The sequence below is a fragment of the Heterodontus francisci genome, chromosome 8 (assembly GCF_036365525.1).
Source record: "Heterodontus francisci isolate sHetFra1 chromosome 8, sHetFra1.hap1, whole genome shotgun sequence".
NCBI classification, from domain to species: Eukaryota; Metazoa; Chordata; class Chondrichthyes; order Heterodontiformes; family Heterodontidae; genus Heterodontus; species Heterodontus francisci.
Genome location: NC_090378.1, coordinates 15,614,848 through 15,686,936, shown reverse-complemented (window position 1 = coordinate 15,686,936; position 72,089 = coordinate 15,614,848). Strand labels below are relative to the sequence as shown.

Sequence of the window (72,089 nt, the reverse complement as noted above, 5' to 3'; positions counted from 1 at the left end):
ACGAGCAGGTCTCCCAACATAACCAAGCTTATCTGATTTCATCAAGCTATGTTTAATCATAGCACTTAGAACACAGAAGGAGGCCATTTGGCCCATTTTGCCTGTGCCAGTGCTAGCTCTTCAAATGGAACTGTTAATTCTATTCCCAATTCTCTATCTTTTCCCTATTTGCTTCCATTTCAAATCCTTATCCAAGTCACTTCTAAATGGTGTTAAAGTCATTGCCACTCACAATAAAGCAATTCATGTTAGGATCATGGAATCATAGAGCACAGCAAGAGGCCATTCAAACCTGTGCCAGTGCTGGCTCTTTGAAAGACTGTCCAATTAGTCCCACACCCATGCTCTTTCCCCATCGCCTTACAAATTTTCTCTTTTTAAAAAATCTAATTTCATTTGAAAGTTACTGTTTGTTCTACTCCCATCAACCTTTCAGGCCGTGTATTCCAGATCAAAACACATCGCTCCATAAAAGAAAATCTCCTCATCACCCCTCTGGTTCTTTGGCCAATTATCTTAAGTTTGTGACCTTTGGTTACTGACCCTTCTGTTACTGACCCTTCTTATGCTCTCTTGAAAAATCCTTCATAATTTTGAACACTTCTATTAAATCTCTCTTTAATCTTCTCTGCTCTAAGGGGAACAATCCCAGATTCTCTAATGTCTTTGCATAACTGAAGTCCTTCATCCCTAGTAACATTCTAGTAAATCTCCTCTGCACCCTCGAGGCAGCCTTGATATTCTTCTTACTGTGTGGCTCCCAGAATTGAACAATACTCCAACTGAGGGTTAACCAGTGATTTTTAAAGGTTTAGCATAACTTCCTTGCTTTTGTACTCTATGCCTCTATTTCTAAAGCCCAGGATCGCCTATGCTTTTTTAATGTTCCCTTTAACTTGTCCCACCACATTTAAAGCCTTGTATATGTGGACCAGCAAGTCTCTCTGTTCCCGGCGCACTCTTTAAAATTGTACCATTTAGTTCATATGGCCTGTCCTCATGCTTCCTTCTGAAATACATTTCTTTACACTTCTCTGTATTAAGTATCATCTGCCATGATATCTGCCTATTTCAGCAGCCTAACTGTGTCCTCCTGAAGTCTATTATTATCCTCCTCATTGTTTACTTCAATGTGCCAAAATAGATCAATGCAAACAAGGCCACAGCCACAGCTTGAGGACCACAAGTTTGTTACTTGTATTATTCAAGTGGGCAGTGTACGGCATCTTCTCTGGATGAACACAACCTAAGGTTCTGTCATGCTTCCTGAACAAAGAACAAAGGAAATTACAGCACAGGAACAGGCCCTTCGGCCCTCCAAGCCTGCGCCGATCCAGATCCTCTATCTAAACATGTCGCCTATTTTCTAAGGGTCTGTATCTCTTTGCTTCCTGCCCATTCATGTATCTGTCTAGATACATCTTAAAAGAAGCTATCGTGCCCGCATCTACCACCTCTGCTGGCAACGCGTTCCAGGCACCCACCACCCTCTGCGTAAAGAACTTTCCACGCATATCCCCCCTAAACTTTTCCCCTCTCACTTTGAACTCGTGACCCCTAGTAATTGAATCCCCAACTCTGGGAAAAAGCTTCTTGCTATCCACCCTGTCTATACCTCTCATGATTTTGTACACCTCAATCAGGTCCCCCCTCAACCTCCGTCTTTCTAATGAAAATAATCCTAATCTCTTCATAGCTGGCGCCCTGCATACCAGGCAACATCCTGGTGAACCTCCTCTGCACCCTCTCCAAAGCATCTACATGCTTTTGGTAATGTGGCGACCAGAACTGCACGCAGTATTCCAAATGTGGCCGAACCAAAGTCTTATACAACTGTAACATGACCTGCCAACTCTTGTACTCAATACCCCGTCCGATGAAGGAAAGCATGCCATATGCCTTCTTGACCACTCTATTGACCTGCGTTGCCACCTTCAGGGAACAATGGACCTGAACACCCAAATCTCTCTGTACATCAATTTTCCCCAGGACTTTTCCATTTACTGTATAGTTCACTCTTGAATTGGATCTTCCAAAATGCATCACCTCGCATTTGCCCTGATTGAACTCCATCTGCCATTTCTCTGCCCAACTCTCCAATCTATCTATATTCTGCTATATTCTCTGACAGTCCCCTTCACTATCTGCTATTCCACCAATCTTAGTGTTGTCTGCAAACTTGCTAATCAGACCACCTATACTTTCCTCCAAATCATTTATGTATATCACAAACAACAGTGGTCCCAGCACGGATCCCTGTGGAACACCACTGGTCACACGTCTCCATTTTGAGAAACTCCCTTCCACTGCTACTCTCTGTCTCCTGTTGCCCAGCCAGTTCTTTATCCATCTAGCTAGTACACCCTGGACCCCATGCGACTTCACTTTCTCCATCAGCCTACCATGGGGAACCTTATCAAACGCCTTACTGAAGTCCATGTATATGACATCTACAGCCCTTCCCTCATCAATCAACTTTGTCACTTCCTCAAAGAATTCTATTAAGTTGGTAAGACATGACCTTCCCTGCACAAAACCATGTTGCCTTTCACTGATAAGCCCATTTTCTTCCAAATGGGAATAGATCCTATCCCTCAGTATCTTCTCCAGCAGCTTCCCTACCACTGACGTCAGGCTCACCGGTCTATAATTACCTGGATTTTCCCTGCTACCCTTCTTAAACAAGGGGACAACATTAGCAATTCTCCAGTCCTTCGGGAGCTCACCCGTGTTTAAGGATGCTGCAAAGATATCTGTTAAGGCCCCAGCTATTTCCTCTCTCGCTTCCCTCAGTAACCTGGGATAGATCCCATCCGGACGTGGGAACAGGAAAAAATAGTAAAAAAAAACACAAAATGTTGGAGATACTCAGCAGGTCTGGCAACATCTGTGGAGACAGAAGTAGAATTACCGTTTCAGGTCAGTGACCTTTCACCAGAACTGGCAAAGATTAGAAATGTAACAGGTTTTAAGCAAGTACAGAGACAGAGAAAGGGGAAGGGAAAAAGAACGAAAGGGAAAGTCTGTAATATGGGAGAAAGGCAGGAGAGATTAAATGACAAAAGGGACAATGGTGCAAGGCAAAAGGGATGGTAACGGGATAAGTAAAGAAACAAAAGGTGGGTTGAGAGGAGGTGTAAATGGGAAAAGCAGAATCATCACCAACAGCTGCTGTCTGGCAAAACTGGAAGCAGAAGTTATTATATGAAATTGTTGAACTCCACGTTGAGTCTGGAAGGCTGTAAAGTGCCGAATTGAAAGAGGAGTTACTGTTCCTTGAACTTACATTGAGCTTCATTAGAACAAAGTAAGAGGCCAAGGCCAGAGAGGTCAGAGTGGGACTGGGGCAGAGAATTAAAAAGCCAGGTGACCAGAAGCTCGGGACCACGCTTACATGGTGAATGGAGGTGCTCCACAAAATGGTCACCCAATGTAGAGGAGTCCACATCGTGAGCAGTGAATACCGTGTAGTAAATTGAACGAGGTACAAATTGCAGTCTTACCTGGAAGGAGTGTTTGGTGTCCTAGACAGTGGGAAGTGAGGGGGTAAAAAGGCAGTGTCGCATCTCCTGCACTTGCATGGGATGGTACCAGGGGAAGAGGAAGGGTTGTTGGAGGTGATTGGGTGTTGTGGAGGGAATGATCTCTTTGAAGTGCTGAAAGGGGAGGGGAGGAGAAGATGCGCTTGATGATGACATCACATCAGAGGTGGCAGAAATAGTGGAGGAAGATCCACCGAATGTGGAGGCTGGTGGGGTGAAAGGTGAGGACAAGGGGAACCCTAATGTGGTTCTGGGAGTGAGGGGAAAGGTTGACAGCAGAAGTGCAGGAAATGCAATGGACACGGTCGAGGGCCCTGTCCATTATGGTGGAGGGGAATCCTTGGTTGAGGGAAAAAGAAGGCATATCAGAAGCACTGGCATGGAAGGAGGTATCATCAATACAGATGTGAAAGAGGCAGAGAAACTGTACAGGAAGCAGGTTTGAGGAAGTGTAGTTGAGATAGCTGTGGGAGTCAGTGGGCTTATAGTGGATATTGGTGGACAGTTTACACTCAGAAATGGAGACAAAGAAGTTGAGGAAGGGAAGGGAAGAGTCAGTGATATGCAAAAATTTCTTCCAATTAAATATTGGGAATACTGAAGCCATTATTTTCAATCACCACTCCAAACAGCATTTCCTAGCTGCCATCTCCATTCCTCTCCCTGGCAACAGTCTGAGATTAAGCAAATCTGTTGCAACCTTGGTGTCACATTTGATCCGAGAGGAGCTCGGTTTCATTTGATTCCAACCTCATACTCGTGTCATCACTAAGACCGCCTATTTCCACCTCAGTAACATTGCCTGACTTCGCTTCTGTCTCAACTCATCTGCTGCTGAAACCCTCATTCATGCCCTCGTTAGCTCTAGATTTGACTATTCCAATGCACTCCTGGCTGGTCTCCCGCATTCTACTCTCCGCAAACTTGAGATCATCCAAATCTCTGGTGCTCGTGTCTTAACTCGCACCAAGTCTCTTTCTCCTATGCTGCTGTGCTCACTGACCTACATTGGTTCCTGGTCAAACAACATCTTGATTTTAAAATTCTTATCCTTGTTTTCAAACCCCTCCATGGCCTCACCCCTCTCTATCTCCTCCAGCCCCATAACCCTCCAAGATATCTGCACTCCTGTAATTCTGGCCTCTTGAGCATCCCTGATTTTAATTGCTCCACCATTGGTGGCTGCGCCTTCAGTTGCCTAGGCCCTAAGGTCTGGAATTCCCACCCTACACCTCTCTGCCTCGCTTTCCTCATTTAAGACATTCCTTGAAACCTACCTCTTTGACCAAGCTTTTGGTCATCTGACCTAGTATCTCCTTTTGTGGCTCGGTGTCATATTTTGAAATTGGAAACATAGTTGAGAGCAGAAACGACAATTTTACTGTCACCAATGTACTGGAGAAAGAGGATTGGAACAAAAAATGTTCGATATATACCACAAAAAGGCAGGAATAGCTAGGACCCACATGGGTTCCCAGAGCAACATCTTTTATTTGGAGGAAGTGAGTGGAGCTAAAAGAAATGTTGTTCAGTGTGAGAACAAGTGCAACCCGATGGAGGAGGGCATTGCTGGATTGGGATTGGTTGGGCCTCCATTCAAGGAAGTAGCAGAGGGTCTTCAGACTGTCTTGGTGACGCCCATGGTGAAAAGGTGGCAGTTAGGGCCAGGAAACTGGAAACTGCTAAAGTGGCAAAGGGCATTGGAAGAGTTGTAGATATAGGTGGGAAGGGACTGGACAAAGGGAGAAAAAATAATTGAGATAGGAAGAAATCAGTTCTGCTATTCCCTATTTACACCTCCACTAGGCCCATATTTTGTCTCTTTACTTGTCCTATTACCAGTCCCTTTTGCCTTGCACCATCATCCCTTTTGTCATTTAATCTCTTCTGCCTTCCACCCCATCACAGACCTTCCCTTTTGTTGTTTCCCCCTTCCCCACTTCCTCCGCCTCTCTACTTACTCAATTCCTGTTACATCTCAACTTTATCCAATTCTGAGCAAAGCTCATTGATCTGAAACCTTAACTGTGTTGCTCTTTCCACGCGTGCTATCTGAACTGTTGAGCATTTGCAGCATTTTCTGATTTTGTTTCAGATTTCCAGCATCTGCAGTATTTTGCCTTTGTAAAAAAAAACCTGCCTCGAAATTGTAACCTTTTCCCTTGGCATCTGAATTTCATATCTTTGCTGTTTGTGTCAGCCAGCACTATGTTGGAAAGAGCATCTGGCTAACAACTTACTAGCTCAGAGCAGAATGGGTAAGCTGTCCCTCACATCTGCTTTCCATTTCTTTTGTGATTTTTTTTTTTATATTGTTTTTATAAAGTGATACAGCTCTACAGGATAGTTCTAAAGTAATAATTAGAAAGAAGAAAGGCTTTCAGGATATCTTGAAGCAGTTGAATTAGTTGTGAAGTGTACAAAGATCAGTAGCAGAGATTTCTGCAGACCTCACAATTGACATTCTTGTAAATGGGCTAGAGCCATTTTCTATCCAACTGTATTATTTTATAATATATGGAGTGCTATACCCAGTAATACCAGGTGCATTATCAAATAACACATGACTGTTATACCAATAACACTCTGCGTCTCGAGGAGCTGTAAATGGGGAATAGCAGAACTGATTCCTTTGTTTCCCAACTCTTTTATTCTACCACGGTGTATTATACTATAATATAACATATACAGTAGCCTTATACCAGGTAACAAACAGTCAGAGTAATTTTGACCTTATGCAATAATGTAAAATGGATGATAGCGAATAGGACTCCCTCCCTTTCTCAGGTTCTCCTTGGCTCTGGGTACAAGTGGCAGGACTCCCTCCCTCTCTCAGATTATCCTTGGCTCTGGGTACAAGTGGCAGGACTCCCTTCCTCTCTCAGATTATCCTTGGATCCCTAATTTAATTACAGAAAAAGAAATCCAATAAAACTCACATGTCTACCAAATAAGTGTTCATTTTCTTTACATTTGAAAAGAACTGACCACTAGATTCAGGAAGAAGTAATCACCATACCATATACTATCATTGATATCTGATTAGAGCAGAATGATCAATGGAGTGAGAGATAGAGAAATGACCAGTTCAAAATAGAGTACTTGAATGACTCACCACAAAGGGTCAACAGAAAAGAACCAAACATTGATGCAAGATTATGGTTTGGCATTGATATAGCTGGTGGGACTGGACTTAGCTGGCATTTCAAAATGGGACTAAACAATTCAGCTGGGACATTATAAAAACAAATGTTTGCATACGGTCTGATCCAATTTTGAGGCCAATCCGAGGAACTGAAAACAGGACTCTCAGGGTTAGTTGGGGGAGGTGGGGTAAGGGGGAAGGTAATGGATGGGGCAAAGACGGAGATGTAATAGATTTCTTAAGACAGATGTGAGTCCTGCCATAATCTGTTTTCAGTCAGAGGATTTATATTCCAACTCATAACTCAGATTGTAAAGAGGAAAGAAAGAATTTGCACAGTGACTTGTTGTCTGTCTCAGGAGGTCCCAGGCTAACTTATACTTTGAAAATGTTTTTACATTCAGGAAGTTGCACTGATTTTAGTTTTGTTGTTTGTTTGTGATGTTTTCTTGCAACACCATGGTGTTAAAAACTAATATTACTAATGGAATGGATAGATTGGCATTGTGTGAAATGCAGGTCCTTAATAGGGCTTATTTCGGATATGCTTTCATACCATTGTAGTTAGAATTATAATGCTGTGCGTGGAAGAATGAGGTCATGTGGAGCACGGAACTCGAGAAGCTTATTACATTAAGCAGAAACAAAAAAGGCTGGAGGTGCTCAGCAGGTCAGACAACTTGTGTGAGAAATCACATGTCAAATGATGTTTCAGGTATTAATACTCCCTCAGTACTGAAATGTATTGCAACTGAGCCACAGTTCTGAAAGAACAGACGAAAGGAAAGAGGGGAGATCTCCCTCGTCCTAAACTAAACGACACACACACACTCACACACACAGACAGACACACAGAAATAGAATACTAGCAAAATACTGCAGATGCTGGAAATCTGAAATAAAAACAAAAAGTGCTGGAAATACTCAGCAGGTCTGGCAGCATCGGTGGATAGAGAAGCAGAATTAACGTTTCAGGTCAGTGACCTTTCATCAGAATCGGCAATGGTTAAAAATGTAATAGGTTTTAAGCAAATAAAGTGGGAGTGGGGCAAAAGATAACACAAGGGAAGGTGTTGCTAGGACAGAGGGTCACTGAGAATAACTGACCAGAAGGTCATGGAGCAAAAGAACAAAGAACAGTACAGCACAGGAACAGGCCATTCGGCCCTCCAAGCCTGCACCGATCTTGATGCCTGCCTAAACTAACCCCTTCTGCACTTCCAGGGCCCATATCTCTCTATTCCCTTCCTATTCATGTATTTGTCAAGATGTCTCTTAAACGTCGCTATCGTATCTGCTTCCACCACCTCCCCTGGCAGCAAGTTCCAGGCACTCACCACCCTCTGTGCAAAAAACTTGCCTCGCACATCCCCTCTAAACTTTGCCCCTCGCACCTTAAACCTATGTCCCCTAGTTATTGACTCTTCCACCCTGGGAAAAAGCTTCTGACTATCCACTGTCCATGCCGCTCATAACTTTGTAAACCTCTATCATGTCACCCCTCCACCTCCGTCGTTCCAGTGAAACAATCCGAGTTTTTCCAACCTCTCCTCATAGCTAATGCCCTCCAGACCAGGCAACATCCTGGTAAACCTCCTCTGTACCCTCTCCAAAGCCTCCACATCCTTCTGGTAGTGTGGCGACCAGAATTGCACGCAATATTCTAAGTGTGGCCTAACTAAGGTTCTGTACAGCTGCAACATGACTTGCCAATTTTTATACTCTATGCCCCGACCGATGAAGGCAAGCATGCCGTATGCCTTCTTGACTACCTTATCCACCTGCGTTGCCACTTTCAGTGACCTGTGGACCTGTACGCCCAGACCTCTCTGCCTGTCAATACTCCTAAGGGTTCTGCCATTTACTGTATACCTCCCACCTGCATTAGATCTTCCAAAATGCATTACCTCACATTTGTCCGGATTAAACTCCATCAGTGAAAGACAAAGCGTTAGTGCAGTGAGGGTATTAAATGACAGAATAATTAACAGCCCTGGCCAAAAGCACAAACATGAAAAATAACAGTGGGCAGGCACATGGTCAAAAAATGAATGATGAAACAAACTAAAATAAAATAAAAAATTAAAATAAAAAAGGGGGGGCCAGTCATGCTCTGAAATTATTGAACTCAATGTTCAGTCTGGCAGGCTGTAGTGTGCCTAATCGGTAAATAAGATGCTGTTCGTCGATCTTATGTTGATGTTCACTGGAACACTGCAGCAAGCCCAGGACAGAGATAATGGGCATGAGAGCAGGGGGGTGTGTTGAAATGGCAAGTGACAGGAAGCTTGGGGTCATGTTTTCAGACTGAACAAAGGTGTTCCGCAAAGCAGTCACTCAGTCTGTATTTGGTCTCCCCAATGTAGAGGAGATTGCAGTGTGAGCAGCGAATACAGTATACTAAATTGAAAGAAGTACAAGTAAATCGTTGCTTCACCTGGAAGGAGTGTTTGGGGCCTTGGATAGTGAGGAGAGAGGGGGTAAAGGGGCAGGTATTACACATCCTGCGATTTCATGAGAAGGTGCCGTGGGAAGGGGACAAGTTGTCAAGGGTAATGAAGAAGTGGACCAGGGTGTCGTGGAGTGAACGGTCCCTTTGGCATGCTGACAGGGGAGGAGAGGGAAAGATGCATTTGGGAGTGGCATCATGCTGGACTTGGCGGAAAAGGTGGATCATGATCCTTTGGATGTGGAGGCTGGTGGGATAGAAAGTGAGGACAAGGGGATCCCTGTCGCGGTTCTGGGAGGGAAGGGGTGAGAGCAGAGGTGTGGGAAATGGGCTGGACATAGTTGAGGGCCCTGTCAACCACAGTGGGAGGAATCCTCAGTTGAGGAAAATGGAAGACTTATCAGAAGCGCTATCATGGAAGGTTGCATCATCAGAGCAGATGCGTCGGATACAGAAAAACTGGGAGAATGGAATGGCGTCCTTACAGGAGGCGGGGTGTAGAGAAGGGTAGTCGAGGTAGCTGTGGGAGTTGGTGGGCTTATAATGAATATTAGTCGACAACCTATCCTCAGAGATGGAGACTGAGAAGTCAAGGAAGGGAAGGGAAGTGTCGGAGATGGACCATGTGAAGGTGAGAGAAGGGTGGAAATTGGAAGCAAATTTGATAAAGTTTTCCAGTTCGGGGCAGGAGCAGGAAACAGCAGCGATACAGTCATCAATGTACCGAAAAAACAGATGGAGGAGGGGGCCTGCGTAGGACTGAAACAAGGATGTTCAACATATCCCACACAAAGACAGGCATAACTAGGACCCATGCAGGTACTGATAGTAACATCATTTACTTGAAGGAAGTGAGTGGAGTTGAAGGAGAAGTTGTTCAATGTGAGAACAAGTTCAGCCAGGCGGAGGAGGGTGGTGGTGGATGGGGACTTGTTGGGCCTCTGTTCAAGGAAGAAGCGGAAAGCCCTCAAACCGTCCTGGTGGGGGATGGAGGTGTAGAGTGATTGGACGTCCATAGTGAAGATGAGGTGGTTAGGGCCAGGAAACTGGAAATTGTCAAATTGACGTAGGGTGTCAGAAGAGTCACGGATGTAGGTGGGAAGAGACTGGACCAGGGGAGAAAAGCTAGAGTCAAGATAGGAAGAAATAAGTTCAGTGGGGCAGGAGCAGGCTGACACAATGGGTCTGCCAGGACAGTTCTGTTTGTGGATTTTAGGAAGGAGGTAGAAGTGGGCTGTCCAGGGTTGCGGGACTATGAGGTTGGAAGATGTAGAGGGAAGATTTCCGGAGGAGATGAGATTAGTGACAGTCCTGTGGACAGTAGCTTGATGTTCAGTGGTGGGGTCATGGTCCAGGGGGACATAGGAAGAAGTGTCTGAGAGTTGGCGCTCAGCCTCTGCAAGGTAGAGGTCGGTATGCCAGATAGCAACAACACCACCCTTGTCTGCAGGTTTGATCACAATGTTGGGTTAGACCTGAGAGAACGGAGTGCCGCAAGTTCAGAGGGGGACAGGTTAGAGTGAGTGAGGGGAGTAGAGAAATTGAGACAGCCGATGTGTCGCCGACAGTTTTCAATGAAAAGATCAAGAGCTGGTAAGAGGCCAGAGGGAGGAGTCCCAGTGCAGGGAGAATGCTGGAGGTGGGTGAATGGGTCTGCTGGTCAGGGGGAGGACTCCTGGTCAAAGAAGTGAGCCCGGAGGCGAAGGCGACGGAAGAAGAGCTCAACGTCATGCCAAGCGCAAAATTCATTGAGGTGGGGTGTAAGGGGATGAAACTGAGTCATTGGCTGAGTACAGAACATTCAGCGTCAGCGAGGGGAAGGTCAGAGGGTATAGTGAATACACGGCAAGGGTCAGATGAAAAGGGATGGGGTCAGAGGAAAGTCAGATATACAGTCATAGAGTTATAGTGCACAAAAAGAGGCTCTTCGGCCCACCTTGTCCGCGCCGGCCATCAAGCCTATCTATTCTTGGTCCTTTATTAGCCGTTGTATGCTATGGCATTTCAAGTGCTCATCTCGATATTTCTTAAATGTTGTGAGGGTTCCTGTCGCTACCACCCCTTCAGGCAGTGTGCTCTAGATTCTAACCACCCTCTGGGTGAAATTCTTTTTCCTCAAATCCTCTCTAAACCTCCTGCCCCTTACCTTGAATCTATGCCCCCTGGTTATTGACACCTCCACTAAAGGAAATAGTTTTTTCCTATCTATCCTCTCTATGCCCCTCATAATTTTGTATACCTCAATCAGGTCCCCCCTCAGCTTTCTCTGCTCTAAGGAAAACAACCCTGGCCTATCCAGTCTCTCTTCATAGCTGAAATGCTCTAGCCCAGGCAACATCCTGATGAATCTCCTCTGCACCCTCTCCAGTGCAATATCATCCTTCCTATAGTGTGGCGACCAGAACTGTACACAGTACTCCAGCTGTGGCCTAACTAGCGTTTTATACAGCTCCATCATAACCTCCCTGCTCTTATATTCAATGCCTCGGCTAATAAAGGCAAGCGTCCCATAAGCCTTCCTAACCACCTTATTGACCTGTGCTGCTGCCTTTGGTAATCTATGGACAAGTACACCAAGGTCCCTCTGATCCTCTGTACTTCCTAGGGTTGTATTCATTGTATATTCCCTTGCCTTGTTAGTCCTCCCAAAATGCATCACCTCACACTTCTCAGGATTAAATTCCATTTGCCACTACTCTGCCCATCTTACCAGCCCATCTATATCGTCCTGTAATCTAAGGCTTTCCTCCTCACCATTTATGACACCACCAATTTTCGAGTCATCTGTGAACTTACTGATCATACCCCCTATATTCACATCTAAATCATTAATGTACACCACAAACAGCAAGGGTCCCAGCACCGATCCCTGCGGTACACCATTGGTCACAGTCTTCCAATCGCAAAAACAACCCTCGACCATCGCCCTCTGCCTCCTGTCGCAAAGCCAATTTTGGATCCAATTTGCCAAATTGCCCTGGATCCCATGGCTCTTACCTTCTTAACCAATCTCCCAACCAGGACATTATCAAAAGCCTTACTGAATTCCATGTCGACTACTCAACTGCTTTACCCTCATCTACACACCTAGTCAACTCCTCGAAAAATTCAATCCGATTTGTTAGACATGATCTCCCCCTGACAAAGCCATGCTGACTATCCCTGATTAATCTCTGCCTCTCCAAGTGGAGATTAATCCTGTCCCTCAGAATTTTTTCCAATAGTTTCCCTACCACTGATGTTAGACTCACTGGTCTGTAATTACCTGGTTTATCCCTACTACCCTTCTTGAATAATGGTACCACATTCGCTGTCCTCCAGTCCTCTGGCACTTCTCCTGTGGCCAGAGAGGATTTGAACATTTGTGTCAATCTCCTCCCTTGCCTCACATAACAGCCTGGGATACATCTTATCTGGGCCTGGGGATTTATCCACTTTTAAGCACGCTAAAACCACTAATACCTCCTCCTTTATAATGCTAATTTGTTCAAGTATATCACAATCCCCCTCCCTGATCTCTACACCTACATCGTCCTTCTCCATAGTGAACACATATGAAAAGTAATCACTTTAAAACCTCACCTATGTCCTCCGGCTCCACACACAGATTGCCTCTTTGGTCCTTAATGGGCCCTACTCTTTCCCTGGTTATCCTCTTGCCATTAATATACTTATAAAAAGTCTTGGGATTTTCCTTTATCTTGTCCGCTAGTGTTTTTTCATGCCTCCTCTTCGCTCTCCTAAGTGAAGGGGAAGAAGGATCTGGAGGGACATTAGCCCCATCAGCTGCTGGAGCTTGCATTCCTTAACACCTGAAAAAAAGCTTTTTGTTAATGTGTCGGATGAGACGAAGGATGAAATGAAACTGTGGATTAGAACAGCCCTGAGATAAGGTGAGGCGGTGCTTCTGGAGAGAGAGGTCCAGTGTGTACATGTGGCAGCACGTGGCACTGAGTGTGGATCACAGGTTGTGGCGAGAACACCAGTCTGAGGAACATTGTATTTCTCAGAGATACCTGTAATCCTGGGTGGATTCAAAGCATGAAGGATGAAACGCCAGTTGGAATCCACGTGGAATAAGTCGGAGCCAGAGAAATGAGTTTTCGTAGACACTTTATCAAATACCTGGAGGGAAATAGAAAGCAATGAAGATGAACAAGGTAAAAGAGACAAATGAAAATCCCATCGGAGAGAAGAGCAGAACTTCTTCAAGGTAGGCATTCCTGGAAGAGAAGTGGCAGTGAATTAAACACTGAAATAAAAACAAAAAAATGCTGGAAGTCTGACAGCATCTGTGGAGAGAGAAGCAAAGTTAACGTTTCAGGTCAGTGACTTCTCATTAGAACTGGCAAAGGTTAGAAATGTAATAGGTTTTAAGCAAATAAAGCGGGGGGTGGGGCAAAAGATTACACAAGGGAAGGTGTTGATAGGACAAGGTCACAGAGGATAACTGACCAGAAGGTCATGGAGCAAAGGGTGTGTTAATGGTGTGGTGAAAGACAAAGCGTTAGTGCAGAGATATAGAATGATCTTTAGAGTGTGGAGGTGGGGATCAGGAAATGGTTAAAGGCAGATTCCCCCTTTCCCTTGGATGGACTATCGTTAAAAACCCAACTGGTTCACCAATGTCCTTTAGGGAGGAAACCTGCCATCCTTACCCGGTTTGGGCCTATACGTGACTCCAGACCTACACCAACGTGGCTGAGTCTTCACTCTTGACTCTCAAGTGGTCTAGCAAGCCCATCAAAACCACCACCATGTTCTCAAAGAAACTAGGGATAGGCGATAAATGTCATCTATGCCCACTATCTAATAATGATTTTTTTTAAAAGCAAGGCACGTTTCTAATAGCTTAAACGAAAACTCAGCGAATGAACAGCCACAAACTGCATTTGTGGCCTGAAGTGTCAGCTTGGCTCATTTTCTAGAATGTTTGCTTTGGTCAGAAGATTGCGGGTTCAAGCCCTACACGAGATCTTGAAATAAATAAGCTGGATTGCAGAAGATGCTGTCTTTTGGACGGAGATGTCAAACTGAGGCTCCATCTATCTGATCAGATAAAAGATGTGCTTCAGAGATTCCTCCCTTTTTATCATATTCATTCTTGGGATATGGATGTCGCTAGCAAGGCTGGCATTTATTGTCCATCCCTGTTTGCTTTAAGAATGTGATGTTGGGCCTTCTTCTTGAGCAGCTAGTAGCAGTTTAACACAACTGAGTGGCTTGCTGGGCCATTTCAGATGCCAGTTAAGAGTCAACAACATTGAATCTCTCAACAATCACCAGCAAAAAACAATTTAAGCAGTCATTTATTCCTCTTGCTATTTGTGGGATCTTGCTGTGTGCAATTGACTGCTCTGTTTGCCTACATTACAGCAATGGCCAAAACTAATTTATTGGTTTCGAATGGCTTTGGGATGCCCTGAAGACGTGATAAAGTGCTATATAACTAAGTTAATTCTTTGCTTCTTAAAGAACTGCGTGGGAACATAAAACTGGAAGGCAACAAAGAATAAATATTTTGCTGGGCCTCAAACCTGGACTGTCAACATTGCTGCCTCAAGATTAACATTACATCACGACACGCTGACCTGCAGTGTATTGACTTAAAATAAAATTAGTTGCACAACTCACCGATGCTGACACGGACCTGTTCTATTTTTGAAGTTGTTATAATATTTCTCAAGTTGAGGAGAAGTGAACTTCTTTAGCTAAATGTAGAGTGTGAGCCCAAATAACCAATGCAAAAACATGCCAAGAATCCTAATTAGCTCATGAATACACATTTGATATTGGGCTACTCTCCACTTCGTGCTGTCAAATAAAATAATTTTTAGTCCTTCAGAACTCAGTATTGAGTCTAGCACCAAAACAGTCCTTACTCTGCTTGAAGATGACTTCTACTAACTTATTTTGCCAATCGTTTACCTTCCACTAACCCGATGGAACTGAATCCCAGCAAGGAACACCACCAACCTTCTCATCTTTATGTGAGACTGTGGAGTACTGATGGGCTATTTGACAATGGATAGCATCACATTAGGACCTAGTTTGCTCTACACACGTACACAGTAGAGCCAAAGCACCAAGTGAGCAATGAAAACCAGGTTCAATACCTGGTCTGACCTGAGTTCAGTGATTCACTGACCAGAGGGACACCAATTTTTCTCAGTGCCTTGGCTAATGGAGAACCAGAGCCTTTACGTCCAATCACTATTCAATGTGTCTGTGCAGACAACAGCTTGCATTTATATTGTGATTTTAGCAGAGTAAAACTTCCCAAGGTGCTTTACAATTATGAGACAAAATTTGATACCAAGTCACACAAAGGAAATAATTGGAACAGGAACATTGGAACAGGAGAAGGCCATTCAGCCCGTCTAGCTTGTTCTGCCATTCAAAGAGATCATGGTTGATCTGTATTTTAACTCCATCCACCCACCTTGGTTCCATATCCAATTATACCCTCGATGATCAAAAATCAGATTTAAAATGAATTGAGCCAGCATTTAATGCTTTCTGTAGGAGAGAGTTTCACACTCCTACCATGCTTTGCGTGAAGAAGTATTTCCTAACTTCTCTCCTGAATGACCTGGCTCTGATCAGAGGAATTAGTGTCTCTCTGTTTAGCCCATCAACTCCTTTCAAAATCCCAAAAAACCTCAATCAAATTATCCCTTAACCTTTTATATTCCAGGGAATACAAGCCTAATTTATGTAATCTCTCCTCATAATCTAACCCCTGGAGCCTTGGTAACATTCTAGTGAATGTGTGCTGCTCTCCTTCCAAGGTCAATATTCCTTTCCTAAAGGTGTGATGCCCAGTACTCCAGATACGGTCGACCAGGGCTTTATAATGGTAGCAATATTTCCTTTTCTTTATATTCTAACCCTCTATTTTTGATTTATTTTTGATTATTTTTGTACCTGACTACTACATTTTTAGTGCTCAGTATCCATGGATCCCTAAATCTCTCTGCTCCTCCACTGTTACTACCATTCCATCATTTAAAAAATACCCGGATCTATCGTTGGATGAACTCAAACTTAGCTACATTGAAATCCAATTGCCAAAGTTTTGCCCATTCACTTAATCTATCAATATCCCTTTGTACCTTTCTACTCCTATTTCAACTACTTACTATAGCACCAATCTTTGTGTCATCGGATACATTTAAAAAAAAATCATTCACAGGATGTGGGCGTCGCTGGCCAGGCCAGCATTTATTGCCCATCTCTAATTGCCCTTGAGAAGGTGGTGGTGAGCTGCCTTCTTGAACCGCTGCAGTCCATGTGGGGTAGGTACACCCACAGTGCTGTTAGGAAGGGAGTTCCAGGATTTTGACCCAGCGACAGTGAAGGAACGGCGATATAGTTCCAAGTCATGATGGTGTGTGACTTGGAGGGGAACTTGCAGGTGGTGGTGTTCCCATGTATTTGCTGCCCTTGTCCTTCTAGTTGGTAGAGGTCGCGGGTTTGGAAGGTGCTGTCAAAGAAGCCTTGGTGCATTTCTGCAGTGCATCTTGTAGATGGTACACACTGCTGCCACTGCGCGTCGGTGATGGAGGGAGTGAATGTTTGTAGATGGGGTGCCAATCAAGCGGGCTGCTTTGTCCTGGATGGTGTCGAGCTTCTTGAGTGTTGTTGGAGCTGCACCCATCCAGGCAAGTGGAGAGTATTCCATCACACTCCTGACTTGTGCCTTGTAGATTGTGGACCGGCTTTTGGGAGTCAGGAGGTGAGTTACTCGCCTCAGGATTCCTAGCCTCTGACCTGCTCTTGTAGCCACGGTATTTATATGGCTACCCCAGTTCAGTTTTCGGTCAATGGTAGCCCCTAGGATGTTGATAGTGGGGGATTCAGCGATGGTAATGCTGTTGAATGTCAAGGGGAGATGGTTAGATTCTCTTTTGTTGGAGATGGTCATTGCCTGGCACTTGTGTGGCGCGAATGTTAGTTGCCACTTATCAGCCCAAGCCTGGATATTGTCCAGGTCTTGCTGCATTTCTACACGGACTGCTTCAGTATTTGAGGAGTTGCGAATGGTGCTGAACATTATGCAATCATCAGCGAACATCCCCACTCCTGACCTTATGATTGAAGGAAGGATATATGGTTCTGTACTATACTATCTAAGTCATTAATAAATATAGTCAACAGTTGTAAAAACTTTTAATGTCAATTCTGATATCCCTGGTAAGTTTCTTTTCATATTCCTTTTTGCAGCTCTTACTATCTTTTTTGTCTTCCTTGACTGTTCTTTATATATCTCCCAATCCCCAGGATCTACATTATTCATTGCACTTTGTATACGCTTTCCTTTAATTTTATGTTGTCCCTCACCACTTACATTGACCATGGCGGTTTTATTTGGTATGTAGGACTCTTTCTCCTTAAGAGTATATACTGGTCCTGTATAAGCTAATTTCTTTTTGAACATTTCCCACTGTTCATCTGCAGTTTTACCCAATAACATATTTGGACTCCCCCACAAGTGGAAATATCTTCCTCGGTTTACCCTATTGAACATTGTGCTATTATTTCATTGTGTTGGTTTGTCTGGGTCAGGAAGTATCAAGGGTTTTACATAGCTAGAGGCAGGCCTTGCTCGGAGCACGTTGTTACTCTGACTTTCTTAATGGGAGATCTGGACCTACGTGGAAGGTTTCTCGATTGAGTAGGCTTCAAGGAATGAGCTGCCAGGCTTTCTGGGTCTTACTTGTATTATCTTTGCCTCATTTAAGTAATAACAACATATGGCTGGAACAGCTGTGAGTTGTTGGAGTTGCTTACTGTTTAAGAAGGAAGAGGGGTGAGTAACTGAGATATTAAAGCGTAGAATTATTTTTTGCAGAGCTAGCCATTGATTAGTAGCTCTCAAACATGTGAAAGTTGCTATGATTTCCAAAATACTTATAACGAGACAACAACTTGCATTCGTACATGACCCTTCACATGAAGAAATGACCCCATAGGGCATCAAGGGCACCCAGCAAGAAATAGAAAGAAAGAACTTTCATTTATATATTATCGTTTCCCTCCTCAGGATGTCCCAAAGTGCTTTGCAGCCAATGAAGCAATTTTGAAGTGCAGTCACTGTTGTAATGTAGGAAACACAGGAGGCAATTTGTCCACAGCAAGCTCCCATAATGACCAGATAATCTGTTTGTGGTGGTAGTGATTGAGGGATAAATATTAGGATATCATCTTTGAAGGAATGTCACCTGAGCAGGAAGTTTCAGGCTCGGTTTAACATCTCATCAAAATGACAGGACCTCAGTACTGCACTAAAGTGTTAGCTGAGACTGGGACTTGAACACATACCTTAGTACTCTTGTTGCTGAGTTACAGTCACTGAACCAAGACTGACACCTACATGGGAGAGACATTAGGAGAGGTGACTGGAGGAGTGGTAACAAAGGTGGGTTTTGAGGAAATATGAGGTGGAGAAAGGGGTTTAGCAAGAGAACCATGAAGCGTAGGGCCACGGAGCCTGCGATTGTGGGTCCTGGAATGTTGCTGCAACGGGGAATTTGTTGTAGTGTGCTTTGCTGAGGTGGCCTGCTGAAGGGACCTTTCCAGATTTGACAGTATCCCCTTCCTCCCATATTGGCACTGCACTGCCAAAACACTTTGCCAGGTTTATAGAGGTAAGGGGGTAGCTGAACCTTTGGGGCAGAGCTTTAAAAGTGAAGGTGCAGCATCTTGGTTCTCATGTAGGTAGTTTGGGGAGCATCTTTGATGAAAGTGTTGGAAAAAGAGGACAAGGGTTGACATTTCCCAGGGTGCAGCCACGAATGCTGCCTTTACTGAGAGACCCTTTGAAGTCATCTGGAAGGAAGTTTAGGCAAGAAGGCATGCCCTCTTGGGCACCCTCTTCAACAAGGTGCAGTGAAGGCTTCTTGGGAAGAGGAGATCAGTGCAATCTCTGAAGTAAAGAGGACAACCTTTCCAGTGAGGCAGAAAGACCCTCAGAGTTCCTTAACTTAAATAAGCCTTCCACTTATTTGTTGGAACAGGTCTACAATGCCAGGCCTCTAACGCAGGCAGATACCCTTCCATCTTTTCCAGCTTCGTACTCGTTGGCAATGCTTCCTTATCTTCCACTGATGTGTAGCTGCACTAAAAACTCTTAGAACCATTTTATCCAGTGGGAAGTTGGTGCAGAAAAGTTTCTGTGTGCAGCTGTTCAATGGGTGCTTCCAAGTCCAAACTCTCTCTTTCTTGCTCTTGTTCATCAGTGGGCCCTTCCTCTGCTGCTACTGGTCCATTTCTTCCACATGGTCCCATCTCCATGAGGAGCTTGTGGAATCACTAAAGGAATGGCTACTCTGTGGATCAAAGTTGCCTCTACCAGGCAAGACATTTTGACGTTTTGGGGTGGGGAAGTCAATGTCTGCAAACGAGTATGTCCGGATGCTGCTCCGCTCTGTATTAAAAGGAAATACAAAAGAAATTCCAAGCCAAGGAATGCCAAAAAATAAGTGGGCAGATTGAGGAAGAAGCAAAAAGCTCAGTAGTAGTTGGTTAGGAAGACAATAAGTTTGCCTTTAAGAAGTCTGGGTGCCACCTAAGTCAGCTGTCCCAAGCTCTGCTCTAGCCCTTTGCTCAGATCCTGGAGTGGGACTTGAACCTAGAACCTAATAACTCTGAGGTAAGATAGCTATCAACAGAGTCACAGCTGATAAAATATTAAAGGAGCTGTGATGTAAGACAAATAGAAATGTTCTGAAAGAGAATGAGGATTGTAAAGTTGATGCTGTTGCAGAGATGGGGTAATAGTTGAGTGGGACATTGTAGGGGTAAGATACAAGGAGCAGAATTCTACATGAATTGGACATTGTGTTGGAAGAAACTTGGCATGCTGTTGGAAGGAGTTGGAGAAACCAAACTGTGAGGTGATGGTTTGCTTTGATAGTGGTGGTGGTGAGGTAGGGGCAAAGCAGGCCACCTAATGGAGGCAGACACAGGCACCTTTTCTTGGCATAGCAGAGATAAATGGAGAATGCAACCTCAAAATAAACCATGATGTGAGTTCATAGGTTGAACTAGTGAAAAGCATATTTCGGACTGATGTCAGGAAGTATCCTTAATAAGTGATCCATGCACAATCAGGATTGTGTAGACAAAAAAATATGGAATCACTTAAGAAACAGCTGGATTCTATAATGGGGGAACTATAGGATCTTTCTTGATGGATATGTTAAGACGGGCTGAAGATTCTTTCTTATCTAATTTGTTTTTGAGATATCCTTGATCAGTAAGTGACTATAAGATTCAGACCCAGGGTATCATTTTCCAAAGTTTCTCTGACAAAAGAACACTGTTAATGCTTAGTTCTGCCTCTGCCATTTTGATTGGGAATTTGTAATTGTACGGAGAGTTAGATTTTTAGCACTGTGCAGCATGATCTCAGTGGACTGCCAAGATTCCATTTGCAAGACAGGAAACAAATCTTTCTTAAAAAGTACAGTAAAGTCTATCTGATGTCTCCCTTTGGAATTGACTGCAGGTGCTTTCCAGGCATCTGGCCTCCTACTCATGTCCAGACTTGCCTTTGTTATTTGGATATTGCAACATTTGTTAGTTGAACATCAGAGACAGTGTTTTTTTTTTAGTTAATATAAGAGAAAAATACTGCAGTTGACAGAAATCTGAAATAAAAACAGAAAATGCTGAAGATACTCAGCAGGTCAGGCTTTAGCAACCTGAAATGTTAACTCTGTTTCTTTCTCTACAGATGCTGCCTGACCTGTTGAAAAGACTTTTTCTTCTTTTTCTATTTCAAATAGAATTTACACTTCCACACGCAGATATTACTGTCAGCCTCTTGCTATTATCAAACGTGCTCATGTTAAATTACTGTCTTTGACGTGAACAGAAGTATCAAAGGCCCTGAAAATCTGTGGAACCTCTCCGCAAGGGAGTGTCCACTGGTCTTCCTCTCCTTCTGAGTCCACTAAAGTATACAAAGTCAGGGGTGCTCACCTTATTAATATTTCTTTGATTGCCACCCATCTTAGATTCCCTCCAAGGGATGGGAGAGCGGGGTTGAGAAATGCAGACCTGATCACTGCTGTAGTGATCAGTGACTCCTATTATCCCTCTACAAACTTTTCAGCCGGGCTGGGGGCGGTTTCAGTGACACCGAGGCAAGTTTTGTCATGGTCCCCAAACCTGCCAGCATGGAAACCAGGACAGAGGAAATTCCCAGCACGGGGACCTTCTTTCCAGCCCCGCTCCCTCCAATGTCAATGGGTTACATTTGGGGAGGACTGGTTGCATCCTGCACCCGAGCAATTTCCCCACCACCCTCCAATGCTCTGCTGGCAAACTTACGTCGGATGTATGTATCTGCGTTGTGTGGATTTTCAGTCTCAGCCTGTTCATTTCAAGCCAGATAATGATTCTATTTCCTCTGGTGGGGGAATGAAGAACAAGAGACTGTAATGTTAAAATTAGAGCTAGGCCGTTTAGTGAAATGAAGCAATTTTTCACTAATGGAAATCTGTAACTCCCTTGCTCAAGAAGTTGTGGCGACTTGGACAGCTGGAGCTTTCAAGATGAGATCGATAGATTATTTTTCTTTGGTAACAGTATGACAGGATATAGATCTAAGACAGGTAAATGGAGTTGAGCTACCGATCATCCATGGTCTAACTGAATGGTGGAATAGGTTGAGGGTCTGAATAACTTACTGCTGTTCCTGTGTATAATGATCAGCTATAAATCTTCTTCAGCCACATTTAAGGATTAATTATCTGAGGATGAGTCAACCATGTTGGTTTGGGACTGGAGTCACTTCTAGGCCAGACCAGATAAGGATAGCAGGTTTCCGTCCCTAAAGGCCATCAGTGGACTGGTTGGGTATTTAGTGACAATCTGATGCTAGCTCTTCATTTCCAGATATTTTAAATCTCAGAATCACAAAATTGTTACAGCACAGAAGGGGGACATTTGGTCCGTCATGTCTGTGCTGGCTTTCTGAAAGAGCAGTTTACCTAGTGCAACTCCCCAGCCTTCTCCCCGCAGACCTGCGCGTTTTCCTTTTCAGATAACAATCCAATTCCCTCTTGACGGCCTCAATTTAACCTGCTTCTACCACACTGTTAGGCAGTGCATTCCAGATCCTAACCATTCGCTGTGTGAAAAAGTGTGTCCTCATGTCACTACTGCTTCTTTTGCCAATTAACTGAAATCTGTGCCCTCTTGTTCTTGAACCTTCCACCAATGGGAGAAGATTTTCCCTATCTACTCTGTCCAGACCCCTCACGATTTTGAACACCTCTGTCAAATCTCCTTTCAACCTTCTCTTCTCCAAAGCAAAGAGTCCCACTTTATCCAATCTATCCACATAACTGAAGTTCATCATCCTTGGAACCATTCTTGTGAACCTTTTCTGCACTCTCCGAACTGAACTGAATTTTCAAAATACGGTGGTGGAATTTGCAATAACATTCGCTGGATTACTAGTCAAGTAACACTGTCACGACGTTACTGTATCCCTTATCCAGTAACATAACATTATGAGGCGATGGTGGCATCGTGGTAATGGCACTGGACTAGTAATCCAGAGGCCCACGATAATCCTTGGGGACATGGGTTCAAATCCCACCACGACAGCTGGCAGAATTTAAATTCAAATAATTAATTTTAAAAGTATGGAATTGAAAACTAGTCTCAGTAATGGTGCCATTAATTGTTGAAAACCCATTTGGTTCACTAATGTCCTTTAGGGATGGAAATCTGCATCCTGGCCTGGCCTACATGTGACAACTGATTGACAGCAATGTGATTGACTTTTAAATGCCTTCTGAAATGGCCTAGCAAGTCAGTCAGTTGTCAAGGACATTTAGGGATGGGCAACAAATGCTGGCAATGCCTACATCCCATGGAAGAATAAAAAAAAGCCACAACACTACTGTATCCCCCATTCAGTAACATAGCCACAATACGACTGTATCCCCGACTCAATAACATAGCATAACACAACTGTATCCCCTATCCAGTAACATAGTCACAACACAACTGTATCCCCTATTCAGTAACATAGCCACAGCACTTTTGTATTCCCTATTCAGTAACATAGCAACAACACTACTGTATCTCCTATTCAGTAAGATAGTCACAACACGACTGCAGCCCCTATTCAGTAACATAGCCACAATACGACTGTATCCCCGACTCAATAACATAGCATAACACTACTGTATCTCCTATTCAATGACATAGCACAACACGACTGCATCCCTTATCCAGTAACATAGTCACAACACTACTGTATCTCCTATTCAGTAAGATAGTCACAACACTTCTGTATCCCCTATTCAGTAACATAGCAACAACACTACTGTATCTCCTATTCAGTAACATAGCCGCAGCACTTTTGTATTCCCTATTCAGTAACACGGCCACAACACTACTGTATCTCCTATTCAGTAAGATAGTCACAACACTTCTGTATCCCCTATTCAGTAACATAGCCGCAGCACTTTTGTATTCCCTATTCAGTAACACGGCCACAACACAACTGTATCCCCTATTCAGTAAGATAGCCACAACACGACTGCAGCCCCTATTCAGTAACATAGTCACAACACAACTGTATCCCCTATTCAGTAACATAGCCACAGCACTTTTGTATTCCCTATTCAGTAACATAGTCACAACACAACTGTATCCCCTATTCAGTAACATAGCCACAGCACTTTTGTATTCCCTATTCAGTAACATAGTCACAACACGACTGTATCCCCTATTCAGTAAGATAGCCACAACACGACTGTATCCCCTATTCAGTAACATAGTCACAACACAACTGTATCCCCTATTCAGTAACATAGCCACAGCACTTTTGTATTCCCTATTCAGTAACATAGTCACAACACGACTGTATCCCCTATTCAGTAAGATAGCCACAACACGACTGTATCCCCTATTCAGTAACATAGTCACAACACAACTGTATCCCCTATTCAGTAACATAGCCACAGCACTTTTGTATTCCCTATTCAGTAAGATAGCCACAACACGACTGTATCCCCTATTCAGTAAGATAGCCACAACACGACTGTATCCCCTATTCAGTAACATAGTCACAACACGACTGCAGCCCCTATTCAGTAAGATAGCCACAACACGACTGCAGCCCCTATTCAGTAACATAGTCACAACACGACTGCAGCCCCTATTCAGTAAGATAGCCACAACACGACTGCAGCCCCTATTCAGTAAGATAGCCACAACACGACTGCAGCCCCTATTCAGTAACATAGCCACAACACGACTGTATCCCCTATTCAGTAACACGGCCACAACACGACTGTATCCCCTATTCAGTAACACGGCCACAACACTTTTGTATCCCTTATTCAGTAACATAGCCACAACACTTTTGTATCCCTTATTCAGTAACATAGCCCCAACACGACTGCAGCCCCTATTCAGTAACATAGCAACACTTTTGTATCCCCTATTCAGTAACATAGCCACAACACACTTGCATCCCCTATTCAGTAACCTAGTCACAGCACGACTGTATCCCCAATTCAGTAACAGTCACAAAACTACTGCATCCCCTATTCAGTAACATAGTCACAACATGACTGTATACCTTATTCAGTAACATAGTCGCAAAACGACTGTAACCCTTATTCACTAACATAGCACAACACTTTTGTATCCTCTATTCAGTAACATAGCCACAACACTACTGTATCCCCTATCTAGTAACATGGCACAACACTACTTCATCCTCTATCCAGTAACATAGTACAATACTACTGTATTCCCTATCCACTAACATAGCCACAACTCTACTGTATCCCCTATCAAGTAACATACCCACACTACAGTATCCACTATTCAGTAACATAGGCTCAACAGTACTGCATCCCCATCCACTAACATAGCCACAACACGACTGTATCCCCTATTCAGTAACATAGCACAACATTACTGTATCCCTTATTCAGTAACATTGCACAACATGACTGTATCCCCCATCCAATATCTTGGCACAACACGACTGTATAGCCTAGTCAGTAACAAAGGCACAACAGTACTGTATACCCTAGTCAGTAACAAAGGCACAACACTATTCTATAATAAAAGCAAAATACTGCGGATGCTGGAAATCTGAAACAAAAACAAGAAATGCTGGATTCACTCAGCAGGTCTGGCAGCATCTGTGGAAAGAGAAGCAGAGTTAACGTTTCGGGTCAGTGACCCTTCTTCGGAACTGACAAATATTAGAAAAGTCACAGATTATAAACAAGTGAGGTGGGGGTTGGGCAAGAGATAACAAAGGAGAAGGTGCAGATTGGACCAGGCCACATAGCTGACCAAAAGGTCACGGAGCAAAGGCAAACAATATGTTAATGGTGTGTTGAAAGACAAAGCATTAGTACAGATTAGGTTTGAATATACTGAATATTGAACATCAGCAAGTGCAAACCTGAAGAAAAACAACCTGAAAAAAACAGTGGGTAAGCAAACTGAACAAACTAAGATGAAATGAAATAAATGCAAAAAGAGATTGTAAAAAATGTAAAAAGGAATGCAAAAAAAAAAAGGAAGAAAAAATAACTAAAAATGACTAAAAATGAAAGTAAAGTGGGGGGCTGTCATGCTCTGAAATTATTGAACTCAATGTTCAGTCCGGCAGGCTGTAGTGTGCCTAATCGGTAGATGAGATGCTGTTTCTCGAGCTTGCGTTGATGTTCACTGGAACACTGCAGCAATCCCAGGACAGAGATGTGAGCATGAGAGCAGGGGGGAGTGTTGAAATGGCAAGCAACCGGAAGCTCAGGGTCCTGCTTGCGAACTGAGCGGAGATGTTCCGCAAAGCGGTCACCCAGTCTGCGCTTGGTCTCCCCAATGTAGAGGAGACCACACTGTGAGCAGCGAATACAGTTTACTACATTGAAAGAAGTACAAGTAAATCACTGCTTCACCTGAAAGGAGTGTTTGGGGCCTGGGATAGTGAGGAGAGAGGAGGTAAATGGGCAGGTATTACACCTCCTGCGATTGCAAGGGAAGGTGCCCTGGGACGGGGACGAGGTGGTGGGGGTAATGGAGGAGTGGACCAGGGTGTCGCGGAGGGAACGATCCCTTCGGAATGCTGACAGGGGAAGGGAGGGGAAGATGCGACTGGTAGTGGCATCACGCTGGAGGTGGCGAAAATGGCGGAGGATGATCCTTTGGATATGGAGGCTGGTGGGATGAAAAGTGAGGACAAGGGGAACCCTGTCACGGTTCTGGGAGGGAGGGGAAGGGGTGAGGGTAGAGGTGCGGGGAATGGGTCGGACACGGTTGAGGGCCCTGTCAACCACAGTGGGGGGAAATCCTCGGTTGAGGAAAAAGGAGGTCATATCAGAAGCACCGTCATGGAAGGTAGCATCATCAGAGCAGATGCGTCGGAGACGGAGAAACTGGGAGAATGGAATGGAGTCCTTACAGGAGGTAGGGTGTGAAGAAGTGTAGTCGAGGTAGCTGTGGGAGTCAGTGGGCTTATAATGGATATTGGTAGACAACCTATCCCCAGAGATGGAGACAGAGAAGTCGAGGAAGGGAAGGGAAGTGTCAGAGATGGACCATGTAAAGGTGAGAGAAGGGTGGAAATTGGAAGCAAAGTTGATAAAGTTTTCTAGTTCGGGGCGGGAGCAGGAAACGGCACCGATACAGTCATCAATGTACCGGAAAAAGAGTTGGGGGAGGGGGCCTGAGTCGTACTGGAACAAAGAATGCTCGACATATCCCACAAAAAGACAGGCATAACTAGGACCCATGCGGGTACCCATAGCGACACCTTTTACTTGAAGGAAATGCATGGAGTTGAAGGAGAAGTTGTTCAATGTGAGAACAAGTTCAGCCAGGCGGAGGAGGGTGGTGGTGGATGGGGACTGGTTGGGCTTCTGTTCCAGGAAGAAGCGGAGAGCCCTCAAACCATCCTGGTGGGGGATGGAGGTGTAGAGCGATTGGACGTCCATAGTGAAGAGGAGGCGGTTGGGACCAGGAAACTGGAAATTGTCAAAATGACGTAGGGTGTCAGAAGAGTCACGGATGTAGGTGGGAAGAGACTGGACCAGCGGAGAAAAGATAGAGTCTAGATAGGAAGAAATAAGTTCAGTTGGGCAGGAGCAGGCTGACACAATGGGTCTGCCGGGACAGTCCCGTTTGTGGATTTTGGGAAGGAGGTAGAAGCGGGCTGTCCGGGGTTGCGGGACTATGAGGTTGGAAGCTGTAGAGGGAAGATCTCCAGAGGAGATGAGGTCAGTGACAGTCCTTTGGACGGTGGCTTGATGTTCGGTGGTGGGGTCATGGTCCAGAGGGAGGTAGGAAGAGGTGTCTGTGAGTTGGCGTTGAGCTTCTGCAAGGTAGAGGTCGGTACGCCATACAACAACAGCACCACCCTTGTCTGCAGGTTTGATGACCATGTCGGGGTTAGACCTGAGAGAACGGAGTGCCTCAAGTTCAGAGGGGGATAGGTTAGAGTGAGTGAGGGGGGCAGAGAAATTGAGATGACCAATGTCTCGCCGACAGTTTTCAATGAAGAGATCAAGAGTTGGTAAGAGGCCAGGGTGAGGGGTCCAGGTAGAGGGAGAATGCTGGAGGCAGGTGAATGGGTATGCTGGTCGGGGGGAGGACTCCTGGTCGAAGAAGTGAGCCCGGAGGCGGAGGCGACGGAAGAAGAGCTCAACGTCATGCCGAGCGCGAAATTCATTGAGGTGGGGGCGTAAGGGGATAAAACTGAGACCTTTGCTGAGTACAGAACGCTCAGCATCAGAGAGGGGGAGGTCAGAGGGTATAGTGAATACACGGCAAGGGGTCAGATCAGAAGGGGTGGGGTCAGAGGGAAGTGAAGCGGAAGGAGGATCTGGAGGGGCATTAGTCCCCATCAGCTGCTGGAGCTTGCGTTCCTTAACACCTGATAGGAAGAATAAAAGTTTTTAGTTAATGCGTCGGATGAAACGTAAGATGAGATGAAACTGCGGAGTAGAACAGATTTGAGATAAGGTGAGACGGTGCTGCTGGAGAGAGAGGTCCAGTGTGTGCATATGGCGGCGCATAGCACTGAGTGTGGATCTCAGGATGCGGCGAGAGTAGCAGTCCGAGGAACGTTGTATTTCTCGGAGATACCTGTGATCCTGGGTGGTTTCAAAGCATGATGGGTGAAACTGCAGTTGGAATCCACGTGGAATCAGTCGGAGCCGGAGACAGTCACTGAGGAAGGAGATGTGGCTGTGAAAACGAGTTTTGGTAGATACCTTATCAAACACCAGGAGGGAAATAGAAAGCAATGAAGGTGAACAAGGTAAAAGAGACAAACGAAAATCCCGTCGGAGAGAAGAGCAGAACTTCTTCAAGGTAGGCATTCCTGGAAGAGAAGTGGCAGTGAATTAAACACTAAAATAAAAGCAAAATACTGCGGATGCTGGAAATCTGAAACAAAAACAAGAAATGCTGGATTCACTCAGCAGGTCTGGCAGCATCTGTGGAAAGAGAAGCAGAGTTAACGTTTCGGGTCAGTGACCCTTCTTCGGAACTGACAAATATTAGAAAAGTCACAGATTATAAACAAGTGAGGTGGGGGTTGGGCAAGAGATAACAAAGGAGAAGGTGCAGATTGGACCAGGCCACATAGCTGACCAAAAGGTCACGGAGCAAAGGCAAACAATATGTTAATGGTGTGTTGAAAGACAAAGCATTAGTACAGATTAGGTGTGAATATACTGAATATTGAACATCAGCAAGTGCAAACCTGAAGAAAAACAACCTGAAAAAAACACTATTCTATACCCTATTTTGCAACAGGGAAATGATGGAACAAAATATGATTTTTTGTCTCTGTCAATATTGAGTTCGAAAGTGATGACATGTCAGGTTTTGATCTCTCACACTCCAGCTTTTAGTTGTGGTGGTTCCCGTGAACTTTAAAGACCCCACATTCAAAGAAGTGCAGGGAGTTTCCTTGGCCAAAATTCATCCCTCAACCGACATCATCAAGAACAGATGAATTAAGTACAACTGTTGCCTTCGCCTACATAACAGTTGCTGAACTTTGAAATTATTCATTGCAGGTGAAGTGCTTTGCGAATGTTTCTGTAACACAAGGTGAAGAACAAGTCCTTTCATTCTTGTGTATAGCTTGTGAGGGAAAAGGAAATGCAGCACCTGTGGAACAAGTGGGGAATTTATGAGGGGGATGGTTAGATGCATGTTGGATAAGGTAAAGGACCTTTGCTTTAAATTTTATTTGGTCTTGATAGACTTGACGTTGATGTGAGCAGAATAGAATATCATTCTGTTCCTCGCCACTTGGTTTGATGAGCACAAAGAACATTGCCCTACTCCCTACCTATAGGGGTATATTTTTCTCTTTGTTTGGGCATTCCGCTCACCTGGAGAGAGCGAAAAGAGAAATACTGGATAGAGAGGTCTGAAGGATTGTTACAGAAATCATATTTCAAATGGATGGAAAGTCAGTGAGTGTTGTGTGTGCTCCCTCTTTCCACTCCAACCAAGCAGTAATTCACACCCAGTCAGTGAAAATTTCTGAGTAGAGCTTTACTCAACCACAAGACATCCAAAATAGATTTAGTTCACATTGCACAAATGTGTTCAATTACTTTAATCCTCACACTGGCTTTGAAATGGGAACATTTGAGTCAATTTCATACATCATAACATTTCCTGGTTTAAAAAAGGGAAGATGTACCCTTCACAGCCACATGCATAAAATTAGAAAGTGCCACCATCAGAATTACATTAGAAAACAGACAGTTGGATGGAGTCCTGGCATAATTTGCATCTTTTCTCATGATTCTTTCAATGAGAAAATGCCTTGAGGTGTCCTGTTTTACTCTCCATTTTAACCACGCGGAGAATTTTTTTTAAATGGGGCGCTCCCCATGGAGTCTCAGCCGAGGGAGCAGGTCAAGAAATCGTCATCTTGTGCTCCTGACAACTGTCCAATGGGGCAGAAATTCGTGGGGAGCCCTCCCCTGAATTCTCCATTCTGATGGTAGAGTTCCATAGGTGGGAGTTTGCGTTCAAAGGCTCTGGCCAAATTAAAGGAGGGTGAAATAACTGCGTCAGCTCATACGAACATACGAATTAAGAACAGGAGTAGGCCACTCGGCCTGACGAGCCTGCTCCGCCATTCAACAAGATCATGGCTGATCCGATTGTAACCTCAACTCCACATTCCCACCTACCCCCAATAACCATTCACCCTCTCGCTTATCAAGAATCTATCTACCTCTGCCCTAAAGATGTAGAAAGACTCTTTTGAGGAAAAGAGTTCCAAAGATTCACAACCCTCTCCATGAAAAAAAACTCTCAACTAAACCCATGAAATGTTTCTTTGCCAAAGTTTTAAAATATATTACGGATTCCGTCACTGTTTTTGGAAGGTGGGTTTGGTAGCTTCTTAGTAGGAAGGGAAAAAATATATACAAGGATTTTGGACAAGATCAGGTAAATAGCTTGGCAGTGCAAGAGATTGGAAGCTGTAATCCCATGAAATTGCTGGAAGGGAGACTACATTATAGCCCTGTATCAGTTACTGTGCAAACATATATAAATGCAGCCCACGAGGAACAGTCGTAATCTCCTGTGATGCGTCCGGTGGAATTTTCCTTTAGATTTCATGGCTGGGGAAACCGAATCCAAACGCTGTTTAGGAATGCGTGGTCTGTCCTGAATCCCACTCAATTAAACACAGCACAGAGCCGAATCAAACGGCTTCCGCTCCGCCGCGTCCCACTTGCTGTGATAAAATAGCAACTGATCCGAATACAATTCAGGCGTGTGCTGAATGAATGCTGATCAAAGCTGGCTCGGCTTTTCCTAACCTTTCAGAGCAGCACCAGTTCTCATTTCTAACTCCTGAAGGTTACCTCCGCTGTGTTAGATTCTTGCAAGGAAGTGAACCTACCAAAGCAATTGCTTTCTCTTTTCCTGCAAAACTAGAGTCCAGAGAGGAATCAACCAAAGCCGAATGTTATTAATTATTCTGAATTTGAAAAAAAAATTAACTCCACAAATTCTTACTTCAAAATAAGCAGCTAGGGACTAACATTTCTGGAGAAACCTGATCTCCACGACGGAATGCCAGAAATTCCGGAACAACTGAGTAAATGACCATTTATACCATTTCTTCGGCAATCTTCAGCAAAAGTTACAACGCCCACCCCGACCCCGGAAATTCATTGTGAAATGGGGCTCCACTTTCTAACATCAAAGGAATTCAATAAAATGAAGCAAAATAATTTATCCTCTAATTTCATTTTGATTTTCAGTACTTAAGGTGCACAAATTCCCCTCTGAACTCTTCTCTTGCCTTTGCGACAATGAAGTCCAGGCTATTTGTAAGAAAAGTGTGAAGAGGTTAAGAGGGCAAAAATACAAAGGAATGAGATAAGCCATATAGTAATAGTTATTCATCAAACATTGTGAAAGATCCACCAGGAGAGACGTTCTAGACAGCTGTTCTAATTCCATATAAAATTGGGTTAAAATAGATTGGAAAAATGTGGAGTGATGTAGTTTACAGGGATTTTAGGGAAAAAGCCTTGGATAAAGTATCACATTGCTGACCCTTATTGACTGCGGGTCAGGCAACACCTCAAACTTAAAATTCTCATCCTTGTGTTCAAAACTCTCTGTGGCCTTGGTCCTCATTATCTCTGTGATCTCCGCCAGCCCCACAGCCCTCTGAGAACTCTGCGTTTCTCCAATTTTGGCCTTTTTTGCATCCGCGATTTCCTTCACCCCACCATTAGCAGCAGTGCCTTCAGCTGTCTAGGCCCTGGAAATTCCACCCTAAAATGCTTCACTCTCTCTCTCCTCCTTCCTGATGCACCCTTAAAATAGACATCTTTGATCAAGCTTTTATGTCGCTTGTCCTAATGTGGTTTGGTGTCAAATTTTCTCCAATAATGCTCTTGTGAAGTGCCTTGGTAGTTGTACTTTGTTAAAGGCACCATATATTTTTTATTTAGTCATTCATAGGATGTGGGCATCTTATTGCCCATCTATAATTGCCCTTGAAAAGGTGGAGGGTGAACTACCGTCTTGAACTGCTGCAGTCTGTGTGCTGAAGGTCCAGGATTTTGACCCAGCAATGATGAAGGAGAGCGATATATTTACAAGTCAGGAAAATGTGTGACTTGGAGGGGAACTTGGAGGTGGTGGTGTTCCCATGCACCCTTTCCCTTGTCCATATCTAGGTGGCAGAGGTACATCTCTTTACTAATTTGCATGCTTCTCGGTATCTCTGTATCACAACTTCCTTTTGCAACGTTGTAAGAAATGGATGTCTAATAACCTTATAAAATTTTAAGAAAATTAATCATATATTAGAGAAATACCTCTCTCTTATTAAGACACAGTGTAGGCCTGTTATCTCTGCCAAGGATATGACTGTAGCACACGCTCTGCAACAAGACATTCCTAAAGCTGATAAGAGGCTGCCTTGTACCATCTCCAGACGAGTGTCTGGCAGAAGTTTCCAAACGGTACCTAGCAAGCAATAAGCTACAAGATGACGGGGCAGAGTGATGGGTATGGGAGGAGTTTACTTTGAATGCCTGTCCCTTGATGATTGGGCATTTGGAATTGGACAAGTGATTGACATAGGACACTCATCAGCCCCGACAAATAAAGTATATAAACAGGAGGGAAATAGTGAGTCTTCTTCGGACAGAAGGAGAGATTCCTGAAACTCGGCTTTGGCTGGGTGTTAGCCTTCGGCCTAACACTTTGGTAAGCTCAAGAAGACAGAGGACCCAAGGACCGAAGAGTCCACCAATGCCTTGCCTGCCTCATTCATTGGGGAGACTGTCACCACTGTTCTGCCCCACCATATGATCTGATATCCATAATCAACCTTTTTTTTATTCATTCATGGGATGTGGGCGTTGCTGGCCAGGCCAGCATTTGTTGCCCATCCCTAATTGTCCTTGAGAAGGTGGTGGTGAGCTGCCTTCTTGAACCACTGCAATCCATGTGGGGTAGGTACACCAACAGTGCTGTTAGGAAGAGAGTTCCAGGATTTTGACCCAGCGACAGTGAAGGAATGGCGATAAAGTTCCAAGTCAGGATGATGTGTGACTTGGAGGGGAACTTGCAGGTGGTGGTGTTCCCATGCATCTACTGCCCTTGTCCTTCTAGTTGGTAGAGGTCACGGGTTTAGGAGGTACTGTCTAAAGAGCCTAGGTGCGTTGCTGCAGTGCATCTTGTAGATGGTACACACTGCTGCCACAGTGCGTCGGTGGTGGAGGGAGTGAATATTTGTAGATGGGGTGCCAATCAAGCGGGCTGCTTTTTCCTGGATGGTGTCGAGCTTCTTGAACGTTGTTGGAGCTGCACCCATCCAGGCAAGTGGAGAGTATTCCATCACACTCCTGACTTGCGCCTTGTAGATGGTGAATAGACTTTGGGGAGTCAGGAGGTGAGTTCCTACCCTCTGACCTGCTCTTGTAGCCACAGTATTTATATGGCTACTCCAGTTCAGTTTCTGGTCAATGGTAGCCCCTAGGATGTTGATAGGGGGGGATTCAGCGATGGTAATGCCGTTGAACGTCATGGGGCGATGGTTAGATTCTCTCTTGTTGGAGATGGTCATTGCCTGGCACTTGTGTGGCGCGAATGTTACTTGTCAGTTATCAGCCCAAGTCTGGATATTGTCCAGGTCTTGCTGCATTTCTACACAGACTGCTTCAGTATCTGAGGGGTCACGAATGGTGCTGAACATTGTGCAATCATCAGCAAACATCCCCACTTCTGACCTTATGATTGAAGGAAGGTCATTGAAAAAGCAGCTGAAGATGGTTGGGCCTAGGACACTACACTGAGGAACTCCTGCAGTGATGTCCTGGAGCTCAGATGATTGACCTCCACCAACCACAACCATCTTCCATTGCGCTAGGTGTGACTCCAACCAGTGAAGGGTTTTCCCCCTGATTCCCATTGACCTCAGTTTTGCTAGGGCTCCTTGATGCCATACTTGGTCAAATGCTGTCTTGATGTCAAGGGCAGTCACTCTCACCTCACCTTTTGAGTTCAGCTCTTTTGTCCATGTTTGAACCAAGGCTGTAATGAGATCAGGAGCTGAGTGGCCCTGGCGGAAACCAAACTGAGCGTCACTGAACAGGTTATTGCTAAGCAAGTGCCGCTTGATGGCACTGTTGATGACACCTTCCATCACTTTACTGATGATTGAGAATAGGCTGATGGGGCGGTAATTGGCCGGGTTGGACTTGTCCTGCTTTTTGTGTACAGGACATACCTGGGCAATTTTCCACATTGCTGGGTAGTTGCCAGTGTTGTAGCTGTACTGGAACAGCATGGCTAGTGGCACGGCAAGTTCTGGAGCACAGGTCTTCCGTACTATTGCCGGAATATTGTCAGGGCCCATAGTCTTTGCAGTATCCAGTGCCTTTAGTCGTTTCTTAATATCATGCGGAGTGAATCGAATTGGCTGAAGTCTGGCATCTGTGATGCTGGGGACTTCAGGAGGAGGCCGAGATGGATCATCAATTCAGCACTTCTGGCTGAAGATTGTTGCAAATGCTTCAGTCTTATCTTTCGCACTGATGTGCTGGGCTCCCCCATCATTGTGGATGGGGATATTTGTGGAGCCACCTCCTCCAGTTAGTTGTTTAATTGTCCACCACCATTCACGGCTGGATGTGGCAGGACTACAGAGCTTAGATCTGATCCGTTGGTTATGGGATCGCTTAACTCTGTCTATCGCATGCTGCTTATGCAGTTTGGCATGCAGATAGTCCTGTGTTGTAGATTAACCAGGTTGACACCACATTTTGAGGTATGCCTGGTGCTGCTCCTGGCATGACCTCCTGCACTCTTCATTGAACCAGGGTTGGTCTCCTGGCTTGATGGTAATGGTAGAGTGGGGGAATATGCCGGGCCATGAGGTTACAAATTATGGTTGAGAACAATTCTGCTGCTGCTGATGGCCCACAGTGCCTCATGGATGCCCAGTTTTGCATTGCTAGATCTGTTTGAAATCTATCCCATTTAGCACGGTGGTAGTGCCACACAACACGAAGGTGGGTATCCTCAATGTGAAGGCGGGACTTCGTCTCCGCAACGATTGTGCAGTGGTCACTCCGACCAATACTGTCATGGACAGATGCATCTGCGGCAGGCAGATTGGTGAGGACGAGGTCAAGTATGTTTTCCCCTCTTGTTGGTTCCCCCACCACCTGCCACATCGTCTAGCAGCTATGTCCTTTAGGATTTGGCCAGCTCGGTCAGTAGTGGTGCTACTGAGCCACTCTTGGTGATGGACATTGAAGTCCCCCTCCCAGAGTACATTCTGTGCACTTGCCACCTGCAGTGCTTCCTCCAAGTGCTGTTCAACATGGAGGAGTATTGACTCATCAGTTGAGGGAGGGCGGTAGGTGATAATCAGCAGGAGGTTTCCTTGTCCATGTTTGACCTGATGCCATGAGACTTCATGGGGTCCAGACTCGATGTTGAGAATTCCCAGGGCAACTCCCTCCTTACTGTATACCACTGTGCCGCCACCTCTGCTGGGTCTGTCTTGCTGGTGGGACAGGACATACCCGGGGATGGTGATGGCATTGTCTGGGACATTGTCTGTCAGGTTTGATTCCGTGAGTATGACTATGTCAGGCTGTTGCTTGACTAGTCTGTGGGACAGCTCTCCCAACTTTGGCACAAGCCCCCAGATGTTAGTAAGGAGGACTTTGCAGGGTCGACAGGGCTGGGTTTGCCGTTGTCGTTTCCGGTGCCTTGGCCGATGTCGGGTGGTCCGTCAGGTTTCATTCCTTTTTATTGACCTCGCAGCAGTTAGATACAACTGAGTGGCTTGCTAGGCCATTTCAGAGGACATGTCAGAGTCAAAACCACACTGCTGTTGTTGTTACGGGTTGTATGTCTTTTCCCTTTATTTAGCTTATGCGTCATCATATTTAAACTGGTGCTTCTTAATATTCATTATATTTAAACTGTTTCTTCTTAATTAACTGCTTTAAAATCTCATAATGAGCTCGACCCCTTCTTTGGATATCTGTGACTCCCAAACCTAAATCTTACAATGTGAAGACTGACGAAGAGTATTGATTTAGCAATTCTGCCATACCCTTACTGTAGTCATACCTGAATCTGTTCTTAATGGGCCCATCTTATTTACCACTCTTTTTATACACTCTGCTTGAAAAATGTTAACAATAACCTTCGTATCATCTGCAAGTTATTTTTAATACTGTTTTCCACCCCTTTTTTATTCTTGCCATTGTTCCCCCCCCCCCCACCCCCCCACCCCTTTTATCTAACATTGATTTTTACTGACTCTTTCTTAGCCAGACTTTACTTCCTCTGTCTGTTGTCATCTTCTGAGTCTGTTTCCTAGAACGCTTAGCAAACCTGAATGAGGCTCTTCATTTTCAATTCATCAAAACTGAGCCAAAGGAATGTGTCATATCAAGGAATTCTTTCATCAAGATGAGAATATTTCTGTTTCAATCCCACTTGAAGTGTCTGTTGTAATATGTTCAATTGGTGCAGATTTAGGTCCCTGTTGATAGAGGCCATCAAAGGAAGATTTTTCCACAGGAAGTACTTGCTTATTAGGAATAACTCAGCTATTAAGCATGGAAAAATTGAGCCATTGTTTTTTAAAGGGCCTTTCAGAGTCATCAGCAATTATCAAAACAGTGGAATACAGTCCCTTGGGCCCTTTTCATGCTTTCCTTTGCATGCTCTGGCCATCTGATTTTTCAAATCTCTATTTCAAAGAAGAAAAGTCCTTTCTTTTACAAATCCCAAATGTAAAACAGAATGGGATTTTAATCTTGTCCTATCTTGTTAGATTCCCTTCTAATTTCACTTCATTATGGCCACTATTCCCTCGATGCTTCCTTGCTATCAGATTGCTAACTATTTCTGGTTCATTACTCAGAACTAAATCAGGTTTTGCCTGCTCCCTCCTTGGGTTGAAGGTTTGCTGGCTTTAATGCATTCAACAGATTCCTTTTCTTCTAGTGCTTCTAGTTCTTTCCTAGTCTATATGTAGGTTAAAATCTCCCATTTAAGGGCAGGTTTCCCTGATGTATGTGCAATCCTCTGTTAAATCCTCACAATATGCAGGGGTGGGAGGTCCATTGTGTATTTCCACCAACATTTCATGTGTATTGCTGTCCTTTGGCTTACAGTGGCGCAGTGATTAGCACAGCAGCCACACTACTCCAGTGACCCGGGTTCAGTTCTGGGTACTGCCTGTGCGGAGTTTGCAAGTTCTCCCTGTGACTGCATGGGTTTCTGCTGGGTGCTCTGGTTTCCTCCCACAGCCAAAGACTTGCATGTTGATAGGTAAATTGGCCATTATAAATTGTCCCTAGTGTAGGTAGGTGGTAGGCGAATGGTAGGGAATATGGGGTTAATGTAGAATTAGTATAAATGGGTGGTTGGTTGGCACAGACTCGGTGGGCTGAAGGGCCTGTTTCAGTGCTGTATCTCTCTATGACTCTTAATGGTTATGCATGTATGTAAAGGGGTAGAGAATGTGCAGGACTGAGAAAAACGATTGCAACTCATCTTGCTGGCGCCAAAGTTTTCAAAAAAAAAACTAACAGATCAAATAAAGAATTTAGGAGGAATTTCTTTCCACAGAGAGTGGCGAAAACATGGAACCCACTGCCACATGGAGTGGTTGCAGCAGAAAGCATTGATGCATTTAAGGGGAGGCTTGATGCATACATGCGGGAGAAGGAAATAGATTTGTGGGTCATGCTGCAGGGTGGGACAAGGTAATTTGAATGGGAGGAAACTTCTGTGAAGTATAAACACTGGCATAGACCAGTTGGGCCGAATGGCTTGTTTCTGTGCTGTAGATTCTAGTTAATCTGCTCTCCCTACCAGTCCCAACCATCTGCCATTCCTTCTTGAATTTACTGACACTGGCTACTGAGCAAGCTGTTCAATATATTTATCCCCAACTCCAGTGAGCTTTGGAGAGAATAGAATAAACGCATCTGCAGTTTATTCACCTTTTTACCTCCTCAGATGGATCGTCTGAACTATTTGTACCAAGCAAGGATTTAGTTTGTCTTTTCTATACAATATCGATATATTTTCTGCACAGCTGTGAGAGTTACAAAGCTTGAACTCTCTGACGGGTCAGCCCTGGCTCATTTGGTGGCACTCTTGCCTCTGAGTCAGAAGGTTGTCCAGACACTTGAACACATAACCAAGGGCTGACACTCCAATGCAGTACTGAGGGAGTGCTGCACTGTTGGAAGCGCTGTCTTTTGGATGAGAAACTAAATCAAGGCTCCATCGACCCTCTCAGGTGGGTGTAAAAGATCCCACCCCACCATTTAGAAGATGCTCAGGGGAGATTTCCTGGTGTCTGGGCCAACAGTAATCCTTCAACCAACATTACTAAAACAGATCGTGTAGCTATTTATCACATTGCTGTGTGTGTGAGAGACCTTGCTGTCTGCAAATTGACTGCTGTGTTGGAGGGGGTGGGAAGCAGGCTTTAACTAACGATGTTGTGGGGCAGGCTTGATGGAGCAGTTATTTTTATTTCAGATTTCCAGCATCTACAGTATTTTGCTTTTATTACATTAATGGAGCAGTTAGTCTTTTCCTGCCCGTCAGTTTGGCTTGGTGGTATGTCGTATGTTTTAATGAAAATTGTGTTTCACTTACTCACGGGCAGGAAGGCATTAGAAGTAATTTTGTTTGCTCTGTATTCCTGGTTTGCCAATGACTGGTGGAAGAGGTGGAGTGAGCCGTCTCCAAGGTAACGGGGCGGTCTTTACCATTGTTGGCCCAGTGTTGGACACAACCTACATTGAAATACGAGACTGGATGACAAGTTCTGCTGATGCTGGGGAGACCAGTTCAGTGTCTCCAATCCCCGGAATGCCACCCAGAGTAACTGCACTGCCGGATCTGTCAGCCTCTGCGAACTGTAAAAGTAAGTCGTTATCTTTGTGGCACAAGTTTTAGGAAGTTGAAATAAGTTGTTGAAAGATTAACATGGAATCTTCAGAAAGGTTGATATTAGCAGAGTGAGAATTATGATGAAAAAGAGACTGCCAAAAATTAATTTTATGAGAGCAGTTTGTGCAGGAATTAGATTTAAAGTAAGTGAATTTCATTCTATTCCGATTGAATTCCCTGCCATGTCCCGTTCGGAATTCTGTTTTAAAAATAGGATTCCGGTTAAAATCGTACAAACTAGATCTGGGCGTTGGACCTTTACTGATGTCCCATTGAGACGCGTCTGCAGTTCTCTCTGCCTTTGAGAGAAAGGTTTCACTTCTGTCTGCGATGGATCTCTCCCCAGGATCCACAATGACGACTGCGAGATTGTACCGTCTAAACCAGGTTGAAAAACACACACACTTTTATCTCTGAAACATCTCCCTTTGGAGATAACCTGAGAAGGAGTAGACGATTAAAGTAAAACCCTTTCTTTAAAACCCAGGTATTGCCAACGAGATGGTAGCTTGGTACACAGGTCGAGTTGTTGGAAAAAAAACCTCACCCGGACCCTGTGTTTCTGCTTTGTAAAAAAGTGCCTTTCTCAAATCTTAAAACTAATATTTCACGTTCTGCACGCACCTGCTTATGTACTTGTTACAACGAACTAGTTTCATTTTTTTAAAGCTCCGAATTGATTTTAAACGTCAAATTTATTCGCTTAGCGGCTCGGGGGCTCTGTGCTAATTCATATTAATTCACATTTTGGGGTATAATTATTGCACTGATTGAAAGCCTGAGGCAAAGACTCTGTATCATGGATATCTTGAGGTGATCAAGGCAGTCAGTATTCATATTCAAAATGTTTATTTAGCAACTTTATTTTTTTAAATCAATTGTAGAGGTGAAATTTGACTCAGAGCATTATACAAAACCAACAATATTGCATCTGCACCCCCCTCGCCCCCACTGTCCCCATTGTCTTCAGTGGAACTAAATATTAGGTGTGGCTATAAACTGGTGGCAGAAGTGATGCTGCTAGTTTTGTGTCCCTGCCCGAGTTGAAACTCACCCCCTATAAGTCCACGGTGAAGATGTGCTATTGTTAATGTCTTGTCTCAGTTGCAGATCACCGTGTTGGACCAATGTTGCAGGATGGATTTTGATAAATTGTCATGAATCGGCCTTTCCTATACAATGATTAACACCAACGTCAGCTCAACAGAATTGGCCTCCAACACAACCAACGACACTTGTGCCAAAAACTCGGTATCAGTTAACGTTCCAATTATATTCATGACTATTGGGATCCTATCAAATAGCATCGCTCTGGTGATTCTTGTGAAAGCCTACAAAAGGTTTAGACAGAAATGGAGAGCATCCTTCCTGCTGTTTGCCAGTGGACTGGTCTTCACAGACTGCTTGGGACATCTCATCAACGGGGCAATAACAATCAGAGTGTATGCACTGGAGAAGGACTGGGAGGTCATTGACCCCTCAGGGTTCCTCTGTCCATTTTTAGGAACCTGCATGGTTTTCTTCGGCCTCTCCGCTTTGTTCCTCGGCAGTGTCATGGCAATTGAACGGTGCTTGGGCATCACACAGCCTCTTCTTCATTCTGCCAAGATGACTGCCCGACGTGCTATGTTTATTCTGGGCTGCACTTGGCTATTTGCACTGTGCATCGCTTTGCTCCCCAACCTGCACTTTGGAGAGTATACAGTTCAGTGCACTCAGACGTGGTGCTTTATAAAAACGCAAAACATTACATTTGGGATGGAGAACGGGATTCTGCTACTGTTCTCCTCTTTGGGATTGACTGCCCTTGGCATTTCATTGCTGTGCAATACGATTAGTGGCGTGGCTTTGGTAAGAGCTCGAGTCAAGAGCAAACCCCACCGGCAAGGAAAATCTCACCATGTAGAAATGTTGGTCCAGTTAGTGACCATAATGTGCGTCTCCTGCATTTGCTGGGGTCCATTCCTGGTAAGCTATCCCACCTATAAGATCTCTCTATGTACCAAGTACTTGGCTCCAAATATTTACCATCACTGGTATCATCTTTGTGTAAAGTTTCCCTGTGCACTTTGTTATGCAGTTGTCAACACCTTTGCTAATGAAATCTGGCAAATGGATGAACAACTGTGCTACAATAATGTGTACATGTGAATGTGAACGCCGAAACCAGTGGAGTACCCAAGAATATTAACTGGCCATTGTATTGTATTTATACTGATATTTTATGGCTATGTATATGAGCATCTGTTGAACTTTAAATTGTTGTAAATGGCAAATATGAAATCCATAACTAGCAAAGTAAATTCACTGTTCTTATTTGAAACTTTAGTTAAATAATTTACCTTTTGTGTAATTTAATAGGAAATCTTAGAACCATTTTTTATACATCTACAATATTTCAAGTCCGGATGTATCTATAAAGCAATGAATACATTTTAGGATACAGTGAATATAGGAGCATAGAAAAGTTGCAGGGCTAGAAAATTCTTTGCAGTTTTCTGGCTGGTGACAAAAATTAGTGCTCTTAACTCAAATTGTTTAATTCAAATTCTCCAATAATTCAATTTTTAAGCAAGGGGAAGTGTCTGAATTATAAGGAGTGTCGATACCCTCAGTTACCCACTTCCTTAAATATCAATCCAATTCCCATGCATCTGTTTCCACTGATTCCCTAGGACATTCTTTTTCACACGATCAGCATGCTCCGTATAAAGCAATTCCATTTAAATCATCTGTCCTCCTTCCCTTCTCTACTCTTGAACTTGTCTCCCCTGGTTCTGGGCTTTATGATAATCTTGGACATATTTTCAGGGTTCAATCTTATCTATTCTGTTAAGAATCTTGAATAATTCAATAACATGTTTCTTGAGCTTTCTATTTTTCAGTTATATATGTGGCTGTATGCATATATAATGTATATATACAAAATTGCAAGACATATTTAATATGTGAAAGTTTTGTAGAGGAATCATAACAACAACTCATATTTATCTAGCACCTTTAACATAATAAAATGACCCAAGGCACTTTACAGGAGCATTATAAAATAAAGTGTGACAGCGAACCACAAAGGGAGTCATTAGGTCAGGTGACCAATAGCTTGGTAAAAGAGGTAGGTTTTAAGGAGTGTTGTCAAGGAGGAAAGTGAGGTGGAGAGACAGAGAGGTGTAGGGAGGGTGTTCCAAAGCTTGGGGCCTAAACAACTGAAGGTGCGGTCGCCAGTAGTGGAGTGATTAAAGTCAGGATGTGCAAGAGGCCAGAATTAGAGGAGCGCAGATAACTTGGAGGGTTGTGGGGCTGGAGGAGATTACAGAGATAGGGAGGGGCGAGGCCATAGAGGGATTGGAAAACAAGGATGAGAATTTTAAAATCAAGACATTGCTTGACCGGGAACCAATGTTAGTCAGAGAGCACAGAGTGATAAGGGAATGGGACTTGGTATGAGTTTTGGTATGAGCAGCAGAGTTTTGGATGTCCTGAAGTTTACAGAGAGTAGAATGTGGGAGACCATCCAGGAGTGCATTGGAATTGTCAAATCTAGACATAACAAAGTCGTGAATGAGCAGATGAGCTGAGACAGGAGCAAAGTTGGGCAATGTTACAGAGGTGGAAATTGGCAGTCTTAGTGATGGCACAAATATGAGATCGGAAGCTCATGTCTGGGTCAAATGTGACACCAAGGTTGTGAATAGACTGGCTTAATCTCAGACTGTTGCCAGGAAGAAGGATGGAGTTAGTAGCTAGGGAATGGATTTTGGATCGGGGACTGAAAACAGACTGAAAACTCGGGGGCTTCAGTCTTCCCAATATTTAATTGGAGGACATTTCTGCTCGTCTAGTACTGGATGCCAGATAAGTAGTCTGATAATTTAGCAACAGTGGAGGAGTCAACAGAAGTGGTGGTGAGATAGAGCTGAGTGTCATCAGCATACATGGGAAAACTGACATTGTGCTTTCAGATGATGTCACCGAGGGGCAGCATGTAGATGAGAAATTGGAGGGGTCCAAGGATAGATCCTTGGGGGACACCAGAGGTAAAGGTGTGGGAGCAAGAATAGAAGTCATTGCAAATGATTCTCGGGCTACGATTAGACAGATAAGAATGGAACAATAACTTGAATATAGCATCTTCAGAAAAATGTTCTATTGGACTTTCCTTTTGTCAAACAGTTTACAGAGTTCGTACCCATGGAACAACCAATGCAAAACATAGCTTTCTGGAATAAATTCCTTTTACTTAAAAATCAGCAAGAGATTACAAGTAAATGTCTGATAGTACTGTCACACAGTAATCCTAGATTACACATAAGTATGCACAGATCTACCCCTTTACTTTAAGTTCAAATGATTATAAACAAAAACCTCACACATACAAACACTAACGAGTGATCAATTTTGCATTGACTCAATATAGCTCTTTAACTGGCAACTGACCAAGTTTTCCTCCTAACTGTAACAGCAGGTGCCCTTTTTCAACATCATTTATACCTTTCTCCTCGGAGTGGGCCTGGGTGTTATATTCACAGGATCTTATTGTCCAATAAAAGTTTGTCTTAATACAAAATATCCAACTACTGGGAAGGATGTGGAGGAACAAATTTGCGAGGATTTGCAACAGAGGTGCAAAATTATAGGGTAGTTATAATGGGGACTTTAATTATCCAAACATAGACTGGGATCGTAGTTGTGTAAAGGAGTGGCAAGAGTTCCCAGAGTGTGTTCAGGAAAGTTTTCTACAGCAGGTTGTTTTTAATCCAACAAGAAAAGAGGCAATGCTAGACCTGGTTCTTGGGAATGAGGTGGGCCAAGTGGTGCCACACCATGTTTTTCAGGCGCAAAATAAGCAGCTCAAGAGTCCAATATGGCGGGCGGGGCACACAAACTTATTATGCTGGAAGAGTGCTGCCCACCATGTTGGAAAAGGCAGGCAAAGAGGCTAACACTCAATGCCTGTTTGAGGCCCCCTCTGCAAAATTGGGCTATCCTGAACACAGCTGGCGCTGAGCTAGCTATATTCAGGAAAACGTGGTCTAAATGTGGCCTAACCGAAGCTTGTTAAAGGCACCGCTATAGGAAGTCGCCACCAAAAAGGTACGGACTCGATGGGCTGAATGGCCTCCTTCTGTGCCGTAAAGGACTCTGTGACTCTACCAGTAGGAGATCATTTAGGGGACAGTGATCATAAGATTTAGGCTGACTATGGAAAATGACAAAGAAGAATCCAGGGTAAGAATAATTAACTGGGAGAAAGCCAACTTCAGTTGGGTAAGAATGGAGCTGTAGTGAATAAACTGGAGTCAAAGGTTGGCAGGGAAAGTAGTAACTGAACAATGGGCTGCCTTGAAAGAAGAGATAGTTCGGGCACAATCAAGGTATATTCCCTCGAAGGGGAAAGGTAGGGTAAACAAATCCAGAGCTCCTTGGATGACAAAAGAAGTAGAGGTTAAGATAAAGGAGAAAAAGTGTGGTTATGACAGATTCCAGGTAGAAAATACTATTGAGAACCAGACTGAATGTAGGAGATCCAGAGGGGAAGTGAAAACACAAATAAGAGAAGCAAAGAGAGAGCGTGGAAAAGAGACTGGCCGCTAACATTAAAGTGAATCCAAAAGTTTTCTATAGACATATAAATAGTAAAACAGTGGTACAAGGAGGAGTGGGGCCGATTGTGGACCATGGAGGGAGGGCATAGCTGAGGTATTAAATGAAACATTTGCATCTGTCTTTACCACGGAAGAAGATGCAACCCAGGCAATGGTGAAAGAGGAGGTAAGGCAGACACTCGAGGGGTTTAAAATTGATAAGGAGGATGTATTAGATAGGCTGTCTGTACTTAAAGTGGATAAAGAAACAGGACCAGATGAGATGCATCCGAGAATACTGAGGGAAGTGAGAGTGGAAATTGTGGAGGCACATGCCTTCATTTTCCAGTCTTCCTTAGACTCAGGGGTGCTGCCAGAGGACTGGAGAATTGCAAACGTTACACCCTTGTTCTAAAAAGGGTGTAAAGATAAGCCCAGTAACTACAGGCCAGTCAGTTTAACTTCGGTGGTGGGGAAATTCTGGAAAGAATAATTTGGGACATAATTGATAGTCACATGAACAAATGCCGGTTAACTAAAGAAAGCCAGCGTGGATTTCTTAAGGGAAAATCATATTTAACTAACTTGCTGGGGTTTTTTGAGGAGGTAACAGAGAGGGTTGATGAGGTCAATGCTGTTGATGTGGTGTACGTGGACTTTCAAAAGGCATTTAATACAGTGCCACATAACAGACTTGTGAGCAAAGTTATAGCTCATGGAATAAAAGGAACGGTAGCAACATGGATACAAAATTGACTGAGTGACAGGAAACAAAGAGTAGTGGGTAATGGATGTTTCTCGGGCTGGAGGAAGGTTTGTAGTGGAGTTCCCCAGGGATCAGTGTTGGGACCCTTGCTTTTCCTGATATATATTAATGACCTAGACCTTGGTGTACAGGGCACAATTTCAAAGTTTGCAGATGATACGAAACTTGGAAACATTGTGAACTGTGAGGAGGATAGTGTAGAACTCCAAAAGGACATAGACAAGTTGGTGGAATGGACGGAGCGGTGGCAGATGAAGGTCAATGTAGAGAAATGTGAAGTGATTCATTTTGGTAGGAAGAATACAGAGAGATGATATAAAATAAAGGGTACAATTCTAAAGGGGATTCAGGAGCAGAGGGACCAGGGTGTATATGTGCATGTCATTGAAGGTGGCAGGACAGGTTGAGACCGTGGTTAATAAAGCATACAGTATCCTGGGATTTATTAATAGGGGCGTAGAGTACAAGAGCAAGGAAGTTATGTTGAACTTATATAGGACACAGGTTCGACCTCAGTTGGAGTATTGCATCCAATTCTGGGCGCCGTGCTTGAGGAAAGATCTGAGGTCATTGGAGAGAGTACAGAAAAGATTCACTAAAATGTTTCCAGGGATGAGGAATTTCAGTTATGAAGATAGATTGGAGAAGTTAGGACTGTTTTCCTTGGAGAAGAGAAGGCTGAGAGGAGGTTTGATAGAGGTGTTCAAAATCATGAGGGGTCTGGACAGAGTAGATAGAGAGAAAATGTTCCCACTTGTGAAAGGATTGAGAACAAGAGGGCACAGATTTGAAGTAATTGGTAAGAGAAGCAAAAGTGACATGTGGAAAAATATTTTCACGCAGCGAGTGGTTCATGTCTGGAATGCATTGTCTGAGAGTGTGTTGGAGGTAGGTTCAATTGAAGCATTCAAAAGACTGATATATGAAAAGGAAGAATGTGCAGGGCTACGGGGAGAAGGCAGGGGAATGGCACTAAGTGATTTGCTTTTTCGGAGAGCTGGTGCAGACACGATGGGCTGAATGCCTCCTTCTGTGATTCTGTACTATGTCTAAAACCAAGTTCAGTTCCCGATCAATATGAGTTGTTTCCCAGATTCTCTCATCCACCTATCAGGCTTAGGAATGTCTTGTCCTGGTTACAGTCTCAGCAGTTCACTCCTGCCTGAGGTCTTCCTTTTCTGTGAGAAACAGCTTGCAGCCATTTAACAGTACAGTTTACTTTGAAAAGGTCTTCTGGCCCTGCGAAGCATGCTGGTAAAATTTGGTCAATTTTTGAGTTTGGTCAAGTTATATCAAGCCTGTATTGTTATAGTTCCAAGATACTTCACTGAGGCATAATAATGAGAAACTCTGTTCGCCATTTTCAAATTATTTAGGCAATGTCTATAATAGGATGAAAGCCAAATACTGCGGATGCTGGAAATCTGAAATAAAAACAGTAAGTGCTGGTGTTATGACCAGGTGAGCAATGTGTCCAGGGATCTTTGGCTGTCCTTACCTGATCTTATTGTAACAGGGTTTAATTTTAAACACACTGTGTTTTGAGCTCCCCCTTGGTGAATCCTTGTTCACAACCTTCCAATTATAAGACAAAGAAGTGAACAAAAACAGGCTTTCTGTGGTTTAAAGAGGAAAGATGAAATTTATTAAACCTTAAACTTAAACTCTAATAGGATTAATGCCTACGGATGCATGACGCGCCCACGCTAACATGCACACGCGGCACACACATGCAAACAGGGACAGAAAAGAGCAGAAGAAATGATAAGTAGAACAGTTTGAGGCAATATCTTGTTACTATTTCTCGAGCTCACTGTAGTCCTTGATTGAAGATATGGTCTTGCGTTTCGTTGGGGCCCAGTATTCTTCATAAACCTTGTTCATGTAGGAGATTTTTCTCTCTCTGAGTTTACGTGTCTTCACAAGATTCAGTTCTGTGGGAAAGAGATGGAGGCAGGCAGACAGGAGTGGAGGTGATTCTTGCTTCTGTTCCAGGAGAGATCTTCACTCCATGAGCACACGGCTTTGTCTCTTTTCAAAATCTGCTTTTCCAGTTTTAAACTCCCCTTGTTGGTCAGCAGGTGGCCACATGACCGACTGGTTTGACCAGGTCACTGTGTATTGGGGTGGGGACTGGTTCCTTTGTTTCCACGTTGTCTGGTACTATGCAAATGTCCTTCCAGTCATGGCTTGCAATTTTAAGTTTTTGTTCATGTGGCAAAATAATGTGCACCTTAGCCTTGGCAGGTGGGGGGGGGGGGGGCTTGCCTGACAGCTGGAAATACTCAGCAGGTCTGGCAGCATCTGTGGACAGAGAAACAGAGTTAACGGGCTGGACTTTGTTCCCAGCCCGATGTTGGGTTCCTTGGTGGGTTCAGGCCGGAGAATCGGAGCAGCAGCAGCTGCCACAGAACCTGACGCAAGGATTGCTGGGCCCAATTGTCCTGGCAGTGTGGATACTCTGTAGTGGCCCCTCCACCTATCTGCAACGGGACCCTGCTTTCCTTATGCTAATTAGATCTTTGCATTAATTTAAGTGTAATCCGCAGCGATCTTACATTCAGTCCCTGATCTTCAGCGTGACATGCAGCATTCATGTGTCTTCACTTTCCCCTCCAGGGAAAGCTGGCACCACCAAGGTGGGGAAGGGGTCAACTCTGCACTATTTTTACAGGGAAGGCGGGTAAGAGGTCAAGTCTGCACTATTTGTATAGGGAAGGCGGGTAAGGGGTCAACTCTGCTCTATTTGTATAAAGAAGGCAGGGAAAGGGTCAACCCTGTGCTATTTTTACAGGGAAGGAGGGTAAGGGGTCAACTCTGCACCATGTATATAGGGAAAGGATGGAAAGGGTCAACTCTGCACTATTTGTATAGGGAAGGCGGGTAAGGGGTCAACTCTGCTCTATTTGTATAAAGAAGGCAGGGAAAGGGTCAACCCTGTGCTATTTTTACAGGGAAGGAGGGTAAGGGGTCAACTCTGCACCATGTATATAGGGAAAGGATGGAAAGGGTCAACTCTGCACTATTTGTATAGGGAAGGCAGGGAAAGGGTCAACTCTGCACTACATAAGAACATTAGAACTAGGAGCAGGAATAGGCAATTCAGCTCCTCGAGTCTGCTCCGCCATTCAATATGATCATGGCTGATCTCATCTCGGCCTCAACTCCACTTTCCTGCCCGTTCTCCATAACCCTTCAACCCATTACTAATTAAAAATCTGTCTATCTCCTCCTTAAATTTACTCAATGTACCGGCATCCACCGCACTCTGGGGTAGTGCATTCCACAGACTCACGACCCTTTGAGAGAAGTAATTTCTCCTCATCTCTGTTTTAAATCTTCTACCCCTTATCCTAAAACTATGACCTCTCGTTCTAGATTGCCCCACAAGAGGAAACATCCTCTCTACCTCTACTTTGTCAATCCCCTTAATCAACTATATACCTCAATTAGATCTCCTCTCATTCTTCTAAACTCTAGAGAGTAAAGGCCTAAACTGCTCAATCTCTCTTCATAAGACAAACCCCTCATCCCTGGAATCAATCTAGTGAACCTGCTCTGAACTGCCTCCAATGCAACTACATCCCTCCTCAAGTAAGGGGACCAAAACTGTATGCAGTACTCCAGGTGCGGTCTCACTAATGCCTTGTACAGTTGCAGCAACACTTCCCTATTTTTATACTCTATTCCTTTAGCAATAAATGCCAAAATTCCATTTGCCTTCCTTATTACCTGCTGCACCTGCATACTAGTTTTCTGTGATTCATGCACGAGGACACCCAGATCCCTCTGCACCGAAGCACTCTGAAGTTAATCTCCATTTAGATAATAATTTGCCTTTCTATTCTTCTTACCAAATTTGTATAGGGAGTGAGGGGAAAGGGTCAACTCTGCATTATTTGTATAGGGAAGGGGGAAAGGGTCAACTCTGCACTATTTGTATAGGGAGTGAAGGGACAGGGGTCAACTCTGCACTATTTGTATAGGGAAGGGGGAAAGGGTCAACTCTGCACTATTTGTATAGGGAAGGGGGGAAAAGGGTCACTCTGCACTATTTGTATAGGGAAGCCCTGTGTTCCCCAACAGTTTTGGTATGATATTTGTGTCCTCCTTTGTGAATACAGAACCAAAGTATGCATTTAGTTGGTCAGCCATTTCTTTATTCCCCATAATAAATTCCCCTGTCTTTTTCTCTTCACATACCGATAGAAACTTTTACAGTCAGTTTTTATGTTCCCCGCAAGCTTGCTCTTGTATTCTATTTTCCCCTTCTTAATCAATGCCTTAGTCCTCCTTTGCTGAATTTTAAACTACTCCCAATCCTCAGGTCTGTTGTTTTTCCTGGCAAATTTATATGTCTCTTCCTGGGATCTAATGCTATCTCTAATTTCCCTTGCAAGCCACGGTTTGGATACCTTTCCTGTTTTACTTTTGCGTCAGACAGGAATAAACAATTGTTGCAGTTCATCCATGCGTTCTTTAAATGTTTGCCATTGCCTATCCACCATCATCCCTTTAAGTAATGTTTCCCAATCTGTCATGGCCAACTCGCGCCTCATACCTTCGTAGTTTCCTTTACGATGATTCAGGACCCTTGTCTCAGAATCGACTCCGTCACTCTCCATCTTGATGAAGAATTCTATCATATTATGGTTGCTTGTTCCCAAGGAGTCTCGCACAATTAGATTGTCAATTATTCCTCTCTCATTACACAATACCCAGTCTAGCATAGCCTGTTCTTTAATTGGTTCCTCAATGTATTGGTCCAGAAAACCATCCCGTATACACTCCAAGAATTCCTCCTCTATGGTATTGTTACTAATTTGATTTGCCCAATCTATATGAAGATTAAATTCACCCATAATTACAGATGTTCCTTTATCGCATGTATCTCTAATTTCCTGTTTAATGCCATTCCCAACATCACCACTACAGTTTGGGGGTCTATATTTACAACCCCCACTAATGTTTTTTGCCCCTTAGTGTTTCTCAGCTCTACCCATACAGATTCCATATTGTCAGAGCTAATAACTTCCCTCACTATTGCATTAATTTCCTCTTTAACCAGCAATGCAACTTTTGCTTTTTGTCTGTCCTTCCTAAATACGGAATATCCCTGGATGTTCATTTCCCATCCCTGGCCACCTTGCAGCCATGTCTCCGTAATCCTGACTATATCATACCCGTTTACATCTATTTGCGTGATTAATTCATCCACCTCATTGCGAATGCTCCGCGTGTTAAGGCACAAAGCCTTAAGGCTTGTCTTTTTAACATTACTTGGCTCCTTCCCACAATTTTTCACTGAGGCCCTGTTTGATTCTGGTCCTTGATTTCTCTGCCTATCACTTTTCTTATTCCCCTTGCTGTCTTTTGTTTTTGTCTTTGATTCCCCCTCCTCTGACTCTTTGCAAAGGTTCCCATACCCCTGCCATTTTAGTTTAATCCCTCTCCAACCACTCTAGCAAATCCTCCCCTTCGGACATCAGTCCCGGTCCTGCCCAGGTGTAACCCGTCCAGTTTGTACTGGTCCCACCTCCCCTAGAACCGGTCCCAATGCCCCAGGAATCTAAAACCCTCCCCCTCACACCATCTCTTCAGCCACGTATTCATCTGATATAGCCTGCTATTTCTACTCTGACTAGCACGTGGTACTGATAGTAATCCTGAGATCACTACCTTTGAGGTCCTACTTTTCAACTTACTTCCTAGCTCCCTATATTCTGCTTTTAGGACCTCATCCTTTGTTTTACCTATGTTGTTTGTACCAAAGTATACTGTGACCACTGGCTGTTCACCCTCCCCCTTCAGAATGTCCTGTAATTGCTCTGAGACATCCTTGAACCTCGCACCAAGGAGGCAACATACCATCCTGGAGTCTCTATTGCGGCCACAGAAACGCCTATCTATTCCCCTTACAATTGAATCCCCTATAACTATTGCATTCCCACACTTTTTACTTCTCCCCTGTGCAGCAGAGCCAACTGTGGTGCAACGAATTGGCTGTTGCTGCTTTACCCTGAGAGGCCATTCCCCCCAACAGTATCCAAAGCAGTATATCTGTTTTGCAGAGGAATAGCCACAGGAGATTCCTGAACTGCCTGCCTAGACCTCTTGCTCTGCCTGGTGGTCACCCATTCCCCTCCTGCCTGTGGGGTCTGAGCCTGCGGTGTGACCACCTCTCTATACGTGCTATTTACGATACCCTCCATCTCGTGGATGCTCCACAGTGTCCCCAGCTGCCGCTCCAGCTCCAAACTCCAGGCTTCCAGGAGCTGCAGTTGGAGAGACTTCCTGCACACATGCTGGTCCCGGGCATTGGAAATGTTCCCGGCTTCCAACATGGAGCACGAGGAGCACACCTCGGCTTTGAGCTCTCCTGCCATGACTTAACCCTTTAAATTAAATTAAACGTTCTGGAAGATCTTAATGTCCAATAATATCAGTTACTCTAGGGCCCGTCTTCCCTGGTCCTCGTTACTACAGAACTCCCTAAAAAAAAACACTACTTACTATATTTGAAATAAACTTTAAACTTTTAGACTTTTCTTACCTGAGATACTTATCCAGCTATTTAGAGCTATTCCCTAACAGCAGTGACTCACCAACCAATCACCTTGCAGCTCTCCTGTGACATCACTGTTGGCTTTTTTTTCAAAACTCCTTTCCGCTGCTGCTGCGCTTTTAAACTCTGCCGGTCTCACTCAGTCTCGCTCCTTCCCGCTGCCGCTGCACTTTTAAAGTGTGGCGGTCTCACTCAGTGTCGCTCATTCCCGCTGCCACTGCACTTTTGAAATGTCCCAGTCTCACTCAGTCTGGCTCCTTCCCGCTGCCGCTGCACTTTTAAACTGTGGCGGTCTCACTCAGTGTCGCTCTTTCCCGCTGCCACTGCACTTTTGAACTGTCCTGGTCTCACTCAGTCTCCCTCCTTCCCGCTGCCGCTGTACTTTTAAACTGTGTCGGTCTCACTCAGTCTCGCTCTTTCCTGCTGCCGCTGCACTTTTGAACTGTCCCGGTCTCACTCAGACTCGCTCTTTCCCGCTGCCGCTGCACTATTAAGCTCTGCCGGTCTCACTCCTTCCCAGTGTCGCTGCACTTTTAAACTCTGCTGGTCTCACTCAGTCTCGCTCCCTCCTGCTGCCGCTGCACTTTTAAACTGTGCCGGTCTCACTCAGTCTCGCTCCTTCCCGCTGCCTCTGCACTTTTAAACTCTGCTGGTCTCACTCAGTCTTTCTCCTTCCCACTGCCGCTACACTTTTAAACTCTGCCGGTCTCACTCAGGAAAGGGGTCAACTCTGCACTATTTGGATAGGGAAAGTGGGGAAAGGGTCAACTCTGCACTATTTGTATAGAGAAGGGGTCAACTCTGCACTATTTGTATGGGGAAGGGGAAAAGGGGTCAACTCGGCACTATTTTCATATGGAAGGGGGGAAGGGTCAACTCTACACTATCTGCATAGGGAGTGATGGGAAAGGGTCAACACTGCATTATTTGTATAGGGAAGGGGAGGAGGGGTCAACTCTGCACTGTTTGTATAGGGAGTGAGGGGAAAGGGTCAACTCTACACTATTTGTATTGGGAAGGGGGAAAGGGGTAAACTCTGCACTATTTGAATAGGAAAGGGGGTAAAGGGGTCAACTCTGCACTATTTGTATAGGGAAGGGGGAAAGGGGTCAACTCAGCATTATTTGCATAGGAAGTGAGGGGAAAGGGTCAACTCTGCACTATTTGTAGAAGGAAAGCGGGGAAGGGGTCAATCTGCAATATTTGTATAGGGAAGGTGGGGAAGGGGTGAACTGTGCACTATTTGTAGAGGGAAGGTGGGGAGAGGTCAACTCTGCTCTATTTGGATAGGGAAGAGGGAGGAAAAGGGTCAACTCTGCACTATTTGCATAGGGAAGGTGGGGAAGGGGTCAACTCTGCACTATTTGGATAGGGAAAGGGGAAGGGTTCAACTCTGCACTATTTGTGTATGGAAGGGATCAACTCTGCACTATTTTTAAAGGGAAGGGGGAAAGGGGGGCAACTCTGAACTATGTGCATAGGGAGTGGGGGGCAAAAATCAACTGTGCACTATTTGTATCGTGAGTGAGGGGAAAGGGGTAACTCTGCACTATTTGGATAGGGAAGGGGAGAAATTAGTTTAGGTTTAATAAAAGCCTAACAGCTTCACAGTCACGTTTGCTGACACCAGCTTTTTATTTCTAGTTGTTTTTTTAAACTGAATTCAAATTCTCAAACTGCCATATTCTCTTAGGTTATTAGTCCAGGTCTGTGGGTTACAAGTCCCAGAACATAACCACTACACATGAGTAGTCCTGCCCACTGTTCATGTGTAGAGTCATAGAGAGATACAGCACTGAAACAGGCCCTTTGGCCCAACGAGTCCACGCCAACCATCAACCACCCATTTATACTAATCCTACATTAATCTCATTTCCTTCTTGCGTCCCTACCTTCCCTCAATTCTCATACCACCTACCTACACTAGGGGCAGTTTACAATGGCCAATTTACCTATCAACCCGCAAGTCTTTGGCATGTGGGAGGAAACCGGAGCACCCAGAGGAAACCCATGCGGTCACAGGGAGAACTTGCAAACTCCACACAGGCAGTACCCAGAACTGAACCCGGGTCGCTGGAGCTGTGAGGCTGCAGTGCTAACCGCCACCCCTTGCTGTTGTCTGCATGCTTTTGATAATTTTCCTGTCAGTTGTGGTGGGCGCGGTTGAGGTGACCACAACTGGGGACCATTGATATGTCACATTAGTTAAAATCCTGGAACTCTCTTCCTAACAGCACTGTGGGTATATCTTCCCCACATAGATTGCAGCAGTTTACGAAGGCAGCTCACCACCACCTTCTCATGGGCAATTAGGGATACGCAACAAATGCTGGCATTGCCCATGATGCCTGTATCCCATGAACAAATAAAATAAAAGTCACCAATAGTCACAAATAAATCCAATAAGGAACTCAGGAGAAATTTCTTTACCCTAAAAAGGGTGAGAATATGGAACTCACTGCCTGAAGTAGTTGAGGCAAATATCATAGATGTCTTTAAGGGGAAGTGAGATAAGTACAGGCAGGGGACAGGAATAGAAGGATATATTGATAGGGTTAGATGGGGTGGGAGGAGGCTTGTGTAGAACATAAACATCGGCATAGACCAGTTGGCCAAATGGTCTGTTTCTGTGCTGTAAAGTCTGTGTAAAAATTGATTGGGATAAAAACCATAGGTAGCTTGCCTGTGATTTGCCACTCTGCTTTACATGATAAAAGTATCAGTTCTACCCGAAATACGGGTGCCTTGGCAGCTGCTTCATTTTTTCTAGTGGTTTCGACAATCTCTGTCGACTGAGCTGAGGGGAACACATGACTTCTACAAAGCCCTGATGTGAATGCTGGCTTTTGTCAGAGTTAAATCAACTGCACTGGTTTCAAAAAGGAGCTATTTTAATTCTCAAAATGCAGCAACCTAAACAAAAATTGCTTGGTTTTACACTGTACTATATTTGGTTTGGGGATGCAAATTTATTTTTATTGTGTTCGTGCCTTCATTAAAATAGGGGCCTGAGGGATTTCCCATAACGAATTTGCATTTACATATCACCTTTCATAATGCCCCAAGCTGCTGTACAATCATTGAAGTACTTTTAAAGTGTAGTCACTGTTCGAATGCAGGAAATGTGGCAAAACGTTGCAATGCATCACAAACAGCAATGAGTTAAATGATGTTTTAGTGATGTTGGTTGAGGGATTAATATTGGCCAGAATGCCTCCTCTGCTCCTTTTCACATATTGCCGTGGGATCTTTTATAGCGACACGAGAGGACACACAGAGCCTTAGTTTAATGTCTGATCTGAAAAACAACACCTCTTACTGTGCAGCGCTCCCTCAGAACATCACTGGAGTATCAGTCTGGATTATGTATGTAAGCGTCGGACGTGGAACTTGAACTTAAGAAGCACAAGTACTACCATGGCTGTCGGACATGTCGATAGCCTCATCATTAACATTACACAGTGGAAGATCAATTCCTTAGCTTATGTGATATTACAAAGCTGTTTGGGAGGGAATTCCAGGATTTTGACCCAGTGACAGTGAAGAAATGGCAATATAGTTCCAAGACATGATTGGTGTGTGACTTTGGAGGGGAACTTTCAGGTGGTGGTGTTCCCATGCGTCTGCTGCTCTTATCCTTCTGGGTGGTAGAGGTCGCAGGTTTGGAAGGTGCTGTCAAAGGAGGCTTGGCGATTTGCTGCATTGAATCTTGTAGAAGGTACACACTGCTGTCACTGTGCACCAGTGATGGAGGGAATGAATGTTTAAGGTGGTGGATGGGGTGCCGATCAAGTGGACTGGTTTGTCTTGGATGGTGTAGACCTTCTTAAGTGTTGTTGGAGCTGCACCCATCCAGGCAAGTGGAAAGTATTCCATCACACTTCCTGACTTGTGCCCTGTAGATGGTGGACAGGCTGTGGGGAGACAAGAGGGGAGTTACTCACCACAGAATTCCCAGCCTCTGAGTTGCTCTTGTAGCCACCATATTTATATGGCTGGTCCAGTTAAGTTTCTGGTCAATGGTAGTGCCCAGGATGTTGATGTTGATTTTGACGAATTATTAACTAGTTTGTTTTAAATCAGTGATTGCCTCTCTTACAATGGCAGATAAAGGAGACTATAAATGAGATCTGATCTGTCTGTTCAGGTGGATAGTTAAAGATCTCGTGGCACTATTTGGAGAAAATTCGACATTGTTCCTTCAATCCATATCAGTAAAAAAAAACAGAAGATTAACTGGTTAATTGATTGCATGTGGGATGTGGCTGTTAGAAAATGATTGGCCATGTTTCCCTTTACAACAGCCGTAATGCTTCACAAGGTAATTCACTGTGATAAGCACTTAGAGATATTTTGATGATGTAATGTGCAATGTATTGAAGCAAGTATTTCTTTTAAAAAGTGCTATAAAAATAATAAAACTGCATAAAATTAGCACAAGCTCAATAAATCACATAACAGGTGATTTTAATCAAGCTCCTGAGATGTATTTTGTAGGAAATAAAGACGAGTGAATTGGGATTCGGTCCAATTCATTTTTGTAACTTGGCAACTCCCTATCTTATGTTTATCTTAATATTATTTAATATATCATATTAAAGAGATGAATGACCACTTTAAGGAAATGTAAAACTATAAAAGCCTTCTGGCTTGTTTTATTCAACATATTCTGTTTGATAACAACACATCTCAGGTGCTTGCTCATTAGGACATCTTTCTATGGTCAGATATGCATGAAAACCCATCACCATGTTTAGGAGTCCCTTTATAAAGCAGCAGAGAAGAGAAAGATCTCATGTTTAGATAGCAGCTTTTACAACATCAGGATGTCCCAAAGCACTTTCCAACCAGTGGAGTACTTTTCAAGTGCAGTTGCTGTTGTAATTTAGGAAACACAGAAGCCAAATTGCACACGGCAAGTTCCCACAAACAGCAATGAAATAATGACCAGATAACCTGTTTTAGTAATGTTGGTTAAGGGACGAATATTGGCCAGGATAGTAGGAGATCTCCACTGTTCTTCTTCCAATAGTGCCATGGGATCTTTAACATCTACCTGACAGGGTGGATGGGAGCTGAGTTTAATTCAGCAAGGGTAGGGCCCTCCAACAGCACAGAACTCCCTTAGTACCTCAGTAAATCCTACACAGATAATCACTTTCTCGTGAATCATACTGAAGTATTTTGTTCCTCTTTAAGGTCAGTGACAATGTGTCATTAGCCAACCTCTTAGCTCTGCAAATTCCCGAAAGTTTATTCACCACTCATGCACACGGTTGGGGAAATGGGATTAGGATAGACAGCTCCAGTTGAAGATCTAGTACTGGCACAAGAATGATGGGCCAAAGGTCCTCCCCCTGTGGTGAAATTTTTGTGGTTCTGTGGATTTAATTAAATGAACTTTCATAGTACCTCAGATCCCTGTAGAAATCAAAATCAGGATTCCAATCATGGGCACAGACTGCAACCTGAATTAAAAAGAATCCAGCTGTAAACCGCTTATCTGTGGCATGCTGAAACAGTGCTCATAAACTTGGTGGCAGTTTTGTTTGATAGCGCTCTTGTGAACAGTCATTTACTATATTAAAGGTGCTATTTAAATGTAAGTCATTATTGTTGACAGTGAATTTCCTTTAATATAAATAAATGTATTTTTAAAAATTCTTTCCTAGGATGTGGGCATTGCTGGCTAGACCAGCATTTATTGCCCATCCCTAATTGCCCTTGAGAAGGTGGTGGTGAGCTGCCTTCTTGAACTGCTGTAGTCCATGTGGGGTAGGTACACCCACAGTGCTGTCAGGAAGGGAGTTCCAGGATTTTGACGCAGTGACAGTGAAGGAACGGCGATATAGTTCCAAGTCAGGATGGTGTGTGACTTGGAGGGAAACTTGCAGGTGGTGGTGTTCCCATGCATCTGCTGCCCTTGTCCTTCTAAGTGGTAGAGGTCACAGGTTTGGAAGGTGTTGTCAAAGGAGACTTAGTGAGTTGCTGCAGTGCATCGACTGTGCGTTGGTGGTGATGGGAGTGAATGTTGAAGGTGGTGGATGAGGTGCCAGTCAAGTGGGTTGCTTTGTCCTGAATGATGTTGAGATTTTTGAGAGTTGTTGGAGTTCCACCCATTCAGGCAAGTGGAGAATATTCCATCACACTCCTAACTTGTGCCTTGTAGATGGTTGACAGGCTTTGGGGAGTCAGGAGGTGAAGAAGTCCAAGCCTCTGAGCTGCTCTTGTAGTCACAGTACTTATATGGCTGATCCAGTTAAGTTTCTGGTCAATGGTATAATGGGGGATTCAGCAATGTTAATGCCATTGAATGTCAAGGGGAAATGGTTGGATTCTCTCTTGTTGGAGATGGTCATTGCCTGGCACTTGTGTGGTGTGAAAGTAAGTGTCAGCAGATGTCTCAAGAGTCAGGCAGTCTGCAACTTTACATCAAAAGAAGTGCAAAAGCTCCAAACCTGAACTGAAACCAAAAAAAGCTGTAAATATGTGGCAGGCCTATCAGTGTCTAATAAGTGGAAAGAAAGGTGTGAACCCTTTGTCAGAACTGGAAATCGGAAGACAAAAAATGGACTTCTGTATGGTTCCAGCAAAAGAAGCCAGTCCCTCCATTATTGACTCATTGCTCTTGGCAGAGAATATACATATTGTAACATAAAGGGTCATGGCAATATACCATTTATTGTAAGGTTTATTGGTTCAGTTAATTACGCCATGACTAACAACATTATCAAATAGTTGGCTGGGTAGATGGACACTGTTTACAGTGCAGATGTCAAATTCATCACTGCAGCCAAGGGAAGACAAAAGGGCATTGACAGTTTGCTGCTCAACTTATCTCTGTGATTCAAACCAAACACCATTTCTAAGTCATGCAACAAAATGTTAGAGACAGAGTTAAAGAACAAAGAACAAAGAAAATTACAGCACAGGAACAGGCCCTTCGGCCCTCCAAGCCTGCGCCGATCCAGATCCTCTATCTAAACATGACGCCTATTTTCTAAGGGTCTGTATCTCTTTACTTCCTGCCCATTCATGTATCTGTCTAGATACATCTTAAAAGATGCTATCGTGCCCGCGTCTACCACCTCCGCTGGCAACGCGTTCCAGGTACCCACCACCCTCTGCGTAAAGAACTTTCCGCGCATATACCCCCTAAACTTTTCCCCTTTTACTTTGAACTCGTGACCCCTCAACCTCCGTCTTTCTAATGAAAATAATCCTAATCTACTCAACCTCTCTTCATAGCTAGCGCCCTCCATACCAGGCAACATCCTGGTGAAGCTCCTCTGCACCCTCTCCAAAGCATCCTCATCCTTTTGGTAATGTGGCGACCAGAACTGCACGCAGTATTCCAAATGTGGCCGAACCAAAGTCCTATACAACTGTAACATGACCTGCCAACTCTTGTACTCAATACCCCGTCCGATGAAGGAAAGCATGCCGTATGCCTTCTTGACCACTCTATTGACCTGCGTTGCCACCTTCAGGGAACAATGGATCTGAACACCCAAATCTCTCTGTACATCAATTTTCCCCAGGACTTTTCCATTTACTGTATAGTTCACTCTTGAATTGGATCTTCCAAAATGCATCACCTCGCATTTGCCCTGATTGAACTCCATCTGCCATTTCTCTGCCCAACTCTCCAGTCTATCTATATTCTGCTGTGTTCTTTGACAGTCCCCTTCACTATCTGCTACTCCACCAATCTTAGTGTCGTCTGCAAACTTGCTAATCAGACCACCTATACTTTCCTCCAAATTATTTATGTATATCACAAGCAACAGTGGTCCCAGCACGGATCCCTGTGGAACACCACTGGTCACACGTCTCCATTTTGAGAAACTCCCTTCCACTGCTACTCTCTGTCTCCTGTTGCCCAGCCAGTTCTTTATCCATCTAGCTAGTACACCTTGGACCCCATGCGCCTTCACTTTCTCCATCAGCCTACCATGGGGAACCTTATCAAACGCCTTACTGAAGTCCATGTATATGACATCTACAGCCCTTCCCTCATCAATCAACTTTGTCACTTCCTCAAAGAATTCTATTAAGTTGGTAAGACATGACCTTCCCTGCACAAAACCATGTTGCCTATCACTGATAAGCCCATTTTCTTCCAAATGGGAATAGATCCTATCCCTCAGTAACTTCTCCAGCAGCTTCCCTACCACTGACATCAGGCTCACCGGTCTATAATTACCTGGATTATCCCTGCGACCCTTCTTAAACAAGGGGACAACATTAGCAATTCTCCAGTCCTCCGGGACCTCACCCGTGTTTAAGGATGCTGCAAAGATATCTGTTAAGGCCCCAGCTATTTCCTCTCTCGCTTCCCACAGTAACCTGGGATAGATCCCATCCGGACCTGGGGGACTTGTCCACCTTAATGCCTTTTAGAATACCCAACACTTCCTCCCCGCTTATGCCGACTTGACCCAGAGTAATCAAACATCTGTTCCTAACCTCAACATCCTTCATGTCCCTCTCCTCGGTGAATACTGATGCAAAGTACTCGTTTAGAATCTCACCCATTTTCTCTGACTCCACGCATAACTTTTCTCCTTTGTCCTTGAGTGGGCCAATCCTTTCTCTAGTTATCCTCTTGCTCCTTATATATGAATAAAAGGCTTTGGGATTTTCCTTAACCCTGTTTGCTAAAGATATTTTATGACCCCTTTGAGCCCTCTTAATTCCTCGTTTCAGATTGGTCCTACATTCCCGATATTCTTTCAAAGCTTCGTCTTTCTTCAGCCACCGAGACCTTATGTATGCTTCCTTTTTCCTCTTAGCTAGTCTCACAATTTCACCTGTCATCCATGGTTCCCTAATCTTGCCATTTGTATCCCTCATTTTCACAGGAACATGTCTCTCCTGCACGCTAATCAACCTCTCTTTAAAAGCCTCCCACATATCACATGTGGATTTACCTTCAAACAGCTGCTCCCAATCTACATTCCCCAGCTCCTGCCGAATTTTGGTATAGTTGGCCTTCCTCCAATTTAGCACTCTTCCTTTAGGACCACTCTCGTCTTTGTCCATGAGTATTTTAAAGCTTACGGAATTGTGATCACTATTCCCAACGTAGACCCCTACTGAAACTTCAACCACCTGGCCGGGCTCATTCCCCAACACCAGGTCCAGTATGGCCCCTTCCTGAGTTGGACTATTTACATACTGCTCTAGAAAACCCTCCTGGATGCTCCTTACAAATTCTGCTCCATCTAGACCTCTAACACTAAGTGAATCCCAGTCAATGTTGGGAAAATTAAAATCTCCTATCACCACCACCCTGTTGCTCCTACATCATTCCATAATCTGTTTACATATTTGTACCTCTATCTCACGCTCGCTGTTGGGAGGCCTGTAGTACAGCCCCAACATTGTTACCGCACCCTTCCTATTTCTGAGTTCTGCCCATATTGCCTCACTGCTCGAGTCCTCCATAGTGCCCTCCTTCAGCACAGCTGTGATATCCTCTTTGACCAGTAATGCAACTCCTCCACCCCTTTTACCTCCCTCTCTATCCCGCCTGAAGCATCGATATCCTGGGATATTTAGTTGCCAATCATGCCCTTCCCTCAACCAAGTCTCAGTAATAGCAATAACATCATACTCCCAGGTACTAATCCAAGCCCTAAGTTCATCTGCCTTACCTACTACACTTCTTGCATTAAAACAAATGCACCTCAGACCACCACTCCCTTTGCGTTCATCATCTGCTCCCTGCCTACTCTTCTCCTTAGTCACGCTGACTTCATTATCTAGTTCCTTACAGGCTTTCGTTACTACCTCCTTACTGTCCATTGACCTCCTCATTTGGTTCCCATCCCCCTGCCACATTAGTTTAAACCCTCCCCAACAGCGTTAGCAAAAGCACTCCCAAGGACATTGGTTCCAGTCCGGCCCAGGTGTAGACCGTCCAATTTGTAATAGTCCCACCTCCCCCAGAACCGGTCCCAATGTCCCAAAAATCTGAATCTGAGTTGTCAAGAAGGTGCTGTTATATTTTATAACTGAACCTCAAGAATAAAAGACTTTTGGGGAGATGGGTCAGCAGTCGATTTGGTGGTTTGCGCTTTCTGCACATGGATCTGGACAGCTTCCAAGGGAAGGATAAGACGGAGGTAGATTATCTCTAGTCATTGTAACCTGGGGAGAACTAACCCTGTTCCTCCATCCCTCTCTCTGGCCACTGCCTGAGGCTGAAACAGACTGTTTGCAACTTTGACATCCAATTTGACACTGAGCTGAGATTCCGACTCCATATCCTCTCCAGCAACTGCCTACTTCCACCTGTGTAACATCTCCCATCTTCGTCTCTGCCTCAGCTCATCTATTGCTGAAACCCTCAGCCATGCCTTTGTTACTTTTGGACTCAACTATTCCAATGCTCTCCTGGACAACCTCCCACCTTGCACTCTCTGTAAACATGAATTCATCCAAAACTCTGTTGCCCATATCCTAACTCACACCAAGTTCCGTTCACCCATTACCCTAGTGCTTGCTGATCTATATTGGTCCAACATTGCCTCAATTTTAAACTGCTCATCTTTGTTTTCAAATCTCTCCACAGCCTTGCCCCCCCCACTCCCTCCACACTCTCTGTAACTCCCTCAAGCCTACAACCCTCCAAGATCTCTGTGCTCCTCCAATTTCTTCGACAGCACCTTCCAAATTTGTGACCTCTACCACCTAGAAGGACAAGGGCAGCAGATGCATGGGAACACCACCACCTGCAAGTTCCCCTCCAAGTCACACACTATCCTGACTTGGAACTATATCACTGTTCCTTCACTGTCGCTGGGTCAAAAACCTGAAACTCCCTTCCTAACAGCACTCTGGGTGTTCCTACCTCACATGGACTGCAGCGGTTCAAGAAGGCAGCCCACCATCACCTTCTCAAGGGCAATTAGGGATGGGTAATAAATGCTGGCCTTGTCAGCGATGCCCATATCCCACGAATGAATGGAAAAAATTCTGGACTCTTGTGCACCCCCGATTTTCATCACTACACCATTAGCAGCCACGCCTTCAGCTGCCTAGGCCCTAAGCTCTGGAATTCCCTCCCTAAACCTCTCCATGTTTCTACCTCTCTCCTCCTTTAAGACATTCCTTAAAACCTACCTCAGACCAAGCTTTTGATCACCTTTCCTAATATCTCCTTATGTGGCTCAGTATTAAATTTTGTTGATCACACTCCAGTGAAGTGCCTTGAGAAGGCTTACGATGTGAAATTCATTGTGTTTACTGCATTACAGCAGTGACTACACTTCAAAAGTACGTCATTGGCTGTAAAGCACTTTGGGATATCCTGATAGTTTAGTTTAGTTTAGAGATACAGCACTGAAACAGGCCCTTCGGCCCACCGAGTCTGTGCCGACCATCAACCACCCATTTATACTAATCCTACACTAATCCCATATTCCTACCACATTCCCACCTGTCCCTATATTTCCCTACCACCTACCTATACTAGGAGCAATTTATAATGGCCAATTAACCTATCAACCTGCAAGTCTTTGGCATGTGGGACGAAACCGGAGCACCCGGAGGAAACCCACGCAGACACAGGGAGAACTTGCAAACTCCACACAGGCAGTACCCAGAATTGAACCCGGGTCGCTGGAGCTGTGAGGCTGCGGTGCTAACCACTGCGCCACTGTGCCGCCCCATGTCGTGAAAGGTACTATATAAATGCAAATCATTCTTCATAAATGCTTGTTGTTGTTGACTTGGATCACATGCTTCCTTTGCTATCAAGCCTTGGTTCAATGGTATCATACTTGCCTCTGAGTCAATAGTTCATGCTCCAACTCAGAGAATTATGCAGCAGTGTAGCCTGTCGCTTCAGTGTAGTAATGTGGTGGTGTTGCACTGTCGTATGTCTTATCCTTTGAATGAGACATTAACCTGAGACCCTGCTTTTGTGCTCAGGCGGCTATAAAAGATTCTGTGGCACCCTTTGTGTTGCACAATGTCTAGCCTTCGACCAAAAAGGTCATCTGATTATTTATTGCACAAATTGACTAATGTGCTTTCCCGGATTATAACAGTGACTACCCTTCAGAAACTGGGCATGATGGTGTACTGGTTATGTTATTGGACTAATAAGCCAGAAGCACAAACGAATAAAGTCAATGAATGTGCATTCAAATTACAGCATGGCATTTTGAGAATTTGAATTCGGTTGAACAAAAAACTCAGAATGAAAAAGTGGTATGAGTGAAGTGATCCTCAAATCTGTCAAATTGTCAGAAAAACCCAACTGGTTCATTAATGCCACTTAGGGAAGGAAAGCCACATCAAGAGTGTTGATTCTTAGCTGTCTTGTGTAGTGGCCTGGAAGGTCAGTCACTTAGAACCATAGAAAACCATAGCAAAATTACAGCACAGAAGGAGGCCATTCAGCCCATCGTGCCCGTGCTGGCCTAATAAACTAGCCGCCCAGTCTAATTCCAACTTCCAGGACCTGGTCCATAGCCTTGCAGGTTACAGCACTTCAGGTGCATGTCCAGGCATCAAAACCCTACCAATGGTTCTCGAAGAAAGCCCACCAGCATCTTCTGAGAGTCACTAGGGATTGGCAATAAATAAAGACTTGTTAGAAATGCCCACACCTTGAGAATAAATAAATAAAGCATACTTTATTAAGTGGGACTGACTGCATAGCTCTGTGGAGAGCTGGCATGGACTTGATGGGCTGAATGGCCTCATTCTGTGCTGTAAATGACTCTATGACTTCACTGGCTGGGCAGTGTTTTAGGACATATATAGAGGAAAGACCTTGAACGTACATAGCACCTATGAAGGATGCTCCAACACACTTCACAGCCAAGGAAGCACGATTGAAGTGCAGTTGCTATGTTGGCAAATACAGCAGCCAATTTGTGCACAGCAAGGTCCCATCAACAGCAATGAGATCAATGACCAAATCATCGTTTTCACGTCCATCCTGAAGTATGTTGCTCAGAATTGGACACAATACACCAGCTGGGGCTGAGTTTAGAAGAATGAGAGATGATCTAACTACACATAAAAAATTCTTAAGGAGGTTGACAGGGTAGATGCTGAGAAAATGTTTCCCCTGTCTGGGGAAATCTAGAACAGGGGGTCACAGTCTCAGAACTGAGATGAGAAATTTCTTCACTCAAAGGGGTGTGAATCTTTGGAATTCTTGAGTATATTCAAAACAGAGGTTGATAGATTGTTGGGTACCAAGGGAATTAAGGGATATGGGGATAGTGCCAGAATTAAGGGATATGGGGATAGGGCGGAAAGGTGGAGTTGTGGTAGAAGATCAGCAATGATCTTATTGAATGGTTGAGCAGGCTCGAAGGTCCAATGGCTTACTCCAGCTCCTGTATTTTAAGTTCTTAGTCATGGTGATTTAGGAATAAATGTTTGCCAGGAAACCAAGAAAGCTCTGCTGCTCTTTACTTGCACCTTTGGGTCAGCAGGTAGTGGGTTTAAGTTCCACTCCAGAGACATGGGCACATAATCCATGTTGACACTCCAGTGCAGTACTGAGGGAGTGCTGCATTGTTTGAGATACCACCTTTTGGGTGAGATGTTAAACCGAGGCCCCGTCTGCCCTCTCAGATGGGCACAAAGAAGAGCAGGAGAGTTCTCCCTGGTGTCCTCGCCCAACATTTATTCCTCAACAAACACAAGTAAAAACAGATTTTCTGATCATTATCATGTTACTGGTTGTGGGAGCTTGCCGTTTCCTATATTGCAGAAGTGACTACCCTTCAAAAGGTATTTCATTGACTGAAAAGCACTTTGAGGTTGTGAAAGGCGCTATGTAAATGCAAGTTCTTTCATTCAAGTCACGTCAAGAAGGCAGCATCTCTGACAATGCAGCACTCCCGAGATACTGCGCAGGAGCGCCAGCCAAGATTCTGTGCTCAGGTCTCTGTGATAGGGTTTTTAAACTCCATAAATGCAAATTCCTTCTATTTTAATGCAATCCTTTTTTTTTAAAGAAATGGATTATAAGCTCTGCTAAATTAGTAGAGAAAGGAATGTCACTGAAGCCATTAAGTGTTTGCAGTACATTTTAACCTTGTGTGTTAAGGTACAAAAAGGTTTACTCTGATTGGTATGCTTCATAAATTTATCTGATCTTTCTTCACAATTTCCAGCAAAATTGTACAAGGTTTTCAAAAGAACAGAATTTTACTTGAAATAATGGTCTAGAAATTTGAGTGTGCCCAAAAGCGGTTGTGCAGGGTGTGGGGGGAACAGCCCCTGCATCTGAGAGGATAGGCCACAAGGCAGGTGGAGTCCCTGTCGCCTTCCCAATGCCATTGAATTTTATCAGTGGCAGAGAGGTAGAGGACAGCTTTCCCACCCAAAAGCCAATTGAAGGCCTTAAGTGGCCAATTAAGGGCCTCTCCCTACCGCGACTGGCATTTTGCTAGTGGATGATGGGCCCCCTGCCATTGGGGGGACTGCCCAGTGACTGCCTTCCTGTGGACAGGGGGGGTGGGGGAACCCTACTAATTGGGCACTCTGTGGCCCATGGAAGGCCCTCCCCCCCCAACGCAGAAACAACCCTTCCTGCCCTTACCTATCCCCCTCCACCCCTCGCGGTGGCCTGTCTGATTGGTAGCAGCGACCACCGACCGCACTTACCCTTGCAGAGAGGTCGTTGTCCAGTCTCCTGGCTGGGTGCAGTCCCAGCAGTGGCCACTGCTCCTGGTCACACTGTTGGGACTGAAGGACTGCCAGCACCTCCGAATGGCTGGCAGCTCTTGGGGGTGGGCTCCCATCTTTTCACGGGACTGGAGTCCCGGTGCCAGGCAGTTAATTACCGGAGCATCGGAAAATACAGTTGGAGGTCCCCCAAATCGCCGAGGCGGGACTACCAGGGCACGGACAAAATTCAGCCCTATAGGTCTATGGCTGGTAGGTGTAGTATGAAGACAGCCTGACAAAAAAGCTTATGTTGTGGTTGACTGTAATTGCAAGTTTAATCTGCATGTAAAGTAGGAAAACTTGTTAGGGTGGTTTGTATGTTTACTTAAGCAAAATACTATAGATGCTGGAAATCTGAAATACAAACAGAAAATGCTGGAAATACTCATCAGGCAGCACCTGTGGAGAGAGAAACAGAGAGAACGTTTCAGGTCTGTGACCCCTCATCAGAACCAGGTAAAGTTAGAAATATAATAGGTTTTAAGCAAGTGTAAGGGTGAGGATAGCAAGAAGAACAAAGGGAAGGTCTGTGGTATGGTGGAAGACAGGAGAGATTACATGGCAAAAGGGTTGGTAGTGCAAGTCTAAAGGGAGTGGTAATGGAAAGAAATCTGTTCCATTTCTAACTTTCCCCAGTTCTAGTGAAAGGTCATTAACATGAAACGTTAACTCTGTTTCTCTCTCCACAGATGCTGCCTGACCTGCTGAGTATTTCCAGCATTTGCTGATTTTATTTGTACATTTACTTTTCTGAACTGCTCTTATGACAAAACCTGGCACTTAGCCAATGCCTTTCACCTATGAGAGTTTCATAAGCATGGAACTAACCACCCATTGCATTGCTGTCCATTGACGCCAATACGTGCACAGCAAGGTCCCACAAACAACAGTGAGATAAATGATAAGATAATCAATTTTAATGATGTTGTTTGGGCGATTAATGTCCTTCAAACAGTGCTGTGGAATGTTTACATTCGCCTGAGAAGGCAGTTTTAACATCTCATCCAAACATCTCCAACACTCCCTCAGTACTACACTGATGGGTCAGCCTAGATAATGTGCTCAGTTTCACTAGTCTGGGACTTGAACCCATGCCCTTTGAACTCAAAGGTGAGAGTACTATCACTGAACCAAAGCTGACGCCAATGAAGCAGTCAATTCTTCTTAAAGTTGGGAATGCTTTCTTATTCCTTTTAATTTCCGATTCTTCGGTAGAGCATTTTTTATTTGTTTTCAGAATATGGGCAACAATTTTTCCCACATTTTTCGACCATCCCACGTTGGTATGAGATGGCGGGGCTTGGCTTCCTGCTTGACCCATTGGCCTCTGTTTTATTGGAGCTCCTTGGTCACCATAAGCAGCTTACAGAAAGCAGTTGAGGCCAAAACATTGTATGTTTTCAAGAAGGAGTTAGATATAGCTCTTGGGTCTAAAAGGATCAAAGGGTATGGGGTGAAAGGGGGAACAGGCTATTGAGTTGGATAATCAGCCATGATCATAATGAATGGCGGAGCAGGCTCGAAGGGCCGAATGGCCTACTCCTGCCCCTATTTCTGTTTCTGTCACTGGTCAGATGGATGTTGTGAGCAGTCACTCTCACCTCTCAATTGGCATTCGGCACTTGTGCCCTTTTCTGGATCAAGGCTATGATGAGGTTGCAGCTGACTGGTTACAGTGGAACCCAAACTGAGTAACAGTGAGCAGGATATTGATGAATAGATGTTGCCTTATGGCACTAAGACTTTACCAATGGCTGAGAGGAGGCTGATTGTTCAATAATTGGTTGTTCCAGATTTTTCCTGTTTTTGTCTCTATTTTTGTTTTAAGGCCTTATGGTTTGCTTGTTTATGTGACCTGTGAACTTGAGCCAATATGTGGTCAGTTGTTGCTAATTTATGCCAGCTAAGCATTTTGTCCATTTTTCAATGCTATTTAAAAGTTATTGGACACATTGCTGATTTGTGGCAACCAGGGCCCGAAAATAGAGGACATGTTGCTTCATGCAACAACAACTTGCATTTATATAGCACCTTTAAAGGAGTAAAATTTCCCAATGCACCTCACAGGAATGTAATCAGGCAAAATTTGACACCGAGCCGCTTAAGGGGATATTAGGACAGGTGACCAAAAGCTCGGTCAAGGAGGTAGGCTTTAAGGAGTGTCTTAGGGAGGAAATTCTAGAGCTTAGGGCCTATATAGCTGAAGGCATGACTGTCACTGGTGGCACTAAGGAAATCAGGGATGTGCAAGTGGAGAGCCGATATCACAAGAGAATTGTAGGGTTGGAAGGGGTTACAGAGATATGGAGGGGTGAGGCCCTATTGTAAGCAGCTATGCTATGCCTCCAGTAAATCTCAAAGTATATTTTTAAGTGCTGGCTGGTCCTGGTCTACAAGCTATGAGACACTTCATCTAAGTTCATCACAGGAGAAAACTGAAAGTTTTTTTTCTATATTTATACGAAGCTGACCTCTGAACCTGTCCTTCTTCATGGTTCCCTCAAGCAATTGGCATAATATTTGTTTGCATATTAGCATTAGGAATCTATCACTGACGCAGTGAAACACAAAAAGTTAGCATGCAGGTACAGCAAGTAATTAGGAAGGCAGATGGAATGTTAGCATTTATTGCAAGGGAGGTGGAGTATAAAAGTAGAGAAGTCTTGCTATAACTGTACAGGGAGTTGGTGAGACCACACCAAGAGTACTGCATACAGATTTGGTTTCCTTATTTTAGGAGGGATATGCTTGCTTTGGAAGCAGTTCAGAGAAGGTTCACTGGGTTGTTTCCTGGGGTAAAGGAGGAAAGTTTGAGCAGGTTGGGCCTATACTCATTGAAACTTAGAAGAATGAGCAGTGATCTTATTGAAATATATAAGATTCTGAGGGAGCTTGACAGGGTAGATGCTGAGAGGATGTTTCCCCTTGTGAGAGAATCTAGAACTCGGGGGGCACAGTTTCAGGATAAGGGGGTCACCCAGTTAAGACAGAAATGAGGATGAATTTCTTCTCTCAGAGGATGGTGAATTTTTGGAATTCTATATCCCAGAGAACAGTGGAGGCTGGGTCATTGAATATATTCACATGATATAGACAGATTCTTAAACTATAGGGGAGTCAAGGGTTATGGGGAATAGGTAGGAAAGTGGAGTGTAGGCCAAGATCGGATCATCTTATTGAATGGTGGAACAGGCTCGAGGGGCAGTATGTCCTACTCCTGCTCCTATTTCTTATGTTCTTATGTCTTTTCACCACAGCTGCCACCATGTAATGAGTTCTTTATGTTGTCTGATGCAACATAAATGAGAGTCCAGTTCGTTGAAGATCTCTAACAGCTTTATTAACAGCTAGACTAGTATGTACAGAACCTTCCTCTAGGTGTTATAGTTGCAGAGTGACTCTGGCTTCAAGTCATATGACTACATCTGGTACTTAGCTAATTAGCATACTGAGATCTTAAAGTGACATCCCTCTTAAAGGCAATAACCTGGGCCCCTCATCTCACCTCCGTTAAAAAGAGAAGTGGGAGGAAAGAAGAACATAAGAAGCTTTAACTCCACAGCATATGGTGAAATTCCGAATTGCGGGTTCCCCCTGACTGGAACAGCTCAGCAAGTAAAAATTCCCCCCCTAATATTCCAAATTGTGACTTCAAGGGCCCTTAATTTAGTTTCAGAATTTTAATTACCTACATTGACCAGAGGAATGAAACTAGTCCTGAGATGCACAGATGAATGCTAATCATCATTGCTGTTGATAAATGACTTTTTTTTGTGGCATTTTTATCTGTTTCATTCAGGTAACCGTGGCGATGATAGGCAGTTTATACACGGGTCAGAAAGCTGTTACTTCACTTCTCCTCGGCGTTCGGATGGCAGCATGGAATCAGATCTTAGACCCCTGGGTTTACATCCTGCTTCGGAAAGCAGTTCTGAAGAGGATTTGGAAAATTACTCAGCTGTGCATGGGGAAACAAGACATTAGGCTGCACAGGTGGGACTGCAGCTCGCTCCAAAGCACCATTAAGACAGCCGCCATGGAAAGCTCACTGTCAGCTGCTAAAAGACAATCACAGATATCCAGAGCAACTGAAAGCCAGTGATGGTTTATTGGTGTACTATTCACATGCTATATCAGGACTGTCTAAGCCATAACTGGTAGGCCCTATGGGGCCTACAAATCTATCAAATTTAGCCCTCAAAACTCAGGCAGCTCAGCCTCATTTACACTTATAGTTCATCCTTGCTGGCTTGCTGTACTTGAAATTTGTGGGCCTGGAGGTTTGGACATGGCTGATGCACAATATTTGATGCCAAATCGCAAATCAGAGCACCAAGATCTGTTAGTATTGGCCACTTGAGATATATGGAAATTAGCGGGAATGTTGATTCACATTTCATGCGGCCCATGGGGGTATGAGATATGCATCTAGTGGTTCATGAAGAATCATTGAATCATGAAGATAACAAGGTTGGATAGCCCCTATGATTTTTAACTGTTAATGTATTTGCACAGTTGACAACAATATGTTGGGAGTCTTCATATTGACACCATCAGATGGGCTGTCTTTGCTAATTCTGTTTTCCATAAACATTTAGGCAATTTTGTGCTGTTTCCAGGACTCTGGAAGACCATTCTGCAATCAGAAACCTCTGAGCATCGTTGCTGGTTTCTGTTGCAAAGTAATTGCACAGAGAGCTGGCAAAGGCTTGTCAGGCCGAATGGTCTCCTTCTGTGCTGTAGCCATTCTATAATTCTGTGATGTATAGAATACCTTCTTGCATCCATAGGACATACTCCACAAACAATGGGATACTTTTGAAGTTATATAGATAAACACATCAGCCAATCGTACACACAAAGGTCTCACTGACAGCAATTGAATGAATGACCAGTTGATCTATTTGTTTTGGTGGTGTTGGTCAGGGGAGGAACATTGATCAAGACACCAGGAGAACTTGCCTGCTCTTCTTCAAATAGTACCATGGGATCTATTACGTCCGCCTGAACAGTTAGATGAGGCCTCAGTTTAACGGGTCATGCAAAGTATGGCACCTCTGCCAACACTCCCTCGGTACTGCACAGAAGTTTTATGTGCTCGTGTCCTGGAGTGGGGCTTGAACTTGCAACAGACGAGCTTTGGAATTATGAGATGATAAATGGCCGACCCAGTTCACCCTCTACCATCCTAGTAGTCACATGATACTGGAGACTTGTTGACTAATCATAACAATCAATCTCCATCAGTTAGTCTACAATAGGTGAGGAATACATCCAGTGGAGGGAGGTTTTGGGAACAATGGGTCCAGAGTCGTGTTGTCCTCCAAG

At 44.3% G+C, this 72,089-nt stretch overlaps 1 protein-coding gene across 1 annotated transcript; it reads left to right on the top strand.

Moving 5' to 3' along the window:
- The first annotated feature begins 40,321 nt into the window (after nucleotides 1-40,321).
- Nucleotides 40,322-70,871, top strand: LOC137372476 (prostaglandin F2-alpha receptor-like). The gene is made up of 2 exons (XM_068036344.1): nucleotides 40,322-41,110; nucleotides 70,561-70,871. Exons 1-2 carry the CDS (start codon nucleotides 40,322-40,324, stop codon nucleotides 70,861-70,863), a joined length of 1,092 nt encoding a protein of 363 aa, XP_067892445.1. The 3' UTR covers nucleotides 70,864-70,871.
- The last annotated feature ends 1,218 nt before the right edge of the window (nucleotides 70,872-72,089 follow it).

Coding starts and splice junctions, on each gene's coding strand:
- LOC137372476 (XM_068036344.1), top strand. CDS start 40,322: ATGATTAACACCAACGTCAGCTCAACAGAATTGGCCTCCAACACAACC. Junction 41,111..70,560: donor TTTGCTGGGGTCCATTCCTG/GTAAGCTATCCC, acceptor TGTTTCATTCAG/GTAACCGTGGCGATGATAGG.